The sequence below is a fragment of the Cimex lectularius genome, unplaced genomic scaffold (assembly GCF_000648675.2).
Source record: "Cimex lectularius strain Harlan isolate CLEC.00 unplaced genomic scaffold, Clec_2.1 scaffold45, whole genome shotgun sequence".
Taxonomy (NCBI): domain Eukaryota; kingdom Metazoa; phylum Arthropoda; class Insecta; order Hemiptera; family Cimicidae; genus Cimex; species Cimex lectularius.
In genome coordinates, this window is record NW_019392634.1 from 61,625 (window position 1) to 133,713 (window position 72,089).

The following is a 72,089-nucleotide window of genomic DNA, read 5'->3' on the forward strand; positions in this document are numbered from 1 at the left end:
AAAAAAAAAAAAAAAAAAAAAAAACTCAGTTTAAAGTACACATTTCCGTTTTCCTTTTTGGAAATTAAGCTTTCCTTAAATTGTTTGTTTAATTTGTCTCAAATGAAGAAATTGTTACAGTCTTATCTATCATAAACTTTCAAATACATAAAAATATTTAGATTTTTAATGAAAAACCTAATTAGATTCCAGCACAATTTAAAATGTGGAAACTAAGAATTTCATTTGCATCTGAAAAGATATTGATGTATTTTAAAATGTATGATTATTTCATTGGAAGTCCTTAGAAAGGACTTTTAGCATCATATTAAATTATAAAATCAATTTAAGATACTACTTCCTTTTTCCAAATTGGGAAAAATTCAGAAAAAGATTGGCTAAACAGATTTAATGAAAGTCTGTAAGGAATGAAAATAAGCACTTAAAACCAAATATAGATAATTTTATTCGCATTATTGTTTATAATTCAGTATCAGTTATTTAGCATTTTACTGAAAAGGTTGTATTGGAAATTTGAATATTTAAAATAGCAATAAATCCTTGAAATGAAGTATTTAAAAAATTCACGGGGTTTTTCTTTCAAAGTGTTTAGAAGGGATTTCCATCTTCATATTGAATTCTAAAATTAAGCACAATTTAAAGTACGACGTGACGGCAAGAGCAAGGTGAAGAGGAGGAAGACGGAACCTCCATTCCCGTGTAATTTCAACCTTTGCCGAGACATCTGCCGTGTGAATCTCCGTATAGTTAATTGTTTTATAAAACGAATCCTTGGGGAAATGTGCAATTCCTTTATATTATTTTCCCTGTCAAATAATGTTTTCCTGGGTGTATTAAATCGAAACACGTCCCGTCTCAATGGGATAGTAATTGTTTCTCTCACGATGCATCAGTTTTTCAGTATTATCTAATGTGCAATTTGATTCGAACCGTCTTAACTGTGGAAATTCGTAATTTTTTGCCGTTGATATATTCACTCGTCAGGGATAACAATTACACGGTAATTAAACCTCAAATTGCTCTCGGTATTTAACTGAATTACCTGGAGAGGACCGAGCTGCCTCAGATTAAAGAGTTCACTCGACGTATATAAGTTTATCTTTTAAATATAAATCTCCTGGAGATGATTAATATCTGTTGTTATATCCTGTTTGCAAGTAACAACATTTCTAATGGGTACGATAGTAGATTAACACTCGTTTTCTCAAAACGTTCAACCCTCTTTTTAAATTATTATAAATTGGTTTCAGATGACAAGAACGGAAACATGGTGTTAACATAGAAACAATTTATATTAAAAGTTAAAAAATGGTTTTAGTAGCAACAAACAGTAATAATGTCAAATAGATAGTGATGAATCAAATCCTTTTCAGCCTATGTTGAAACTCAGACAAACGTACAGTAAAGATGCCACAGAATTAAGGGTATTAAAGAACAAACATTTTTTAAAATTACATGCATACCCTTAAGAGACATCCAGATGCGATGATTCCTTCTAAAATATTATGTTTTACAAACATTTACAGGCAGAAAATTAAATTTACCTAGAAAACATTGACCCTTCATTAAAACATCTTATGTGTTCATTGGGTTTTTGTTCATTTTCCTTTGTTATGTGTTCACTTTTTGTATGTAAATGGCAATCACGAAAAAATTGGAGGTTTTCATTTCGGGATTTTCTTTTTTCAATATTTTCTTCGTTGAGGATAACATTTACCTTACAATTATGGATTTGATTATCCAAGTCAGGACATACAATTTCTTCAATGCTTTTGCTCGTATCCTCGAAGTGCGCTAGGTAAAATCTAGGAGCTCTCTGTCTTTGTCTACCCCTCTTCGCTCCTTCTCTTTCTCCGTCTCTCTAACTCTTTTTCTCGCTCTCGTTTCCTCTTTTTCTTTTCTGTCTATCTGCCTCTTTATCTGTTTGTCTGTCTGTCTGTCTCTCTCTCTCTCTCTCTCTCTCTCTCTCTCTCTCTCTCTCTCTCTCTCTCTCTAAATATTTTTCAAATTTTTCAACGTATTGACTGCCGTTGCAGACAATCTGATTATCAAGTTATACTTATGCGACTATATTCATATATTAAAGATTCATATACAATCAATCATTTCTTTATGTTGTTACTTGTGAAAAGTATATAATAAATAAAATAAAGTTGTAAAAAGATCATGGTAAAAAAAATTCTATGCGAATCTTTACTGTATTCTCCGAGAAATAAAATACTTACCGAAATAGGTTTTATGCTTTGGGAACATATACAGCCAATACCATTAATTTATTAATTATTAAATTTCGTAATAATATGTTGTGATGAAGTGCATTCAAAGAATTTTTTTTCAAATATTTCTTTCCAATTGTTTGACTTATGCAATCATAGTTCCTGTTATTTCACTATGAAAAATTGAAAAATTATCATATGATTTATACCCACTTTTGAGTTGTTCAACAATCAGTACACGATCTCTTTATAATTGCCGTTATAATTAGTTACCAGCCTTCAATTGTAATTATATATTAAATACCGATCGGGGATAAGGCCAATTAGAAAGAACTTAGTTCCTTGTCGAGCTTTCAAAGAATTTGAAGGCTAACAAACCACATGCTATTTACAATTTTGAAATCTATGGTTTTAAGTACAGTGAAAATAAAACTTTGATATCATATTAAGAATTAAAAAAAGGTTTAAAAAGAATGACTGTATTCTGGTTTTTTGTATTTTTTAGTTTGCCTTCTTTCTTATTGGTCTCACCGTGACGCTTTTTAATGCATACTCTGGGTTGAGCAAGTACGAACGTTATCATGCAATGTAACTATTTACATTTGTGTTTTTGTCATGAAACTTTAATAATGTAACGCTTTAGTTCTATACATTCAAAAGTGGAACCCTAGAAGACGCCGTTGGCAGACCAACACAGCGTGAGGCTAGTGGTAGACAATGAATTTGGTATCGAATACATTACTTCCGGTTTAGACAAGCAGGATTTTGCCTTCAGAAGATATTTCATTATTATCCTTAACAAATTATCTTAATGAAATTACTCCCGATGCTTTATAGTTTATACAAAATAAAATAGTTTTGTAGAAATACTCTGATTCCATATTATATCATTTGATGTTGTTGATTTGTTTTAAATTTAAGATCTTAAACATCGTTTGGCAATTTTTATAAATAAAATTTTGTAATCAAGATCTTCTTTATTCTGTATTGGGTCCGTCTTTAGATGTTCTATATATCATCTTGTATTTTATTTCTTGAAACTAGCTACTTAATATGTTATTTGCTTTGGTCTTGTTTAATTCTGACCCATCTTGGTTTTTCTTTAATCCGTATATACTGTTTTGTAACTTTGTGTCCTACGTGGATGTTTAGAGACCGTTACTTGATGTACTGGTGTGACGTAGGTTTTAGAAAAATATTTTCTTTATCGTGCTAACGTTTCGATCTTTATTGAGATCATCTTCAGGCCTCCAAGTGTCTGTTTTCCGGGTAGATGTGTCATTCTTATCTGTCGTGTTGAGAGTGCCCACTAGACGCTTTAAATGGCCACGGAGAGCTTTAGTAAAGTTATTCTTCGTTTTACTTATTAAATCCATTAGATTTCGTAGTCGATCAAAGTCACGATAGCTCAAGTGATAGAGCAGCGGCGAATTTAACCGATCGTGAGTTCGAATACCGCTCGTGACAATGACTTTTTTTATCTCAATCAATACCTTACATAAAGATTAATTAATTGAAGGAAATTATTTATTATGTTCGCTTTTTCTTCATTCACCACAGAAGATGGTCAAATATATGTGATATTGGTACTATTGAAAATCCAACTTGTCTTAGACTAAAACTTATACAACAAAAATATTTTTCTTTGATTTAAATTATTACTAGAAAGAAATTTTAAGGATTTCCAATTCACATATTCTTAAGTATGGAGTTTCGTTTGCCAAGCTAATTTTCGTGACAATTTCTGAATGGCAACTTTGCCATCTAGAAACTGATTAATTAGTTAATTATTGGCAAGGGGGGGAATTGTACTGGAAGGTGAAAAGGACAGGGAAATTTTCCAAAGAGAGTCAACTTATGAATTCCCCGTCCCTGAGTGTACACCTTTCCACCGTCGAGGGGTAAGTGATAATAAATCACACTTCCCTTGTTCTACGCGGGCTGAGTGTCTCATTTCCCGCCAGGAATGGCTAGGGGCGCGCCTGAATATGAAAAACTATGCCATGGGTCCCAAGGCCCTACGATAAAATATTTATAGAGTAATGTTACTTTTTGGGGGCGCCTTTGCCCGCAGGGGCCGTTGGCAGTTTATTGGGCACTGACTCTAACGGCGAGAGGTCATATTTCACCCCCTCGCCAACGTCGAAGCAGCACCACCCACTTCTTTCATAAAGGAACAAGTGTAATAATAATAATAGTGATCCGAAAGATCCAACACATATCACCAAAGTGTCAAAAAATGCTGACATACATGTTGTAATTCTGTCTTTCAAAATGTTTTGTCAGAACAAGAAAATGAATGCTTCGGCTCGGACATTATTGACAAATGTGAGAAATAATGCGGGCTATTAAAATAAAATATGTTGAGATAGGTAGATAGAGATATATAGGGTGATAGATAGAAAGTGGGCAGATAGATAGGTAGGTAGGTAGAAAGTAGGTAGGTAGGTAGCTAGATAGATAGATAGATTGATAGATAGATAGTTAGATAGATAGATAGAAAAATAGATAGACAGATAGATACAGAGAGAGAGAGAGATAGAGAGAGAGAGAGATAGAGAGAGAGAGAGAGGAGAAGAACAGAAAGTAAAAGAAAAATAATAAAACAGAGAAGTATAAAGAAAAATAGGAACAGAGAGAAAGATAAAGAAACAGAGAAAAGGATAAAGAAACAGAGAAAAAAGACGGAGAGAGATAAAGAGAAAGAAACACAGAAAAAGAGGGTGAGAGAGAGAGAGAAAACAGATAGAAAAGAAAGAGAAAGCAACAGAGAGAGAGATAGAGAGAGAGTGAGAGATAGATAGATAGATTGATAGATAGATAGATAGATAGAGAGAGAGAGAGAGCGAGAGAGAGTAAGGCAAAGTATTTGAGAAGAATTAATGCTTCTACAAAAAATGTAGCTCTCATATTTTTGAATAAATTGAAGTTTAACTATTTTAGAATTTCATTAGAGTACCGATAAACAAGAAGTGGGAGAAATGGAAAAATGTCAGATTCTATTTTTAATATAATTTTTTTCACATCCTAAACGTATTTGTAAAATTCAAACAACGTTTATAAATCCCAGACCCTGAAGATGATCTCCTACATCACACCAGACCGCATTTCACGATTTCCGAATAACCTAGTTTTAATAAATAATGAATAAATTCTGTTAGATGAAACGAAAATAACGTTTTGTCATTAAATTCTCAATAAATTTCCAAAATAGTATACGTTTCGTGTGTTGGTTCGATTGGTTGCTTGTGTAGGTTTTGTAGGCGTTGCCAGATTTGGGGACCAAAAACAAAAAATCCATTTGTTACTATAAATAAATGTATTAGAAAATAAATTGTTTTATCATTGTCAACAATGGATTTACGTTGTGCAACGAGCCAATGTTTGAATCACGTCTGAAAATTATTGTAAAATAATTTTTAAAAGGAATCGTAAAGCGAGCTTTTCTAAAATGGTACTTTATAAATTAAGTACTTCATCTAATAAGCTGGATGAACCCAAATAATTGAAAAAAAAAGTAGGACTAGGAAATTTTAAATTACTTTTTTCTTTTGCAATTTGAATCCTCGTTATAATCCCTTACATCTTTTACCGTTTGATTCTTGACGTTTCCCTCTTGCAAATGAACATTTCGCCGTCCATTTTCCATTTTCCCATTTGGTTAATACGATTCTTCGAAGTAGGCCTTTCACAAGGCGTTAATTCGTCAGTCTTTTAAAAACTCGATAGGGGAAAATCAAAGTCCGGTACATTTCACCCTTTTCGGCGAATCGTAAAAGTTCCCGAGCTTGCGTTCCGGCAATTTTGTCCCATCTAAATGTAATTTAATTTCCACACTGCTGGAAGCTTCCTCTCATGGAGATTAAACAGTTGCGTATTTCGCTAACAGTTGTTTTCAACCTCGTAAAAGAGAGCAATTACTATTAGCGCTTTTTGGTCTGAACTAATAATAAACCAAAAGTTTTTATCAAGATTTTTCTAGTATGCTTTTTTATCATTAAATGATTTAAATCTCTTTAAAAGTATAAGGTTTAAAGATATATCAGTTTTAAAATGTCATTTAGAGAGTAACATTCACAAATTCAAATAACCATATCAACTTTAATGGCATTTTTATTTCTTGAAAATAAAAACTCTAAAAGTGTTGAATTTCAGGGGGAAACGGTTTTCCCTTTTAACCTAGTACTTTAAGCTTAGAATTGGAAACTTGTAGAGAAGCGGGTCGCAAAGATGGGTGTAATTGTATCAGAATACTTGTCCCCAGGACGGTTAAACTTCACCAATTTCCTTTCCTCGCTTCTTTTTCTCTCTCGTCTCTCGGCCCTCCTGGACAGTTTCCAGTAGAAACGTTAAATTGGAGTGGGATACTTCTAAGTTGAAAACGATTTGACGTTAAGGGACAATCTTTAAGCTTCGAATCACTTTTTCCCAACATTAACCTCTCGCAGCCAATTCGATTTTATGAATAGTTTTACATACACATAAATTAGTAAACTGCTGTTATCAACAACTGTCTCTTCGATCTAGGTGTTTCTATACAATATACAAAGTTAGAACTATGTTTCGGACTATGTTTTACTTACAAACAAAAAAAATCAGTAAAGTCATGCATTTCTTAAAAACTGATGAAATAATTGTACAAGAACCTGGAAAGTTTTTTAATTTTTAGATATATATGCATATTTTTGTAATTAGAGATACATTTGAAATTTGCATTTGGTGCCATGGATTATACATTGAATCGTATTGCTATTTAATTCATTTAGGGAGAACAAGTGGTCGAAAATGACGGTCAAACTGCTGTCCGAAGTTGCAAGAGTAGACCTCCCGATAGAACTTCATGCTGTCTAAGACGCTGATTCTGGGTAAACCTAATTGTAATTAAAAGCTCTGACAATTTAAATAATTTGAAACATCAAGGGGTCATTTTTGACCAAATTAGCCAATTTTCAGTCAAATCATATTCCTTAAACGTGAAAAGATGGAAAAGTGCCGGAACGTGTTTAATAAGCCATTCAAGCGAGACTTGGAAGACCAGAAATGACCGAATAACAGCATGCTGGCTTCTAACAAAATATTTAGAAGTCATAAGTTTCGAGTTTGTGTAAAACGGGTATATACACAAATAACCAATATTTTCAGAAAAATACCATTTATAAAAATTTTGAGAATTTTGTAAAACGTGTGTGTCAATATGGTGAAATGCAATTGATATTCAAAAAGATACCCAAACCAATCAGTGAAGATGGAAATACGCCAAAACTTTATACGAAATTATTTAAAAATCTGCAGTCAAGATTTCGGTGAAATTGGTATATCCTTATTGTCAGAGAATACAAATCCCAAAATAATACTCAAACCAATCAAGTGAAGATGAAAATATGCCAAAACTTTATATCATGTTATTTAAAAATCTGCCATCAAGATTTCTGTAAAATTGGTATATCGTTATTATCAGAAGAATACAATTCCCAAAATAATACTGAAACCAATCAGTGAAGATGGAAATATGCCAAAACGAGTGTAACAATCCAAACCAACTAGACTCGGAAGACCAACATGTTCAGAAACGACTACAGGTTTTTATCAAATTATTTAAAAGTCAGCAGTAAAGATTTGTGTAACACTGGTGTATCATTATTTTATGTATCACAATTAATTAAGGTTTTTAGTTGAGATAAAAAAGTCAATGGCACGAGCGGGATTTGCACCCACGATCTTCGGCTTGATACGCATTTTTCAAATGTTGCGTAATCGGATTGGATTCTCTAGAAAATGGCAAAAAGGAGGGAAAATTCAAAGGTGGGGTTGAGATGGGAAGTTGGCGTCTGAGTGGATCGAGGTCACGGTAGCTCAGGTGGGAGAGCAGCGGCGTACCAAGCCGAAGATCGTGGGTTCGAATCCCGCTCGTGCCATTGACTTTTTTATCTCAACTAAAAACCTTAATTAATTGTATCATATTAATTGGTCAAGCGGACCACGAAATTAGTGAATTTTATGTATCATTATAATAAGTAATAACCAATCCAGCAAAGCAGATAGGGTGATCAGAAACGATTAAACTACATGTTGTTTTTGTACGATGGATACCAGGAACTGTAGTAGTTCCCTCCTGAGCACTGCAGCTGTACAGCTTATTTTGTACTTTATCCCTGGCTCCATTTTTTGGGGGCTCGCAACACAAGTGTGAATTTCTGAAGAAATTCAAAGAAAGAAACTCATTTTTGACGGGGGTTGGGACCAAATTCAGGGTCGCTGAGATCTCATCCCTCTCCTCCCATTGATGAGTGCCGTGTCAATTTCTTTCAATTGCGGCCACCGGTCCCCTTAGGCGTTAGAAAATGTCCAGAAGCGACGGTGGGGATCGAACCCACGACCGCGGGATCTACTAGTCTGACGCCTTAACCACTCGGCTACCGCAGCCCCAAAAACTACATGTGTGTAAAATTGATATATAAAAATTTTCAGAAGAGTGCAGTTGAAAACATACTACAAAAACTAGCGAGGCAAGATCGGGAACGGCCAAACTACAGGTGTAATCACTTTATTTAAAAGTCGGCATTAAAGGTTTGTGTAGAATTGGTGTATCAGTAGTTGTAGAAGGATATGATTATCAAGACATCACACAAACCAACCACTGAATTTGATAAAATGGCAAAAATAGTGTGATAGATCAAACCATCAGACCAGGAAAGAGAGAATGATCAGAACCGACCAAACTGCAGGTCAGCAATAAGGGTTTGAGGAAAATTAGTGTATAAATTTTTTCAGAAGAGTGCAGTTGAAAAATACTACAAAAGGCAGCGAGGCAAGATCAGAAAATGCTGCATTTTGTCTGATAAGACACTATTACACTATTACAATGAGGTAGTACAGACGATCGATAATGAAAAACTGAAATTTATATCTGGTTATTTAAAAGTCATAAGTAGAGTAAACAAAGAATATTCGATCGAGTGTAACAAGATTAGTGGTAAAAGAAGACGGGGAATATATATTGATTTATATAGGAAGTACTAAGTCATGTGACAATAGATGTGCCAAAAAGTCTGAAAATGGATACCATATTTAGTAGGAGAGAAAAGAATAAGACCACCATAAAAAATTAATTAAATTTAAAAAAAAAATACACAGTAGACAAATTGTGAAACACGACAAAAAGCAAAAAGGAGTAAAAAGAGATGAGAAAGGTCTTTGCTGGAACATCTTAATTTCTAGATGAAGGGGCTTCTTTTTCCTTTCATGTGAATTTTTTATTTATTTCATTACTATTTATTGAAGATAATATTACAATACGAGTTGAAACTCAAAATTTGAATTTATTTGTGGTTTCTGGATCTTCTTTCCATCTTTGATTGCGAAATGCTGATCGGAAACACCAAGATTCACCATTATTAGCCCGCAGACCTCAATCTCATAACGTAATAAGTAGTTATAACTTGACGTAGTCGTTAATTTCGATTGATTACATTTTAATCGAATGGGAAAATAACTGGTTTTTTATTGGCAATGTTAAAGCAGGGCGTCGATAGTGTTTGTACACTCTCATCCATCTCTGCTCCTTGAAAATACGAATTAGCCAGTTAAATATTTAGAGTTTCTTGCTTCAAAACCAGCTCAATTTTCCGGTGAGGTCCACCCGTTTTTGCCCGGGAGTTGGAGGGCGTTGCGGACGTTTTTGCGACCTTTCCCACCCCATCGTCTTTCGCCCCATTACAAGTCCATCAGGCGACTTATAAATCAAAACGCTCCCAAATCCCCTGAGATCATGGACTCCCGAAACCAATAATCCCGTTAGAAAGAAGGTTCCGCGCCCATAAAAGTCGGCCAGCTTAGCGCCACTACTCATCACTTCCATCATCATACCTACATTTATCTTCCATCAATGGCCTCGTAATGGAAATAGAAAATTAATGGTTTATCCCGAGAAGCTGTTGACACTGACGAGCAGATGATATTTTTCAAAGGATAACATTTCTTAATGTTAATTACCTTTTTTTTGTACGACAATGAAATATCACAAGGAAAAGAAAGGGTTCGCTTTCAAAATACACTTTAGCAAAAACGTTAAAAATTAAATTTAAAAAAAAGGTCAACATATTTCAACTTCAATTCAAGCCACAAGATATATTTTTATTAAGTTATATTACTATTACATTGAAATATTATAATTAGCTATTACCCTGTTAGTTAGTGTGATATTTCATAAACCCTGCCCTTCCATACATTTGTGCAATGTGAATACACGATTCTGCTTCACGCAGTCTTCAGTGAATAACAGTCAGTGAGTAACAGTAAGTTTGCAAGAACAGAGGACTCAGTCAAGTTATGAGTAATAGTTAAATCAAGAATAAAATATTGTACGTTGGCTAGCTTTCCTAATTTGATATTTCATGTGCATTTCAGCATTTTGCCAGCTTCAGTGGTTTGTCTGGGTTTTAGTGCAATTTTCTAAAAGAGCTAAAATAGTTGATATTTTAGCTCTTTGATAAAATTCCAATTTTAGGCACGGACAACCCGACCTTGTATCATAGTGGTTGGAATGTTTCAAACTGGTCTTTTACGAATGTATATCACACTAAATTTGAGTTCAATGTCTCTATTTATGTCTTTATCCATGTTTATCTGAGTAGGTATGTGCATTGCTTATTTTGGTTGCGTTTGTACATTGTTACCTTATTACTTTCACTTTCTCGACAGTTCCTCACTGAACACGATGTGAAGCCAAAGCGGCGCCTATGTGTCGAACGTAAACCAGCAAGAAAAAAAGGACCCAAAAGTGCTAATCACGCGAAGGCTCATAAAAATTGCCAACTTTTCTTAATGACATACTGAACCGGCATTGGGTCATTTATTTTGGGTCTGTTTTCACTAGTGGGTATGCCGAACTACTCAAAAGAGTTCCTCACTGAAGATGGTGCAATGCAGAAACGCGTTTGATTAGTTCAACAAACCCGCGAGTGAAGACTGACCCAAAATAAATGACCCAATGCCGGACATATTCCCTGTGGGCCCAGGCAAAGTCCGACCATCAACCCTGGTGCCATCATCCCTAATACCTTCCTTACCTTTCCTACCCCTTTCCTTTTCCCTCTCTCTCCCCCCTCTGCTTTGTCAGAGGTTTCCTGGGTTACAGAATCCAGACCCCTCAGGCAACGGGTGCATCACTAGCGAGTTCGTATGACTTCCCGGGTGGGCGATCAGTCCCACCTCAAAACTAATGCTGAACCACGGGAGTGGAGTATCAAAACGGCTCCACTAATTGAGGTTTGGACTCGAATCCCGCTCGTGATACTAACTTTTTCTTCTCAATCAAGACCTTACGTAAAAAGAATAATTAATAAAAATTATATTCATTCCATTAAATTCAAATAAATACAACCCAACCAAAACACAAACACATGCAAACATGATACAAAGACATACAATGCTTAAATGTACATCACCACAAACATAGAAATCACATTTACCGTCGCAAAGTTCTCTATATTTCTCGGGCAGGGTGAACCCACTTCATTCTCGCTAATAACTTACTTTTATTCTCCAGACGTCACACGCTTATCTATGAGTACTCGATATTCTTCGGGGAGGGGTTGAAAAACTCCTTTTTACGCTAATAAATTACATTCATTCCAATGAATTAACATAAATACAACATACAATCATAGAAAATCATTGCCTTAAAATACAAGCATTTTGAAACTCAAAACTTGAATTTTTCAAAGTTCCGTAAGTACAAAAAAGAAAGGCTTTCTCATTTTCTTTTATTTTCGGTTTTTATTGACAATCTTATATTTGTAGATGTCGGTGGAAGTTTTTGAAAATCCATTTACTTGCAGGAAATTTGATTGTAAGGTGAAAGCGTGGGAAGTTTTTATATTAAGAACAGAAAAAATATACCACACTATGAAAGAGAAGAAAAATCAATAGTGACAAGGTTTCAAGTAATCCTAAAACTATTTTCTTTGTTTCCATGGGTGAAATGCCCAAGATGTCACAACTCATCACCAGCATAAAATAAATTTTATCACTTATATCTTTGTGTTTTTTTGTTTTGTTTTTATAAATGACTATGTAAGGAAGATGAAAAGTTTTGATTATTAAAAATGTTGACTTAGGCCGTGGTAGCGGGTTTCTATTTTAGCGCTACATAGAAATTGCATTAAAAATTTCATGTTTAAATTATAAATAAAAATTGCCGTGCAATACTCGAATTTCTTCCTTCAGGTGTGAGTGAGGGGTGAGAGTTCGGGAATAAACGTCAAGAGTCTTTGCCTCTTAGCGCATTAATCAAGCTCCACTTCCACCACCTCGGCCTAAGTTTTCCTCGAAAACCCCGAGATGAAAAACGATGGGAAAATCACAAAGCTCCTTTCCTCTCTCACGGCCTTCAGAAATTATTCCTGCCTCGTATATCACAGTTCGTCCATTCTTCCTGGCCCGTTTCGCCTTTCACACCTTCGCCCTGTTGGATGATTCAATCAAAACGGATTAACATATCCGCTCTACTAATCTCTATGTGCAAAAGAGGAAAAAAAGTTAATTAACGATGGGAATGAGATAAATTAGGAAGTCGTGGCAAGAAAATTGAAGATATGATAAAATTTTCGAGGCAAAAGTGAATCTTTTCTGGCCTGTTATCGTATCCACTATATTTTCGGCCATTCAAGGTTTTTAGACTTTCTCCATGCACCCGGAATGTTTGATCAACCTGGATTGACATATTCCATCTGTTGATCCTTATAAACTCTAGAAGTGCGATAATTTTGGAAGGACGTGGCAAGAGAGGAGGTTCAAGAAATGATAAAATTTTCGAGGCAAAAGTGAATCTTTTCTGGCCTGTTATCGTATCCACTATTTTTCGGCCATTCAAGGTTTTTAGACTTTCTCCATGCACCCGGAATGTTTAATCAACCTGGATTGACATATTCCATCTGTTAATCCTTATGAACTCTAGAAGTGCGATAATTTTGGCAAGACGTGGCAAGAGAGGAGGTCCAAGAAATGATAAAATTTCCGAGGCAAAAGTGAATCTTTTCTGGCTTGAATTGATGTATTGGATCTTCTTGAGGTCATTTTTATTTTAGTAAAATGACCTCAAGAAGATCCAATACATCAATTTAAACTACGGAGGTCGATCAATATCAGCTAGAACTTTTCTGGCTTGGTTTATATGTCGTATCCACTATTTTCCGGCCATTCAAGCTTTTTAGACTTTCTCCATGCACCCGGAATGTTTAATCAACCTGGATTGACATATTCCATCTGTTAATCCTTATGAACTCTAGAAGTGCGATAATTTTGGCAGGACGTGGCAAGAGAGGAGGTTCAAGAAATGAAAAAATTTCCAAGGCAAAAGTGAATCTTTTCTGGCTTGGTTTATATGTCGTTCCCACTATTTTCCAGTCATTCAAGCCTTTGACACTGTCTCCATGCACCCGGAATGTTTAATCGGCTCTGGATTTGCATATCCGAGCATCTCCTCGTTTGTAGCCCTTCATGCAATTACTCCACCCTTTTTGCACTCTCTTTTTTCCCCGTTCGATAATATGCATAATTACGAGGAGATTGTAATCTTGAATTTATTCGTCTTGCTAACCCCCCGGGACGAATAATCAAATTTTCCCACCCCTGGCTTTTCTGAAATGAGTAGGAAAAAAATAAATTACGCTCTGCTTATCGGCTAAACAAATGAAAATGCCTGAATTAATTTTCAAATCTTATTAATTTTAGACCCCAGTGTACTCAGTTCAAAATGTTTCTTTATACGCCCATTGTTTTTACAATGCATTTAATATATTATCTAGTGAATATAAGATATGTGCGTATTTGTATGTTTTATGCCAAATACCATAGCATCTAGAACTAAACTGTTTATACTACAGAATTTCTATATCATACATGTATAGTATATCATCGTTTCCGGGTGCCTTGAAGTAGTGTTTATAAACAAACCGTGTGATCTCAGTTTTGAGGTGCGAGATGTTCAGTTATCTATTATATCACTATTGTGTATCAAGAAGCATCCACCAATGAGGAACGGTCTACCACTTTGTCCAAGGGATGGTCATAATGTTGTGAATTGGTTGGTCTTGTTATCGCTTATTTCATTTTTCGGTTATTATATGTGCATTTTTTGTTTCAATGTTGATTTTTTCCTTACGTTTGCGTTTTTGTTGTGTAGTGTTTTTACTAGTGCGGCTCTAGAATTGCAATACTACATTTTACCTTTGAAGACGATTGGCTTGTTCACTATTTTTTCTATTTACGAAGTTAACATATGGACTTCTGGCTGTTAGTTTTGTCATAGATGTTGATTATCATTTGTAGTCGAGGTATCGATACATTTTTCGAATGAGGGGCATATAAGTCATTGGCAAATGTTGCGATCGTTGTTTTCTATCTGTGGTAGGCTTCTTGTGTACAACAGGACCAGACTGGGCCTAAGATGTTTCCTTGTGACACCCCAGCCTTGATCATCATCAGATCAGATTTATTGTTGTCTTACCTTGTCAACCAAAATAAGCCTGAAAGTCTACAATAAAAGTAAAAACACGCTGATGGACTGTGATGACTGTCGTCCCCTTAACTTGCCACTTTATTTTTTAACGTTTATTAGAACACGACTAACTTGAAAATTTCTTAGGCTTTTCATAGATGCATAAATCTACTGTCAAAATTATGTCAGAAACTATATCCAAAAACTTATTTTCAAATCGAATGATACGATCTGAAACCGAATTCAATATTAGAAAATACAACATCTCATAATTTTCCTCCGATGGATGCAATATTTATAAATGGCCTTTCATCCTTAACAAAAGGTAGTTAGTAGAGAATACGGCGAGTAGGTGCACTACAGTAGTGTGCTAAACCGTACGCATGAATAATTTATTTTAAGGATCAAACGGCCAGAACGCCGGTTTATATTTCCTAACAGGTGGTTGTCTTTTAAAAATTCAGCGTGCCCACTTGGTAATGCAATACTTAATGGAATCAAACACGCCGTTCATGGGGTTTAATGATTTTAAACCTTGTCACAATTAATTGCCCGGTTTACTCAGATATACTTTCGTCCCAGTTCTCTAAATCACTTTTGCATAATATATAATGTGTATGCTGAATATTCCTAATAAATTTGACCATAAATCTGTGAATGTTTTTATATCATAAGTAACATAGTTCGTGTACATTATGATCAAAGGAAAAGTGCCATTTTTACCTGAACGCGTACAAAATGTTACACGGCCAAATTTCTACAAAGTAATTAAGGTTTTTAGTTGAGATAAAAAAGTCAATGGCACGAGCGGGATTCGAACCCACGATCTTCGGCTAGATACGCCGCTGCTCTACCACTCGATCCACTCAGACACCAACATCCTATCTCAACCCCACCTTTTGAAGTTTCCCTCCTTTTTGCCATTTTTCAAATGTCGTGTAATCGGATTGGATTCTCGACGACAAATGAAATGGCCACGGAGAGCTTTAGTGAAGTATACTTCATTTTAAATCATTAAATTCACTAATTTCGTGGTCCGCTTGACCAATTAATATATTACAATTAATTAAGGTTTTTAGTTGAGATAAAAAAGTCAATGGCACGAGCGGGATTCGAACCCACGATCTTCGGCTAGATACGCCGCTGCTCTACCACTTGAGCTATCGTGACCTCGATCCACTCGGACACTAACTTCCCATCTCAACCCCACCTTTTGAATTTTCACTCATTTTTGGCATTTTTCCTTTTTTATCTCAACTAAAAACCTTAATTAATTGTAATATATTAATTGTTCAAGCGGACCACGAAATTAGTGACTTTTGTACAAAGTAATAATTCCTAGCTGTTTTATCCCCCTGGCCCATGAAGTAATACTGACATCATTACATAAAATATTATGCATAATACGCCATCATTTACGCTAATAAAAACATTCAAACCGACTAGAAACGTTCATTATTTTTCTATGGATTACAAAAATGAAGATATTTCATGAATATTAATTTAAAAAAAATGTAGGTTGATTGAAATAGGCATTGTACTAACAATAGGTCACGTCATATTCTAACAATAGTTGGCGTGGTAAATTTTATTCCATATTTACAATATTCCTTATAAATTTAAACATGAAGCAACAATAATATCAACTGCTCAAAAATAAATAAGGATATTGCCAATTTTGTAGTATTTACTTTCCCTATCATTTTTATTTTATTTTTATTGCAAATTGCATTAAAATATATTAGAAATTATTATGTTTTTACTGAAGGACAATTTCATTAAGAGATCTTGAAAAATAACAAAATGAAAGGTTTTAATTCCATAATTTTGTTTATTGGACACAATAATATTTTTAAACAATTAATACCGTGTATAATGTCCTCTAAACCTAGTAGGCTAAAACCTCATACACCTTTTAAGGACACGGTTAATAATACTGTCAATAACTTCATAAGGAAGTTCACTTCAGTTATTGCAACGTAGCAGTCAGTTGTTGCAGGTCAACTCGTTGCGGATGGTGATCGAAAAACCTTCATCTCAAATGTGTGCAATGAGATCGAGGTCTGGAGACGATGGGGAAGAGGGAAATGGGATATTCCCAGCTTTTCTAAGCAGTGATGAACAACTCTGCCTCTATGAGGACTGGCATTGTCATCCAGTAATCGAAATCCATGCCTATGTGATCCATGGATTGAGGGATGTATTCCTCGATAATTTCTGGACGTAACGGATTGCGGTGAGGTTAACTTTAACAATTTGAAGTCCAGTTCGTCCTCGAGTGTAAATCCCAGCACACTCTTACACCGCCTCCTCCGAACTGAACGAAAGAGAGCACGAATTTGGGGATTGTACGCATCTCCTGTTCTCGTAGACACTTCGGCGCCTGCTATCCCTAAACAGACAAAAACGCGACTCATCAGTAAACATAAAAGGATTCCAATTGTTTTTAGGTGTGCTAGGTGCTCGCTGCACTATAATCTCCTGACGGGCTGTTGCTGCAGGTCGTCTCGAAGGGGCTACGACGTGAGGTCAACGTCCCAGTAACAAATCGTTTGTGTTGCTAAAGGCCTTCCCAAAACATGTTGTACTTTCTTTAGAATATAGCGGGCACTATGGAAAGGGTTCCGTCTTACAGCAATGACAATATTTATGTCATCCCTGAGCGAGGTAATGTACTGAGATCCACTACCATGCCTTCTGTTGGCACTTCCAGTCTCTCCTCAGTGGCTAAAGCCCCTTAGACCACGCCCTGAGAAAGCTATCTGCCTCTGGGATATCCACTTGTCGGGGACCTCGATGACTCTGTCTCACAATAATATCGCCAATTTCTGGTGCAAGAAATGTCTTTCTCAAGATGTTTAAAGAGAATACAACTAGATAAAAATGGAGACAAGTCGGGAAAAGCTGTTTGTTTACGAAATGAGTAACGTTCATGTTACTTTTTTTTACTCTCAGGGTGCGGGTGTTTTTGAAAAAAAAAAATTTGTAAATATGTCGGGTTCGAATGCCGGGCCGCTGGATTCGAACCCGGAACCTTCACCTTACAGTGATGAGCGCCGTGAGTGTTTACTATTCTTAGGAAAATCCGTTATTAAAAAACAAGGATTAACATTTGTTTATTTTTGGTTTGTATTTTCTATTTTGTTTTATCATAATAATAAGAATATATTGGTGAATTTAATTAAAATTAATAGAATAAGAATAAATTATAAATTGATAATAATTTACGAGAGTTCGCAAAATAATATATACTATAAACAATAATATACTATTCATTTTTGAGTCGTTTATTTTGCAAAAGCAATGCAGTTAAAATATCGCTCGATGATAATATCTGTTTGTCATACACCAGAACAGTAGGTACGATGGGAAAAATAATTATTCAAGGCTGGAAAAGTTAATCGGTCGTAAAAAGCCATTCGATTATTTATATCGGGAAGGGCTGATTAAGTCGTGGAAATGAAATAGAGAGACGGTTTAACAAGCCGTGGCAACAACCCCTTTAACGCACAAATGGGGAGAACGGAACGAATCGTGAAACATCCAGCTGAATTGTCTGGGCGATCAATCTTCTTCATGACGTTACAGAAGAGTCTCCAAACTAAGACCTTTAACTACCCCTTTGCCGGGTGGGATGCTAATGCACACATTCATCATTATAAGCCTTATTAACTCGTCCAACAATGCGTGTTCTTGGCTTGCCCATTTGCGGAAATTTCTTACTACGCTCTTCACTTCATTGTTTTTAGATTAACACGAGTGAATGTTAATCTAAAAACAAAGAACTGCTTTAAAACGAGTTAATCTATTTAATTACGATGTTTGATGAGGTTTAAATCTTTTGATATGTGACCCATAGCTAGGGGACGTAACCTTAATCAAAATTATGAAGCCAGATAAACAGATTTTCAATTAAGGAAAATTTGTCGTGTTAAAATTATTATGAAACTAACAATTTAGTTTGGTAATTATTAAAAGAATTCGTTATGAAAGTAGATTAAGTAAGTACCTAAACGAACGATTCTTCAAATCTGCCTACATAGACTATTTTCCTCTGCGAGTGGAATCCTTTACCTCCTCTACACTCCCAACTTCACCCCCATCATCCTTGCATCCTTTGCCGTCGATACAGCTGAGCTATCCTCATATCCCGAAGCCACAATTGCTTCGGAGGAGCTCCAGGCACATGTGCTGAAATTCCCGAATGGAGCAACCACTGGCTATAAAGCTTAATGTAACCAAAAGCACCTAAGTAGCAAAACCCCTTATCCAATACTCCTCAATAATACTCCCGTCCCAAAAACAGACTTCGTCCGCTACCTTGGGTTCCATCTAGACTCAAGGCTAACTTGGAACAAACACATACGACTAAAACAACATACACTAAACCAACATTTCGGATACTCTATACACTATTGTCACAGAAATCTAATGTTTAAAAAAAAATTCTACAAGACAATAGTAAAAATCATTTGGTCGCACGGAATAAAACTGTGAGGCATCGCCAAACCTTCGAAAATCCAAAGAAGGTAGACACAACACCTTAGTAAGCCTCTATCTCACCCTTCACAATCATCTCAAAATTCCGTTCGTCCAAAAAATAATTCACAAAACAATTTCCACTTTCCACAGTAAAATCTCTTTCCGTCTCAATCGAGCTGCCCAATCCCTATCCAATAGAAACCACCTTTATACTCCCATCAGACGACTGAAGAGGAGATGGCATCGCGACCTAGTAAAATAGGATTAATCCTCTTGTATAGTTGTGAGAACAAGAAAGGTTTTTAACGACTCTCAAGAACATTATCTACATAATCTTTTTACCTCAAAGAAGCCGACGCCTTATACAAAAATGTCTTTTCTGTACCGACATCCTTCCCCACCCCTTCAAAATCCAACGTATATACTCAAAATAGCAAAATCTCACTGGCATTCTCGACACGACACGCAAGAATGACACAATTACACAGAAGACAAACACTTTGAGTGAGCAGAAATACTTTGATTGAATATATAAAAAAATATATTTTGCATTGTATAAATTCACCTTTCCACATCCAAAATGTAATTGTTATATGTAAACAATGTTTGTAAACCCCAGGCCCTGAAGATGATCTTAATAAAGATCGAAACGTTGGCACACCTTACTCCACACCAGACCGCATCTCACGATTTCTAAATAAATTATCTACATAATTTTTACAACCAGCTCATTAAATTAGGTTTACAGATTGTAATCAATATATTACATTTTTTAAAATTACCAAAAGTGAGTTGATCAATTTTAATCAAAGTGGTGCCATCCATTTACTATCACCTTACCATAAGAACGTTTCAAACTATTTTTTTTTACATTCATTTGTTTCAGAGGTATTTCCCAACTAGAAAGTCTTTTGAAGTAAAAAAACGTTAAAAATTTAATTGTCGAACTAAATTGTAATTAAATTAACCTTCGACTATTGACACATAGCAAATTGTTAAATCTCATAATTTGGTAGATGTTTTATAATTGATTTACCTATTGAATTAACTAAAAATGAAACAGACAATTATAATAAACTGTAAATATTTAATAATTATTATTCCTACACACTTTCCTTTCTTTGAGATAAAATGTACGACAATTCTTTTTATCAATACTCTTTAAAAGGATAGTTCCTACTCACAGTAAGTGTACTTGTAACTGTACACTCACCACACTCACTCCATCATTTATCATTTCTATTCTTTTTATCTTTCATTTGCTCTTCCATCAAATTAATAAAAGTTTCTTCTTCCTTGCCCTGTTTATTTTTCAGTAGCCAGTGATAAGATCAACGTTACGTACTCTTTCGTCCCATTGATCAATTATAAAGCGAAAACGTTTCCTCGATACAAAATAACTTATTCATTATGTTCTTTCAAACCGGCGAGCAAATATTTTGTTGGAAAACCGGGCGTTGAACAAACGCTGTCCGTTTTCTGAGCCTTAGATCGGAATCATTTATTGGCGAAGCATTTATCAGGTCACGCGAACAAATGCTTACTTTTATCGTTATTATACTTTACTGTTCTCTAAAATCACTTACTTCCGCAAGTGGGTCTTTCTTTACGTAAGGGGCTCCAATTAAACTGTGGGATGAATGATCCAAGCATTTGGTTGTTTGTCAAACGGATATATTCAACGTTGATGGAAATGGTGATAACCGCTTTATTTGGTCTATTGATTTTAACCAGAATACTGTAATCACAAACTAGGGAAGGCGTACCACATTGATCAGTGCCCTAAGAGAAACTGTTTGTTGAAACTATCAAAAATTTTTCTGGCTACTTTTATAACATTGTGAAATGGGAACAATTTTACAAATCAAATACCGGTTTTCATTAGTTTATTATTTACACGTAAAAACGAATTGGAAGAAAAAGTAAGATGAAAGAGAAAGAGAAACAGAGAGAGAGAGAGAGAGAGAGAGAGAGAGAGAGAGAGAGAGAGAGAGAGAGAGAGAGAGAGAGAGAGAGAAAGGAACGCATATGGAAAGAAAGAGAGAGAATAGGGGAAAAACTTACAGACAAATATTATATAGATAGAAACAGAAATGCAGAGTGACAGAGAATCAAAGACAAAGGTAGACAGAATATGAGAAACAGATAGGCGGGAAAAACAGAGCCATACGGGGTGGAAGAGATTAGAAGAAGAGAGAAACAGAAAGAAAAAACCATCAGATAGAGAAAAGAGAGAACTATAGACATAGAATATAGTGGCATGGAGAATAAGAGCGTTAGAGAGGGAGGGAAAGTGAGAGAGAGAGAAACAGACACATAAAGAAGGAAAGACAGGTATACTGACAGACAGACAGTAAAATATAGGGAAATAGAGAGATCCGACAGAGAAAGGCACAGAATGAGAGACAGAAGTAGATAGATAATTAAAAAGATAGAAAGCAAGAAGGAGAAATATAAAGAGCGAAGGAGAGAGAGAAGTAGAGAGAGAGAGGAAGCGAGAGAAATGTAGTGAACGACAGACCAAAAATAAATAAAGGAAGATAGAGAGATCCGATTGAAAAACACATAGAATATGAAATCGAGCAGAGATAGGGATAGATTGGTAGATGGATAGAGATGGATTGAGAAAGGGGGAGACAGACATACAGGGGAGAGAAATAGACAGTTATACTGACAGACAGTAAAGAAATAGTAAAGATTCGACAAAAATAGACATAGAAAGATAGATAGTAGAGAGAGGGAGAGTGTGAGAGAGAGAGAGAGAGGGAGGGAGAGAGAGAGAGAGACGTCCCGATAGAAAGACAGAAAATAAATAAGGAAAGATCGAGAGATACAGCAGAGAAAATCACAGAAAGAGAAATAGAGATAGATATATAATTAAATAGATAGAAAGAGATAGAGACAGATTAATAGATAAAGAGAGAGACAGAGAAAGAAAGATATTGATAGATAGATATAGAGAAGGAGAGAGAGACGTCTCGATAGAAAGACAGAAAATCTACAAGGAATAATGGAGAGATCCGGCAGAGAAAGTCACAGAAATAGAGATAAAGATAGATATATAAATTAATAGATTGAAAGAGATAGAGACAGATGGATAGAGAGAGAGAGAAAGAGAGAGAGAGGTAGAGATATATAGAGATAGACAGATAGAGATAGAAATAGATAGAGTGAGAGAGACGTATCGATAGAAAGACAGAAAATAAATAAGGAAAGATAGAGAGATCCGGCAGAGAAAGTCACAGAAAGAGAGATAGAGATAGATATATAATTAAATAGGTAGAAAGAGATAGAGACAGATGGATAGAGAGAGAGAAAGAGAGAGAGAGGTAAAGATATATAGAGATAGACAGATAGAGATAGAAATAGATAGAGTGAGAGAGACGTATCGATAGAAAGACAGAAAATAAATAAGGAAAGATAGAGAGATCCGGCAGAGAAAGTCACAGAAAGAGAGATAGAGATAGATATATAATTAAATAGGTAGAAAGAGATAGAGACAGATGGATAGAGAGAGAGAAAGAGAGAGAGAGGTAAAGATATATAGAGATAGACAGATAGAGATAGAAATAGATAGAGTGAGAGAGACGTATCGATAGAAAGACAGAAAATAAATAAGGAAAGATAGAGAGATCCGGCAGAAAAAGTCACGGAAAGAGAGATAGAGATAGATATATAATTAAATAGGTAGAAAGGGATAGAGACAGATAGATAGGTAAAGAGAGAGAGAAAAAGAAAGAAAGATAGAGATAGCAGATAGACAGATAGAGATAGAAATAGATAGAATAAGAGGGACGTATCGATAGAAAGACAGAAAATAAATAAGGAAAGATAGAGAGATCCGGCAGAAAAAGTCACGGAAAGAGAGATAGAGATAGGTATATAATTAAATAGGTAGAAAGGGATAGAGACAGATAGGTAAAGAGAGAGAGAAAAAGAAAGAAAGATAGAGATAGACAGATAGATAGATAGAGAAAGAGAGAGTGAGAGAGAGAAAGAAAGAAAATCAAAATCAAGAGCGGTAGAGATGAAGATAGATAGAAAGGGGGAGAGTGAGAGGTGGGATTGAGAGAAGTGTAAAATAATTGCAATTCATTACAGCTAGGTCAAATTGTTATTGTAGATTTAATTTCAAAAGCTTGCATCTATTGTCGATGGAGATATAATTGTTTAAAACAATTGATTTATGCAGTCATATGAGCCTTGTGAGGAGACAGGATGTATAATGTTTCTACAAAGAGAAGTCCTGCCAAGACGGAAATCGATAGTTAGTCATAACCGAGGGAACAAATTCATACCAATTCGAAGCTTAGATGTTTAATACAAATAAAGTGCTGGAATATTGAAAAATTACACAATCTACGTCACAACATTCACAGTGAAGTATAGAATTAAGTTCTTAGTAAAGAAACTTCCTCGTGGTGTCGGGTCTTTAACACAAATTCCTCTTGTTCTTTTTTTTGTTTAATAAACGAGGCGATCGGAATTTAAGCGGGCACCAGGAACCTGTCATGATCTCTCCTCGACGGCAATAGGTGTTAAGTTCCTGTTCATAGACGATAATGGCCGGGAAGGCAGATCAAGACCGGTCAACTCGTTTATCCGTTACAATCAAATTGCACGAATGGTCTGCCCGGCTAAATCGCCGGATCCTAATCCGATTAAGCATATTTGGTATCGCCTAAAGACTCGCGCTTGAAACTGTGCAGTCGGTCTTAACGACTTTCGATAAATAAAGCGGTTATCCAAGAGTGGAACAACACTCCAATTGAACTTGAAAATTTCAACTTGAGTACGAAATTGAAGTGGTTAATCACCTTGTTAACCTGGACAAAAATATATTCGCTGAACGATTTAATTTAGAAAAACAAATTCCCTTTGAAACATTCAAGAATCCTACTCGTCAGGATTGGTTAAAAAATGATGAAAAGTCTAATTGTATATTATGAGAATATTAAATTCTCGCTCCATTAAATGTGTATTGCTGTCGTTCATCTTTACCCATTATTCTGTTATATGTAAATATTTGAGTAATTAATGAGTGAAATTCCCAATGATAAATAACCGTTCAGAAAAAAATGTTTTTTTTAAACGAAAATAAGTGGTTAAGGCGTCCTACTCGTATATGTCACGCTAGAGGTTCTATGTTCGAATTTCGACATAGATCCGGATAACTCAAATAATTTATTTGAGATTAGTTGCGACAAAAGTATTCTATATTGGTTCTGACCCACTATCCACGATTTCCAACTACAGTTGAATATTGGGCCTTCATGGATGACAGAAATTATTTTATTTATGTACATATTTTTTATATATACAAAACTTGCCCACCTCATTTGTACTAAACATAAAAAACGGTGTCAGAAGCGGGATTCGAACCCACGACCTTCGGTTAAGCCAGAAATACACTTGCCCGACGCTTCCCGATGCTACCCGACGCAAATCCTAACTCCGATTTTCCATAAGGTTGCATTACCCCCGTGCACATCAACCCGATGCTATGCCACGCTAACCTACCCGACACTCTGCGATCCCCACTGTCCAGATTTTCGTCGGGTCGCATCGAGTACAGTCGAACACAAAAGAACCGGACACTCACATTTTTATTCAAACTACACGTATTATTGTCGTTATATTAATTACAACATACTTATTTTAATATAAACTAAATTAACTGTGATTAAAAATTAATTAGTTTTTATTTAAAAAATTAATTTTAATGGTTTGGTAGAAAATTAATCAAAACACCGGAATACGATTTTTTGATGTAATGAATTTTACTAACAATTTATTGTACTCGGCGGTACATATACTAAAATTGGAACAATTTATTACACGCTTTTGCTCATAAAATTTAATTAACAATTTATTTCATAGTTTTGCTCGTAAAATTACACCATTTTCGTCGGGTAGCATCAGAACAGGACACTCATATTTTTCGTAGTTTATTTCAAACTAAGTACATGTAATTTTGTCGTTATATTAATTACAACATGTTATTTTAATGTAAACCAAATTCATAACTTTTTATAAACATTGTTTAATTATGATGCTTAGGAGTAACTTTATTTAAAACAATTAAGTTTAACAAACAATTTATTAGATGGTTGTGCTCATAAAATTTAACTAACAATTTATTACAAGGTTTTGCTCAAAATAGTGCATTATGAGCAAAAGATGCGTTGCGATTGTGATAGTGATTATTGTGATAAACGCTGTGGACTTTACGCGACGTGAGCTTGCGTCGGATAGATGTGCACACCCCACCAAAACGTGGCAAGGCGTCGGGTAGCGTCGCATAGCGTAGCATCGGGTAAGTGTGTTCCCGGTTTAAATAGGCCGCTGCTCTACCACTTGAGCTATCTACCTAGCTAAATTTTTATGGCGTGTCAAGGATTTTTCGTGAGATTATGGATTGGGTAGTCTGGATACGGTGATGTTGTAATGTTTGGTTGAACCCCACACTTCCATATCGGCTTAACAATGGTGTTGTAAAGCAGCCTTTTTGGTTTGAGAGATAAAACAGAGCATTTGACAAAAATTGCAAGAGCCCTGAATCATGTCACAACATTCTGAAGTTTCAGTCGTATGTGAGAGATTCCTCATCAAGTGTCTGTCAATGTCCGAGGGTACAGCATCTTGTCCGGAACATTAATGAAGTAGACTTCTGTAGTTATTAGATACAACAAGGAACAAAGGATTAAATTATCGAATATATCACTTGTGTTTCAAATGAATTGTTTAATTTGACAAAACACATTAATATAATTGGTACGGTATAGGGTAGTTGGCATTTTTTACAATTTCTTCTGGTCGCGTGTCCACATCGAGAGTGTAGGTATACGACATACCACGTGCTTTTCAAAATGGGTCAATTATTGTCAAAACATGTCTTTTAATTTGACAAAATGCACTAAATTAGTCCTAATTGGGTTTCTACGAATCCGTTAGCCGTGAGATGCACCGGGCACTTTTTCTTCCCTTGTTTTAATAAAATAAACGCAGGTTGAAAGTACATAATTGGAGTCGAGATCCCCTGTTAGTTAAATGGGACTATCTCCTTCCAAAACTATTCATTACGATCATAATTGACAAATTGCTTTACATTACTCTAGAGCAGTTTCTATGAATTTCCCTATTACTCCGTTGCCACCATTTGGTCGGAAACATGACGATAATTATGTTTCGGTTTTTTTCTATTTTTTTCTTATAGGCCCGCTTGGTCACGCCATATTATTTATACCCTAATATAATATTCTCCTAACGCGTGAAAGAAAGGTTTATTTAGGTGTGGCGTCTAACGCGTAAATAACAAAGAAACCACCTATTGAAGTGGGTTGATCCTATTTTATATCGAGGTGCTGCATCTGACAGACCGTTTTCAGTCTGTATTGTAATATTACAGCTTCATCTGGCGTTAATTATACATCTGGAGTAATACCGCAAACACTTGGAAAAAGAAAAATTATTAACACTCCCCCTTATGCCGCCAGATTTAGACTAAAGAATTAAACGTGCGGTTTTGGGGTTTCGAACTTCAAAAGCGATGTTTGCCAGCCTTTCATAAACTCGTGAAAAGAGCATCGCGCACCTGTACTTCAAGGCGTGATGCGCCTCATAACGGAGGTGTCTTAAGAAATTTTATGGAGTATTTGAACTCTGAGGCAAACGCCAGGTGGGATGGGCAAAAATGAGTGAACGACCGAGAAAAATTGATAGAGAATAAGAGAGAAAGAAAGAAACAATCCGACAGTCAAAGAAAGAGATATATTAGAGACACAAATATAGAGCACTAGAGAATAAAAGAGAGAGAAATAGAGAGGAAGAGAGAGAAATAGAGAGGGAGAGAGAGAAAGAAAGAAAGAGATAGAGAGAGAGAAAAGGAAAGATAGAGAGTAAAAGAGACAGAGAAAGTGAGAGAGAGGGGGAAAGACAGAGAGTGAGTGAGAGAAGGAAAGAGAGAGAGAGAATAATANGAGAGAGAGAGAGAGAGAGAGAGAGAGAGAGAGAGAGAGAGAGGGAGGGAGAAAAGGAAGGAAAATAGAGAGAAAAAGTGACAGAGGAGAGAGAGAGAGAGAGAGAGAGGGAGAAAAGGAAGGAAAATAGAGAGATAAAGTGACAGAGGAGAGAGAGAGAGAGAAGAGTCAGAGAGAAAAAGATGTATTGACAGATAGACGGTAAAGAAAAAGGAAAAGAAAGAAATTTGGCAGGGATGATACACAGAGAGAAAATAAATAAGAAAAGAGGGATAGATCGGAGAATATAGACATGGAAAGAGATATAGATAGAAAGAAAAAGAGGTGAGAAAGGAAGTCACATACAAACAGAGAGACAGAAAGAAAAAGATAGAGATATACAATCAATAAGACAGAGCAAAGATGATTTTTTTTGCAATATTAGCCAGAGGACGAGTTCAGAAAATGCGTATTCTGGATATGGTGAAAAAAGGGCCAGGAGCGACGGTGGGAACCGAACCCACGACAATCGGCTACCGCGGTCCATTACCATGGTCATCAGATCATGATCATCCCCATTAGGCATATATTATTTGAAGATTTCTTGTTGAGTTCTACATGGAGCTTGACCTACTTTTTTCCCACATCCGATCATCTTAGTGTGCCTAACTCGCTTTACTTTCTCAAAGATTTCGGCATAACCATAACCAGTAGTTTGACTGTGTGTTATTTGGTCAATCTTGTCCCTTTTAAATGTTTGAAATTATTAATGGATGGACACATCAAAAACGTACTAGGCATGAATAACCCCACCGTAGGCGCTGAAATATCACAAAACTGACTTGTACGAATGTCAATCATAGTAAATTATGTTTCGTTAATTATTTTATAAAAAACTGAATAAATCCTTTACGAAATTGACGGTTTATAGGAATTAAACCTACTAACCTCTCACGCGAGTGGCTAGAATCACTTACTCTGGTGATGTTTTAGCACTATGGGTTCGACCTCCAGGTCATCATCACGCAAGCACGTTATATGCTAAACACATATTCACCCTATCAGTCATTTCCATGTACATTCTTTCTTATGTACACACCCTGCAATTAGGGCGATAGAGAGCTCAATATTCCTTCATCACCTTGTACACAAACTATCTAGATAAATTAAGTAAGGGTGGATGGTACTTAATATTCTAGGGACGGTCTTCAACGTTTATAAGGAAATATATGCAGATAAGTACAAATAATACTTTTCTGCAATAAATAAAATCAAACACATTTAAAGGAAGTAGCTTTAGAAAAATAAGATTCTACTATTTTTTTGGATATGAATGTCATTAATTTATCCATTTATCCAAAGAAAGTTTTATGACTACTTGTTTAGGATGTTTTGCTGAAAAATATGTTCTGATTTTCCTGATATTCAGAACTTCTCTCTATTTCAATTTACCTGGATCATTCATGTGCTCGTTAATTTCTCAGCTAAATCAGCAATTTCTGCGCTTCGTTTCTACTTCATGGACTTTCGGGTTTCGTTATTTCGCAAAATTAAGTGAACTCCCGTTTTTATCTCCGACTCAGCTAGTTATACCAGTTGGGCTTAGTTTTCTTTAAATCAGTCGAATTGAAACGATGCCCCCCTCTTTGGGCTTTCCTATAAACAAACCCCAATCAACAACTTAGAGCCACAATTCAATCAAGCCAAGAATTCCACTTAACTTACTTATACTTGTGGCCCGGGCGCAATATTGGTTTCAGACGAAGTTAGCCCACTCCTTTGTCCTTTCTCTGGATACCACGCCGCTGGAATTCTTTCCGCACTGCCAAGAAATACCCCTTCGGTCTTCCAGGCCTCGCTACAATTATTTATTCCCCTTGGGTGTAATTCCAAACCTTCCAATATCATAGTTCTGTGTGCCCCAACCAAAAAAGAACTCACATTTAGAAGATATTGTTTACACAGTTCATCTTCAAATTTTAAATTTTTTGTCATGTTTAATAAATATAATAAATCTATTGAACTATTCGTGTGTAAAGGACATACCAGTAATTTAATTTTTTTTCTTTCGGTTCAATTGTTGGTTACAACTCTTCCATCTGGAGATTGACATCTCATCCTTCTCTATTCAGTTCAATTTTGACAAGGCTAGGCAAGTTGAGGGATTTACAACAACCTTTACTGTACGAAAACAAATCTGTAAAATTGAAACTGTAAGCCGGAATACTTTGAAACATTTATTTTTTAAATTCACTAGTTTTCGTGGTCCGCTTGACCAATTAATATCTTTCAATTAATTAAGTTTTTTAGTCGAGATAAAAAAGTCAGTGCATGAGCGGGATTCGAAAAATGGCAAAAAGGAGGGAAAATTCAAAGGTGTGGTTGAGATGGGAAGTTGGTGTCCGATTGGAATGAAGTCACGACAGCTCAAGTGGTAGAGTAGCGGCGTATCTAGCCGAAGGTCGTGGGTTCGAATCCCGCTCCAGACATTGACATTTTTATCTTAACTAAAAACCTTAATTTATTGGTTAAACTAAATATTTACGAAGCCTGGAATCGTCAACCACATGTGGTTGAATTTTGAACAATCAAGATCTTCATGTTTAAAACTACGGATGTTCTGACAAGAGGATGAGTAAAACAAAAATATTTAATGTAACGAATAGTTTTTAACTTCGTCTTGAAATATTTAAAAGTTTTTAATAGGGCAATTGTTGAAAACCTTTGCTTTGCAAGAGCGTCCTCTTGCCGTCACAAGATATTCAAAATAATATCATAAATTCATGAGATCAACCTTTACACTTCAAAAAAAATTAGTGTAACGGTGAACCATGGGCGACTTATTTACGGAAGGGTAGAAAATCCATTGGGGTTTGTCTTTGCTTTTATTCCAATTTTTGTTCTTCAAACAAAAAGTTCATTTTTGCAAATTCTCTACTTGGAAAGGCTACCGAAGTTTAAAATTTATAAAATAAAATAGGAAAATAAGTGTATTCGCCAAAGAAAAACGCCCGAGTATGTATTTGATGTTGTTTGATCTGCGAATGGTTAGCTTCATGTTGAACTTAGTTCCTCACTGATGATAGCCTGTTACTAAACCGCATATTAGTGAATTGTAAAACACCGGAATGTGAACCTGACAAGAATTAGGTTATTTATTGGGTCCGTCTTCACACGTGACCCAGGGTCGGTTCAACATGAGTTACCGACTCGAAGACCACCAACTAGCATCTACTCTACATACAGATTGCAATTTTTTATGCAAAACTCATTCTAATTTTAAGAGAATAAAACGTCTCCGGCAACATCCGAAAAAAGTGATGAATAATCAGATTATTAGATGTTAGGTAATTTATGAAACGTTGAAATATTTCTAAGGACCTAAAACGGAACCTTGTGCCACTCCTTGATAGACATAATGATTGTTGTTTGTTTATCCACAGTGTTTGTTTGTAGCATTGCTAACTACCCACAACGCATAGATTATCAGAGTACATGATGATTTTATTAAAATGCAGTGAAAAATCCCTATATTCTCTTGTGAAGAAATGTCCGTTATCAGAGGTTTTCGCTTTGAGAGAAGAATGAAAAAATGTTTATTATTACAAGATGGGCCATAAACAATATTTAAATTCATATTTATGTGCAAAAGGTGTAAAACGAAATAATGTAAAAAATGTTAGTTCAGATTCACGAAAGCATGAAATACAAATTTTAATGTGTAATTTTCGATCGTGGGGTTTTTATTCAAAATTTTATTTTTCGATGTCTACTGAATGTTCATTTAAGTCGATTTGAATTGGGTCGTTCCGATAGAAATTTCGCTGTCAAGTCCCTCACATTTAGTTTTTCACATTCACTCACTTCAACTATATTGAGTTTTTTCTTGACACAAGTGTCAAAAGCACGCAGGAAAGGTACTTGATGTTATCGCGCCGAAATCTGAAGGAAACTGAGTAAGTACATACATAAACATGTTTGCAAACTGGCATAATCAAAAATCAGGAACACGTAATAAAGTATGATGTTGCAGGGCGAATAAAACACAAAAGGAAAGTTTCTCAGAAAACTTCATTTTCGGGAGGCTACTGTCCGCTTTTGGGAGGGTAGAGTCAAATTATAGTCAAAAAAGCTGTCCATTCTTTGGAGTCTCCGTGACCATTTCAACGTATATTTCAAGATGAAGAAGCTAAGAAGAGAATTTTAATATGAAAAACTAATTTGAGGATGCTGGGGAATCGGGAATTTGTCCCTTACAAGAGTTTTCCGTTATTTTTAGAGAATTTTCACTTTTGCTATTTTTGTTTCGTTTAATGTTTTTTGTTCTTTATAATAAGTTTTTATAGTAACGTGTGTGGTGATTAGTGACCGTTAGTCTATGATTATTCGGAAATCGTGAGATGCCGTCTGGTGTGACGTAGGTTTTAGAAAAACATTTTCTTTATGGTGCCAACGTTTCGATCTTTATTGAGATCATCTTCAGGGCCTGGGATTTATAAACATTGTTTAAATTTTACAAATACATGAGGATGTGAAAAAAATAAATGAGTTTATACAATGCTAGCAAATTTTAGATTTAAAAAAATGAATTTATACAATGCTAAAAAAATTTAGATTTAAAAAAATGTATACAATGCTAGAAAATTTTAGATTAAAAAAATGAATTTATACAATACTTGTAAATTTTAGATAAAACAATGAATTTATACAATGTTAGAAAGTTTTAAATTAAAAAATAGCACTGTATAAATTCGTTTGTTTGATCTAAATTTTTCTAGCATTGTATAAATTGATTTTTTTATTCTAAAATTTTCTAGCATTATATAAACTCATTTTTTCACATCTTACATGTATTTGTAAAATATAAACAATGTTTATAAATCCCAGGCTCTGAAGATGATCTCAGTAAAGATCGAAACGTTGGCACGATAAAGAAAATGTTTTTCTAAAACCTAACCTACGTCACACCAGACCGCATCTCACGACCTCCAAATAATAATAAAAAATTATGTAAGGCAGTGAGCATAAGGTTGATAAGGATGATGAACAAAAACACAGACCCATCACTGAAGATGTGTGGAATTTTGCAATTTTTTCATATTGCCATAAAAAGGTTTTCCCCTCATCTTGAAAGCATTTCAGAGGGTTTTCCTAGTAACGATTCATTTTTAAAAATACAAAGAGGACTGGACTTACAAAATTAAACAGACTAATTACTGGATAGTAAAATGTTTAAATGGGTTTAAATGGATAGACGAAATCCCGTGAAAAACCAGTCTTGGACAACGGAATCTATAGGCACATCCTCAATGAGGAAAGCCCAAAATTTCCAATGGAAAAGTCACCACCAGTAGCACAATCGATGTGAGGTATTGTCAAAATATCACGTTATAATAATAAATGAAAATTATCTTAGTATTGTAGAAAGAATTAAGAGTCGCTTGTAATGCTAGTCGGATTTAAACCAGTGCTTTAATTCTCTTTTCTTTGACATACTACGGAAATCGTTCCAGCGTAAAGAGTGTGCCAAGGGAATTCTTTCAGAGCTCATAATAAAATAATGCTCTCAAATTTAAAAAGGCTCAAATATTTATTTGAAACGTATATTCAAATGTGTACTTAAATGAAAAACCTCCTGCCACCAGCTAATCCAGTCTCGTCAAGGAGGGAAAGGGAAAGGCCCTCGGAAACACGTCAGACTAATTATAAAATGAAATAAACAAATTAAATAATTAAGAATTTTAGTTCTAATATTAATAAAAATCCATATATGTATTTGGTGTCATAATTGACATTATTAATTATTTTACTTAATTATACTTTTAATCTAAGGACGTGTTGAGATGAAAAGCCAGCGTCACGAGCGGGATTTGAACATTTACAAACTTGGTTTAAATTTAACAAATACATGTAGGATGAGGAAAAAAGTGATTTTATACAATGCAAAAAATATTTTTTATATTCAATCAAAGTATTTCTACTCACTCAAAGTGTTTGTTTTCTGTGTTTCACAAACACTTTGTGTTTTAATTATTACAAAATCCACTGCATAAACATGGTTCAGCATAAGGTAATCAAGAAGGGGTCTAATTTGGATGTACCAGACCTCTCGTTTTATTTTCACTACACTCAGCCAATTAAGATGGTTTTACAAAAATTTGCATAGCCGGTGAAAAATATTGCTCAATAGAACGCTGAACGTCGAAGTTTTATTAAATGGAACATGTGAACGTTGATAATCGCCTTTTAGCCTCAACCTCGTTTGTCGTCGAAGGAATCATAATTGGACATGCGTAGGAGTACGTCGTCGTTTCCTCGGGAGCACAAGGAGCTGAATTTTAATTGGGTCCTCTCGCTTTACTAAGGGAAACATCGCATGTCTCCCTGCCATAAATTGCAAAGCAGGTTGCAAACGCTGCCACAGTGGGCTGCCCACTGTTATGACTCAAAATATTTGTGTTGATATTCGCCTTAGGCCTAGTTGGCAACCGACCCGATGAAACAATTTAACTCGGATTTAAATGAACCAGCGTTGGGATGGAACGTGATAAGATTCCAGCTTTATCACCTGAGAAAACAAATAATAAGTGAAGTGCTTGTTCCGACTTCGATCGTTTCCTTCAAGGCGTAATATCAGTCAAATCTACCCAATTAACTTTATATGTAATACAATTATCGCATGGTTAAAGTTCAACGTCCACATAAAACTGTTAAGCCCACTCTTTGTTCTAATTCTAATTAAAAAATCTTGGATTATCAAAGAGAAATATACTATTTCTTATAAAAATTAAAACGTTCGAAATAAAAAGGTAAAAACGAACTAAACTCAAGCAATAAACCTTTAAATTTGACCGTATCGAATCATCATGACCTGTGTGCTTTAACTGCTATGATCAATCATACTTCTTTTTATACGTTCGTGAAATGTGTCAAACTCTACCAAGAAATATAAAAATAAATCAACCATTGAAAATAAAGAAATGGCGATATGTGTCTTACAGCGAGACATACCGGACGTCAAGTTTATCGGAAATGACCAAACTATAGATCCATCACTCCGCAGACCTCTTGAACAAATTTTGAGATAAAATTTTTTAAGGAAAGACTTATTTACGAGATGGACTTAATTGCGGCGAGGAACTTGGTCTACTGCGTCTCGCTTAGATCAGACAGGTGCGTTTCGGCATTTCATCAGTGGTGGCAGACCAGGATGACTGGACGATGACCAAGTTTTAGGTAAACAATCGACTTCTGTATCTGTAATGAAACCGAAGGAAGGACATAAAAAAACAGACTTATTAAAATAACGCTTCAGATTTATTACCCCGCCTAAGGAGGTTATAGCAACCATGAGCGTTTTCCCTGTTAAAATTATTCAGTTTTCTTAGTTTATACGTAATGAATTTTTTTTCAAAAATAAACTTATGCATCTAAATAAACTATCTTCATCTTCAATGGTTGGTCTGAGCCTTATTATTTTATTAATCGTGTACTTGATTACAAACGATTGTACAATAAATTCACTGTTTTTCGTGGTCCGCTTGACCAATTAATATCTTTCAATTGATTAAGGTTTTTAGTTGAGATAAAAAGCCAATGTCACGAGCGGGATTCGAACCCACGATCTTTGGCTAGATACGCCGCTGCTCTACCACTTGAGCTATCGTGACTTCATTCCACTCGGCCACTAACTTCCCAACTAAAAATCTCAACTAAAAACCTTAATTGATTGAAAGATATTAATTGGTCAAACGGACCACGAAACTAGTGAATTTAATACGTTAAAAATGAAGTATACCTTTACTAAAGCTCTCCGTGGCCATTTCATTTGTCGCCGAGAATCCAATTCGATTACACATTTGAAAAATGGCAAAAAGGAGGTAAAATTCAAAAGGTGGGGTTGAGATAGGAAGTTAGTGTCCCAGTCTGGACAGTTCAAGTGGTAGAGCAGCGGCGTATCTAGCCGAATATCGTGGGTTCGAATCCCGCTCGTGACACTGACTTTTTTCATCTCAACTAAAAACCTTAATTAATTGAAAAATTATACAATAACTTGATCAAACAAGCACTAATGGAATATATTACAAGGTTCATCACGCCTTAAGATTTCGAAAGAAATTTCATAATTTAAAAGGTGTTAACAAAAGCCTGAAACAGAAAATAATTGGTTTAAACCGAAAAGACAAGGGTGGAAAGGTTACCTACCGGTAAAACTGTAGGCTCAGCATCCATATTTACTACCTTTCACACAATAGAGTTACCGTAAATCCTCGGAAATCTTTGGATTAGTGGACGTCTTCAAATTGCCCATTTTTAGACCCGTTTTTAGACAAAGAGGATTGAAAACGGTTAACGGTAATATTTCACAAATTAAATCAAACTTGAGTATATCCTACTCAATAATGACTGTGCATTTGAACACATGAAACTGTTTTTTGTTGTTTTGTCAATGAAACTACGTTTCTCGTTGTTCATACAAGAAAGACAAATTGAGAAAGGTTACCTGTCGGGAAAAATGTAGGTTCACCACAGAAATTTACAACCTTCGGTACAATAGAGTCACTTACCGTGAAGCCTGGACAAGCTAAGAGATTAGGTCTTCAAATTGGAATCCCTCGTTAAAAATATAAAGGGTCGGCATACGGAAACCCAGGCTGCGTTTACCCCGAGAATATTAGAAACTCAAGGGGTAATACTTTACAAATCGTATAAAACAAAGAATTATTACATGTAAATAAATAAGTAGCATTAAGTTTAACTATGCAAAGATTTCAGTTATCAACATATTTAATTAGAGTATTATCAGAAAATGTACATAAATTTGATTTTGAAAGCCTAAAGAGAAATTTTGCTTTTTAATTATACACCTTTACGATCATATCACCATCAACATTGTTTTCTGTTTATTTAAAAAAAAAAGCATATTCATTTTTATGTATTTGGTTCATTTTATTAAAATTCTTTGAGCATTATTTTCTCAAAATGAATTATGCCAATATTTAAGTGGTAAAGATAAATTATGAATATTGGCGTTATCCCTGATTTCTCAATTCAAAATTCGTCCCAACCTCCAGATCCACCGCGAACGGCCCTCTTTCGCGAAAAATGCAATAAAAAGCATTATTAAGAGAAAGTAGCAGCGTCGGTGGGCCGAATCAGCAGAGCCATAACGTATCAAGACTATACTATTGATAGGTGGCTCTCGGAAGAAGGTTCATCCTCACCCGATTAAGGATAGGCCATGCTAGGTTGACACAAGGATAATTATTTTTGTTCTAAAGCCTGCCCTACGTGTCCGGTATGTAGAGAAAATGCTCGATGAGGTCCACGTAGTTGAAGGGTGCAATTCCTTGGCTCCTTATAGAGAGCGTAACACGGGTACGAGTACGCAAAAGTCTGGGTCTCATGTTCCGACAGGAAACAGGGTTGTTTTATTGTATATAATACTAATAATTTTGTGTTCCTAGCGTATGTTGAGAGGGAATGTATTTATTGGCGTGAATGTGTAGTATTAAAAGGATGATGGTTATTTGGTTTAGATTTGCTTGATCACCTGTTGCTGTTCTTTATCAGTAATATTATAAAATATTGGTAATCGAACCAAACGATCACTTTCTTTAGTCGTATAACAAATATTACCATGAAAACGGCCGAATTTTTGGCCAAATGGACTGGAGTGTAAAACGACATAATCAAATACAGACCAAATATTGGCTGTTTTGCATATGCTTATTGAATGCTGTTCTTTAGTGAATATCTTTTAATCATCGCCCCTCAATTAGATGCTACGGGAGATGGAGGAACATTGAGAACTCGATCACCCTAACTAAACGATGGTTATGTAAATAAGGAAAAAGTATTTAAGAATGAGAAGCGTGAATGGGTAAGGTGATGGAGCCAATATCCCATCAACCGAAGTTAGGTCAGTTACATTATATGTGTGGAGGGTGATGGATCCGTCTTGTGGGTTTTTTTTTTTTTTTGTATTATGAAACTGATTGTACTTATTAGCATGAACGTGTAGACGAAATATTGAGTACCAACCTGACTGGATGGAATGTAAATGGAAAAAACATATTGAAGAGTGGGTGAGAGTGCGAATGGGTATAGTTTTAGTCACTGGTTGCTGAAATGACATAGCTGTGGTAGACCCTGGAGCACAACCTCGGCAACTGGACGGATAAGACTAAGTTATGACCCCGGATTGCCAACACCCAGAGCGGGTTATATTTGAAACTTGTATGTTCTATATATTTATTATTATCTATGTATATTTATTTTAAACTATAGAAGCTTGAATTGCCGGTAGATTATGGGAGATGATAGGCTTAACTTTGTACATGTGTGTACATGCCTGCGCAGTTTCAGGCTTTTATAAATCAGCAATCAGTAATCAATTCAACTTATAATATTAAACGCAAAAACGACTGTATCGAGGTTTATTATACACCCATGAAATAGTACATTTTGTTTTTATTTTATGTTTTATTTCCGATCTTATAACTGTTTTTCTGATCTCTGAAAATTGTTGTAACAACAAGTTGAAATCATTTGTATCGTCTGCCTATTCAATTTTAAACATTCTGAGAGATCTGCGGTGTAATAAACATTACCGACCTGTTTGGTCGTTTTGGACAAAGACAACACTGAAGATGGCAAATGCCGAAACGGTTGACAGACCAAGAAAGCGAGGAGAGGCGGACTTTCTGTAACAGGTTTGCACTTTATCGCCAATTTATTGAATGATTACATGCATTGTAAAAATTTTGAAATTTTCAAGGGTTCAAAATCATAATTATTCTCTTAGTTTTATTATACAGAGAGATTAGATTTTTCGAAAATCGGGTGAAGGTGTCATTAAGTGTTTATTTGAATTAATAAATAAAATCTCACTGGCGTCATGGTATTTATAATAAGCGTTCTGGAAATTGCCAAATTGAAAAACCCCTGCCGTTAAATCCTCCAGGACTGTGATTGCACAGTACCTACAGGTACCAAACTTGACGACAAGCGTCGCCCCTAATCCTGTCATTTTTTGGATTTTCCAACCGTTGAGGTTTATAACTGCTGCTGGCGCATTGACCGGACAAAAATGCAGAAAGAAAAACATCTGCTCAGCACGTTTCAAGACGATTAAAGATTATATTAACGGTTGTAAACAGAAGAGAAAAAAAAAGAAATGTGTGACTATATCAAAAAGGAACAAATAAATCTTAATAAACAAGCATAATTTAAATGGTCAATAATTTCATAATCATTAATGACATGTCAAATGAATGTTAAGATAGATGATTTATTGATTTTTTTGAATAGCTTGATACATGTTACCGTTTTTATTTATTGTATTATCTGTCCTTTCTTGTTAAAAAATGGCATTAAAATACAAAATAAAGAATAAATATATTTTTATCTTCTTTAATAATTAGTTAAAGAATCTCTTTATCCAGTGGGAGGATTAAAAAGACAAATGTTTAGCAATATGTACGGTCGTTGTGAAAAAAAACCCAGATCGTTCACAAAAGGTCTTTGTGGGCTCTCGGAACATCTCGATAGCACAATTGCATCCCTTTGTGCCTTCGAGAGCTTAGGCCAACTTTTTATCATACACATCAGCCTTTTTTTCCCTTTTTTTTACGTTTAAAATAATTTTTTATATCTGCAGGAAAGTGGCATTTGAATGGGGCATTTTTCAAGTAGATGGCCTTCTGCTACCTAGAATTATTCATTTTAGATATCATTGAGGGGAAATCCAAACATCACCATACACAATATAAAACACTTGAATATATTCAAAAACAAACGGATCAAACGTATGAAAGCAAGGAAAAAAACCTTTTGTAATAAAATAAATTACTAATCATTAGTTTATAATCGATATTAATGGTTTCTCCACGTAGACAGAAATTAGTACAATTGCGAATCCACTCACCCAACCATTAAGCAAATATAAACTATAAACGACACAAACTAACAAAGTTCACAATCCAGTTGGTCACCTGTCGTAAAAGGCGTCGGGATTATGGATCGGCCACACATGGATGCCACATGTCGAACACACGTTACATTCTAATATAAAGGCTTAATAAACATCATCATAGCCTTCGCTATTTATCCAAACGAAAATAAAAAATAAACTCGAGGCATTTCATTATCAATTTTAGTCAAATTATAAATTAAAAACCAAATAAAAATTGTTTAAAAATGTGCCGAAGAAGTTAAATTGCTTTACAGTGCAGAAAATTCGAAAGCAATCGGCAAAATGTGTATTGTATTGTAGACGGAATTAATCTTACATCTTTAAAATAAGATTAGGGAAATGACTACGAAAGATGGAATGTTATTTACTAAAATAATTATATTAAATTTATTTTAAAAAAGGAAACGAGAGAAAGGATAACAAAACAACCTAGAAATTTGGACGTGGGAGAGCTATAGGTAACAGTCACAAAATGGGAGTTCAGATTATCAGGAGAGACTGAATAAAAAGAGGATTAGTTATTAGGTTGACATAGACTAAGAAATAGATATTTGATGCAATAAAAAATCAACCAACAAATGAAGAACAGGATGAAGTCGACTAGATTCACCAGCTCGCAGACATCAAATACAGGTTTGTTCTTCGAGTGGATAAACTTATATTCAAATTTTCGACGTAAACCAGTGAGAATAGACTGACCAAACGAAACGATCAATGTTGATAAATTAAAATATAATCTATGGTTACTACCATACAAGTTGGCGAGGTGTTGACATGACAAATAAAAATCAGCGAGACTAGACAAACCAGGATGATCGGATGTCAATCCATAGCTTTAATATTTTTGAAACATATATAGAAACTGTATAGTTTTTTTTTCATGTTTTATATTGTCCGAGTGGATGAACAAATGTTGAACTGATCAAAACTGATCACTTTACAGGTTGACTGAAGAGTTGACGATCCCGTAAACAGATCCTTGTCAATGAATTCAACATAAAATGCAGGGGGGGAAACATATACCCGATGCAATGCTATGCGACGCTACCCAATGATACCCGCCGCCTTGTCACGTTTTGGTAGGATGTGTACATCTGCCCGATGCAAGCACATGCCACGTACAGTCACACGGCGTGTATCACAAATGAGTAACGCCTCTTTTGTACTTAATGCACTATTTTCAGTAAAACCTTGTAATAAATTCTTACTTAAATTTTATGAGCACAACCATGTAATAAATTGTTTGTTAAACGTAATTGTTTTAAATATAGTTATTCAGATGTTTTGATAAATTTTCTTTCTAACCATCATAATTAAATAATTTTTATAAAAATGAATTTTTGATCTCGTTTAATTTCGTGTAAATTAAAATAAGAATGTTATAATTAATATAACGACAAAATTACATATACATAGATTGAAATAAACTGCAAAACATATTGTGTCCTGTTCTGACCCTACTCGCGAAAACGGTGTAATTTTATGAGCACAATCATGAAATATATTGTTAGTTAAATTTTATGAGCAAAAGAGTGAAATAAATTAGTAGTTAAATTCATTATATCAAAAAATGGTATTCCGGTGTTTTGATCAATTTTCTACCAAACCGTTAAAATTATTATTTTTTAAATAAAAACTAATGTGTGGTGATTAGTGACCGTTAATCGATAATTATTCAGAAATCGTGAGATGCGGTCTGGCGTGATGTAGGTTTCAGAAAAACATTTTCTTTATCGTGACAATGTTTCGATCTTTATTGAGATCATCTTCAGGGCTCAAAGTGTTTGTCTTCTGTGTAATTGTGCCATTTTTGCGTATCGTGTTGAGAGTGCCCTCTAACTAAAGGAAACGTTGGCACGATAAAGAAAATGTTTTTCTGAAACCTACATCACACCAGACCGCATCTCACGATTTCTGAATAAATAAAAACTAATGAATTTTAGATCTCGATTAATTTGTTTTATATTAAAATAAGTACGTTACAATTAATGTAACGACAATAATACATGTGGTTTGAAATAAAAATATGAGTGCCCCGTTCTTTTGTCTTCGACTGTGTTCGATGCTACCCGACGAAAATCTGGACATTGGGGATCATACAGCTTAGAGTAGGGTAGCGTTGCATGGCATCGGGCTGATGTGCACGGGGGAGGGGGGAATACAATCTTATGAAAAAATGAACTTTAGACTTGCGTCGGTTAGCGTCAGGTAAGTGTGTTCCTCGCTTTCACGTTTGGCTAAGACAGACCCAAACCAACGAGACTGAAAAAACCAAAATGATGAGATACCAAAACTACATTTTTTCGAACATATATAGGAATCGGATAATTTGTCCATGTTTTATACTGTTTACATGTGAACTCTATTTTTGATTTACATTACCGAAGTACTGAAAAATTGCTCTCTACTTCTTAACCGGTTGCCCAGAAAAGGAAGTAGTCTCAAGGAACAAGGTCCATATTATGAGACTTGCTAATAGTAGAAACTCTATTTCATTTCATAAAATGTTTGTTTTCGAAACCAGGGTGTTTATTGCCCTTAAAAACATATTTATTATTAATGTTTAAATATTTATGTGCTGTAATTTGTATTAAAAGATTGAAACGCAGACACGATGAAGGTAAATATTGAAAATTATTAAATATTCTTTCGACACATTTTTTTTTTAAGATAGGAGACCAGTTTAAACAAAGGCGCTCCTTTAAAAACCGTTTTAATAAGAGACAGGTAGATGTTTTTTCCTTGTCCATTGATATAGGTGGGCGCTGTTCATTATTCGGGGGTCCATCTAATAACACTTATTACCGCTTTATTCTTAACTCGGGAGAAATAATTGTAGTTAAGATCCGACGTATAATAACACAAGATAGGAGGATTGTCGGTAACTTCCGTCCTTCGCCATCGGATTAAAAACCCGAGTGGATTGTTAATTAGAATTTTCTTATCGCAGTGAAAGCGCTGGGGAATCCGAGGGATGTCGCGCTCCTTTCTTAATGACTTGGCGAAGTAGATACCTTTGAAAAGTTTTCCTTTTTTTTTGTACCTTTACAACACCGGGGAAAATTACCTTTACCATAAGACGTTAATAAATAACAATTATGACATTCAAAAGCGGATTAGACCTTGGGAAAAGTCCAAAATTATCTCTCCGTCTAATCAAAGACCGTTTTATATCCTTTACTCGGATGAGAAATTGCATTATCCTGGCCGATACGGTTGATTTATAATATTCACCTTTCGAGCAAAATGCTCAACTTGGCTGTTTTTACAATTCCCAATTATAAAAAATATTAGGTCGAGTACAATTCGACCAAATAAATCAGGATCATCTTAATTACCAATTAATATTTTACAACGAATAAAAAAAAAATAGTTTAAACTTTGAATTAGGTTTATGACTTGGAAAGTAGTAATAGTAAGGACAAAAATAACTACAAGTCGGATGCACATTGAAATAAGAATCTTACACATTTTATGTAATTATTGTAAAGCTTATTACCACCTCGTACAAGACCTATTATTTTATTATTTATTAGAAAGAATTAATGTGTGAGTGGTGTTTAGTGAGCGTTAGTTAATGATAATTTGGCGATCGTGAGATACGGTCTGGTGTGACGTTGATTTAGAAAAAGATTTTCTTTATCGTGCCAACGTTTCGAACTTTATTAAGATCATCTTCAGGGCTTGGGGATTATAAACATTGTTTTAATTATACTATANCAATATATAATTTAAACAATGTTTATAAATCCCAGGCCCTGAAGATGATCTCAATAAAGATCGAAACGTTGGCACGATAAAGAAAATGTTTTTCTAAAACAACGTCACACCAGACCGCATCTCGCGATCTCCAAATTATGGATGATGTTAATTATATAATTTTAATTTAAATATTTAGCTGTTATAATTGCCCTATTTAATTATTTCAATTAATTATACTTTTTCTCCAAAGTCTTGGTTCAAATGAAAAATTGTCACGGAAGCTCAAGTGGTCCGACAAGCGGCGTATTGAGCTGAAGGTCGTGGGTTCGAATCCGGGATACTAACACCCTTTCAACCAAGATTTTAGATAAATATTTTAATTAATTAAATTGTTAATAAAGTTGAAACTGTTCAATGGGCCGATGACAGTAATTTTGCCAGCGAATATGTATACTCTAAAAGCGGGGATAAGTTATATTTATGATTATTTCATTGCCAATCTGTTAGTTTTAAGCTTACTAAAAATAATTTGTTAGTTTTGCAAAAAATAACAGCAATGATAGTGTCAAGTTCTTAGGTTTACTTGTTTTTTTTGTTTTTTTAAGTTTGGGAGGGGGTTGATATACAATTTTGTCAATCCTTTCCACCTCTACGACTTAAATAGATTTATTATGGAACCCCTTATAAATTATAGCAATGCATTGGAAATGCGCTATTAAGCACTTTCCTTGGTGCCTCAAAGCGGATTTTGGTTTCCTTGGTCCTACCAAAGTGGCTGTAACATAGCCGAGCTAACGTTCGCATCATAAACGATATGTTTCTGATTCCTCCTGCCAGAGTCGGCATGTTTCTGTCTACTCTTCTTAGAAAAAAATGAGAACCTTCAAATTACAGTTAATAGGGAAGTGGCCGATATAGAGGCCTGTAAAATATGGGTTTTATATTGACAATAAGTTAAATTGGCATGAACATTGACAATGTAAAAAAAACAGGTATCTATATGTCATCTACTATACAATCTGATAGATATTCTTCACTCCAGGGTGAGATGATATGCATATACGGCATTATTCCAAGGAATTTTTAATTATGGGTTATGTTTCTGGGGTGGCGAAACATACTATTCAAAATGGTTAAAAATGCAAAAGAAAGCTATAAATTTATGTGTAACGCTGAATTTAAAGACAACTGTAAAACTGAATGTGATGACTGTACCTGGCTAAGATATATTTTTTTAATTTAAAGTTTATAAAAGAGAACGTATGTAGATGATTTTAAGAAAAGAGGTGAAGTGGCAATCTATTTAAATCTATTTAAAATTGTATTAGGTTTCGTGGTCCGCTTGACCAAATAAATTCTTTTCAATTAATTGAGGTTTTGGTTGAGATAAAAAAGGCAGTGTTACACACGGGATTCGAACCCATGGTCTTTGGTTAGATACGCCGCTGCTCTACCATTTGAGCTGTCCTGACCTCGATCCACTCGGACACTAACTCAACCCCACCTTTTGAATTTTCCGTCCTTTTTGCCATATTTCAAATGTCGTGTAATCTATTTGATTCTCGGCGATAAATAAAATGGCCACGGAGAGCATTAGTGAAGTACACTTCATTTTGCTTATTACATTTTATTAGGTTTCGTGGTCCGCTTGACCAAATAAATTCTTTTCAATTAATTAAGGTTTTGGTTGAGATAAAAAGTCTGTGTCACAAGCGGGATTCGACCCATGCCATTTGTCGCCGACAATCAAATAGATTACACGACATTTGAAAAATGACAAAAAGGAGGGAAAATTCAAAAGGTGGGGTTGAGATGGGAAGTTAGTGTCCGAGTGGATCGAAGTCACGATAGCTCAAGTGGTAGAGCAGCGGCGTATTTAGCCGAAGGTCGTGGGTTCGAATGTCGCTTGTGACACTGACTTATTTATCTCAACCAAAATCTTAATAAATTGAAAAGAATCTATATAAAATATTGTTTTTGGTAAGTGACTTTAGTTTATACTTTACACACAGACTTTCTGCGGTAGTGTTAGAGTTCTTCATAACTTCAGAAAACATTTACCAATAGAAATATTTGGGTTTAGTTCAAGTTTTTCTTCCATATACATAACAGTTGACTCGTCTCGCATTTATAGGAGAGTTTGTGTTTGTTAAAGTTTTCCCCGCCCAAAAATTTGTAAAAATATAGAAAGTTATACGAATACGTTATCCATATACGATAACAAGAAAACTGCCAGGCCCAAGGGAACCACAAACTTGCTAAAAACAGGAGTTTTTCAGATATACCTCGCCCACAAACAAATATAATAGAGCCGACTTTATTTACACTGAGATTCTTTTCACGATATCAATCATCCAATTTCAAATGGGATATGCGTCGTGGAATACGTCGAATCATGGATAATGACCATAAATATTATCGATCATAATAATAATCAGAAAACATTTCCTCAAAAATCGCTTTTTGATTCTAATTACACTTGGTTCAATCAATAACTATATGAAAATCCTTGTAAACACACAGAATAATAAGACACAGTAGACAAAATACTTTTTACTTCAGGAGGTCTCAAAATTTGATTAACGTTTCAACAAACGCACTTTTAATTTTTTAATCTAAATGTAATCAACATTTTAAAATTGTTTAATTCAAGGCCCAAATGTTACATTTGTTAAGTTCATATATTTCTTACTATCGTTGTTTTACGTAAAAAATAAGAAAAAACAAGGGATACGTAACCAATAATTATATTGAATTGACAAAAAATAATATATTAAATATTACGTATTATGTGTGGTGATTAGTGACCGTTTGTCGATGATTATTCATAAATCGTGAGATGCGGTCTGGTGTAATGTAGGTTTCAGAAAAACATTTTCAGTAAATTTTTTTACATACTACATTTTTTTAAATTTAACAAAAACATGTAAAATATGTTTGATTGAATATAAAAAAAAATATTTTTAGCATTGTATAAATTCACTTTTTTCCACATCCTACATGTTTTTGTTAAGTGTTTGTAAATCCCAGGCCCTGAAGATGATCTCAATAAAGATCGAAACGTTGGCACGATAAAGAAAATGTTTTTCTAAAACCTACGTTACACCAGACCGCATCACACGATTTATGAATAATTATGTATTATATGAGTCATTACGCCTAATAATATATAAGCATTATGAAAGATTGCTTCTGTAAATCAGAAACATTATCAAATATTTATAATTCTTTATTATGTATTTTCCTTTAATTTAATATTGCTTTCTTTTAATAGTTCTTGATTCTTTCATGCATTCTGTTTAATTAATTCATTATAAAGAACTTCTGCTCTTCTTAAATCGGCTCACAAGTCTGAAAAGCCGTGGGTTCTATAGCCTTTTCTGAAGGCAATCTCATAAATTTTGGATCAAAGTACAGTCTTATGGGTTTAAATGGGCCGTTAGAATAATTTCGGTATTTTTTCCCCAAATTTACGATGGGAAAACTCTCTAAACAATTTAAACGAATGTTTAAGTCTCGTTATTAAGTTTCAAAAGGGTTGGGTTTTGATTAATTTCAGTCCCACTTCCACATTCCCTTAATTCTCAAATAGTTGAACCGCTTATATCGTCCACCATCGGAATTAAACAGTCATAATTAAATAAATCATAGTAGTGCGTGTTTTATTACTATAGTCCTATGTTTATAACAAATTGTAAATGATTTTACACTGACGAGGCACTCTCAACACGACACGCAAGGATGGCACAATTACACAGAAGACAAACACTTTGAGCCCTGAAGATGATCTCAATAAAAGATCGAAACGTTGGCACGATAAAGAAAATGTTTTTCTGAAACCTACTTCACACCCGACCGCATCTCACGATATCTGAATAACTATTTTAAATAAAACTCATAAAATATACAAAAATTGTATCGCCAATTTATGAATCAAAAACAAAGTGTACACCTCCTTCAATACAATCGAGTTAATGCCAAAGCTATCAAATCGATACCTGTAAAAAGAAAACGTTCTGTAGATATTTTTGGAAAAACAAGTATTTAATGAGATAATGTTTCTGGAGATTTTGTTTTTATTTGACAGCATATCGATAGTCTCGATTAGCTAACATGTCTCAGCTTAATGATAGCCGTGGAAACCGGTTTGTGATTGTGTGCTTCTTATCCTTGCTACTGGGCCCAAGATGAAGACCAAGGTTTAATTTTCACAGCCTAATATTTTATTTCAAGGTGTGTCTTCAATCCGAGTAGGAGACAATTTTCAGATAGTAAATGTTGACATTGCACAAATGAAACCGATTAAGTCAGCCAGATCCCAGATAATTTCATCAAAATACAATGTACACAATGGGTGTTTTAGTTTCGCTAAAAATTATAATTCAAAGCCATTATCAGCTTAAAAACAAATGGCCGGATTAAAGTTCGCTTAAGTTTGTTAGGGTTTACGCTCATAAGAAGTTATAATTACGCTCATCCGCTTCTTCATAAATACATATTCATGATGAGGCGTACTAAGACACAATGCGAACCTTCTTCCAATTTGCATTTACCATGGTGGAAGGCTGCCGGTCGGACAACTTTTCGAACTGCATATATTCAAAATATATTCGGTTCTAGGAATTTTTGCTAGACGACGTGACGGGAAATCATTTTGTCACGGGTAACGCAGTTGCAGCGTGATGAATAAACATTTCTTTTTTGTGCATGTTCAGTGTGACAGAGGATTTTTATATTAATCCATTAAAATAAACTAAAAATCTCTGGTTATAAAATTTGCCGGTACAATTTCATTCTTACCTGATATAATTAAAATCTTAAAAATTGTATACTAACGATAATGTGAAAACACATTTAATTTCGTGACGAAAACTATAAAAATGTATGTATTTCACTGTATTTTCTACTTTTTTTTCTATTACACTTTGTAGGGGTGTAGTCTGGAAAAAGTCAACCTTTGCCTGCCTCCCGTCTGCAGCCTACACAATATTAAAATACAAAATTATTGACCAAAAATTATTTTTGTAACTTAAATTCAAATTTTTAACTTAAAAAAAGAAACTTACGGAGTTTCATTTTCAAAAATCTGAAATCACAAAACAAGACACTTACGGCGTTTCATTTTCAAAAATCTGAAATCACAAAACAAGACACTCACGGCGTTTCATTTTCAAAAATCTGAAATCACAAAACAAGACACTTACGGAGTTTCATTTTCAAAAATCTGAAATCACAAAACAAGACACTCACGGCGTTTCATTTTCAAAAATCTGAAATCCCAGTCGGGTCGAATCAATTAAATTTTCTCTTTGTTTTTTATGCTTTACAAGCTCTATTTTTTACCATAACTTTGCGTCTATACATTTTGTTTCAATATACAAGATTAAGATTTTAAGTTGAAATTGAATGATTGAGCTATAGCCTAGAAAACACTTTAACCAAATCATCAGCCACCTAAACTCAAATTATACTTTTTTGAGTAATCAACGTGTTTTATTCGCAGCAACGCCAACAAGTCACCCAGTTTTGATATAATCACAGTCATTAATCATGAATTATACATTAATTTTCAAAATTTGTCATATTTACTTATTTAGTTTTTATTGAAGTCTTTCATTTAATTTTACATTTAAACTAACATTACTTATTATTTCAATTAATTACACTTTTAGATTTTAGATAGCAAGTATTGATATAATTAAATAGATCATTTATGACTGCTAAACATGTAAAGATTTCGTACTACTTTTACGACAGTACAGAATCTCTTCGATTGTTATTTTAATAATTTCTTTTTGCTTTTTTCTTTTACAAATTTACGTCTTTCCTTAACAAATACTTTATTTTATATTCTCGCTGCGGCTTGGTACAATGATAAGAATTTTACTTGAAATTCTCTTTGAAAAAGATATCCTGCTACTTAAAACTCCAGATTATTTCGCATATCTAGGAACAAATGTTTATGTTTATAAAAAATGTTTATAAATCCCAGGGCCTGAAGCTGATCTCAATAAAGATCGAAACGTTGGGACGATAAAGATAATGTTTTTCTAAAACCTACGTCACACCTGACCGAACTTCCAAATAATCATTGGCTAACGGTCACTAAACACCACATACTTATAGGTACTTTTTTTATTATATCAACATTTTTAGAAGGACAACTTTTATAGCTACTTTTCGCCTGTTTTCATTCGAAGCATTTATATTTAAATTAGTACCCAGTTTAATTGTTGTCTTTTTCAATTATGTCTTTATCCCTTATGTACATGTAGAAATTGTTCTTTCTCTAAATAATTACTATGTTCAAAAACCCACAGCACAAGTTAACACTCTTCTTATGACGTTTGTTTTGCTATTACGGTACCTCAGGGTTATAGGGATTTTTAAATGTATATAGTGTTTGTGTTTTTATTTATATAGATTTATTGAAATCGATGTAATTTATTAGCTTGAAATGGAGCGGTTTTTTAAAGGGAGTGTATAACTTCTGGAGAGCAAAAGGAAACTTATTAGCGAAAATGGAGTGGGTTGCCCACTCCCCGAGGAATGTCGAGTACTCTGGGGGAGTGTGTGACGTCTGGAGAGCAAAAGAAAACTAATTAGCAAAAATGGAGTGGGTTTGACCACTCCCCGAGGAATATCGAGTACTCTGGGGGAGTGTGTGACGTCTGGAGAGCAAAAGAAAACTAATTAGCAAAAATGGAGTGGGTTTGACCACTCCCCGAGGAATATCGAGTACTCTGGGGGAGTGTATAACTTCTGGAGAGCAAAAGGAAACTTATTAGCGAATATGGAGTAGGTTTGACCACACCCCGAGGAATACTGTACTCTGGGGGAGTGAATCCATGTGTTGAGTCTGTTCTGTAGTTGACAACCTGAGCATTTTAGGAAATAAAAGAAGAAGAGAAACCAGATCGAGACGCTCAAATTAATGTGGTTGTTTTCATGGTTTAAAATGAAAGACCAGAAATAGAAGGAAAACATGTAGAGGAAAGGCGATAACCTCAGCTGTTTGTCAGCCCAAAAACCGCACACATTATGTTTGTTATATGTTTAGAAGTAACGATATAATTTTTTTAAGTTGTACATTCTTTGGGAAAATATCGTATGTCATTAACTATCCTTAAAAGACAATAGAAACGTTAAGAAAATTTTGATACAGGTAAAATTAAATACGAATTATTTTTGTACAGAATTTGTTGATTTTCCGTTAGATTTCATAAAAATATCTTTTTTGAAAGCATTGGGACAATATAAATGTAATAATAATACCATTAAAACAAGATTTTCTTTGGAATAATTAGACAGTTTCACGTGTCAAAACTATCCTAATTACTGGCATGCTTATGTTAAAAAGGGTGTTTGACCCGATTCACAACCGGCGAGGTGGGAGTCAGGGGGCTCCCGTGGGACCCGCTACTCTATTTCTGAGAATGAAAAAGAAACAGCCGAGAAAATGCAAATAAAAGACAATGTCCACTGAATATGTCGTCCCTCGGATAATAAGGATTCCCATGAGATAGAACGGATCACGTGTTGTTATCAGGAGGACAATGCTTGGGGAGGGCGACTGACAACCGTGAAGAATCCCGGCTCGGGAGATGAGGCCTATCGGGAGACGGATAAAAAACCCCTTCTGGAAAAAATCGAGATCTTTTGTACCACGAACGTGTTATACTTAACTTACTTGCAAGATCCAGTCCACTTAAAAAATCAATTTTGAGCCTACTAATAGAAGAATGCCTTGAGGAAGTTTCGACTGAATGGTCTTCATTTACCGTCAAGGAGAATCAATGATGATCAACATTGTCTCGTACATTTCATACAATATTTTACAAATATCTAAGTCAATTTTTTTAACGTGAGTTCATTACAAAATGTTTATTTTTCCACATTTTTGTAGTAAGCACGATCAAAACAATTGTGTAAAATAGTGTTACTAATTAATTACTAAGAACGTACTAATCGTAAATGCTTTCTATTAACTCAACAGTCTTTACATAACATGCAGGGAGAATCAATGATGATCAACTTTGGTCTTGGGGGGGGGGGGGGTTTGCCGTAACGGTTTATCGTTGACATGGCGCACAGTGGGGCCAAAACGCTTAAAAGCAGAAAAAAATCCATTAACACCCAAGCTCTTTGAGGCAAGTTCCTGAAATTTTGTATATTTAAGTTTTTTTGTGCGCCGATCAAATGAACCTTTTTCGGATCGCTTGGACCACAGCAAACCGTCAAAAATTGTGGTCCAAAATCTACAAATCATGGGTATCGTTTCCTATCTTTTTCTATACGCTGAATTCAATGAAACTGTTCTCGTATCGCTTGGTCTACAATAACTGATATACGTTGGAAAAAAAAATCGGGCATATTGACTCAGATGGACTCATAATTATTCAGAGAATGTTGAAACAAGAAACGTAAAGAAGAAAAGAACTAAGTTTGAAAACCTCTATCCTTATAAGAAATTTAACGCTGATCACGAATATAACCATGAAAAAGGCATTAAGTTGCTTTTTCGAAAGGAAATCGTCAAACTCCCTTTTTGAGATAATCAAAATGAAGGTTGCGTACGTTTTTCTCAATAAATGTGTGATTAAAAATTGTAAAATTTAAGTTCACTAGTTTTCGTGGTCCGCTTGACCAATTAATATCTTTCAATTAATTAAGGTTTTTAGTTGAGATAAAAAAGTTAGTGTCACGAGCGGGATTCGAACCCACGACCTTCGGCTCTACCACTTGAGCTATCGTGACTTCGATCCTCTCGGACACCAACTCTCCATCTCAACCTACAACCGTTCGAATTTCCCCTCTTTTTTGCCATTTTCAAATGTCGTGTAATCAGGATTCGATTCTCGGCGAATTATGAAGTGGCCACGGGGTGCTGATTAGTGAAGTATACGAGTGGATCGAAGTCACTTAAGTCACTTTTTTATCTCAACTAAAAACCTTAATTAATTGTAAAATTTAAATTTAAAAGTTTAAAATAAAAGCTTATGAGCTTCCCAATGGTCATCTTTTTAATTCGTCTGTTGGAGTAATAAACTGGCTTTTTTAAATGAGATTATTAAAAATTGGGGTTTTCATTAAAATTGCAAAATTTCAAAAACTATCAGTGAGAGGGTTTCTGCAAGAAAGTTACGATATTGCACTTCTCTGTGTGAATGGAGAGAATTTGAATCGGTATACTGATTACACTGATTTGTTTTTCCAAGAATGCATAATAAATAAAGACTGAACTGACAAAATAGCTATAAACTAACAACTAGTAACTATAATAACCATAATTATGTACCTACTACACATGACAACAACTTTTTGTACTTCGTCCGCATTGAAACGAAAATTTCTGATCCTTTATACATATAACTTTTTATTAAAGAAAACGTTTCATGGTACGATATTTCTGATATCTGATTCGGATTCTACACAGTGAAAGGACAATAAGAGTTAAAGCTCAATCCTTCAACTTTTAACAGTACACTAAACAGAAAGTGATCAAATTTATTGTATTTTCGAGATTTTAGGGTAAATAGCTCTATTTAAAATAGTGCTGCAATTAGATAGGCAGGAAAAGGCAGCTGAAAATCACAGAGATGTGTAAAGAAAAGGAAAAACGGTAGCAAAGTAAAGAAGAACGAAGATGTTTTTGAACATCTAAACAAAATATTCTTCCTAAATTGCTGGTTCCCTCAGCTAACCCACCTGATTCCTCCCAAAGTTAAATTGTCTTTATCACATACCAGGGTGTATATTTAAAAGGAAATTAGGGTGTACAAGTTTTTAAAAGGAACCACTGGGTAAATTTTCAAGTTTGAGCAATGATTACTACTTTCGATGACTTTTTAACCGTACAACTATTATTACATCCTTATTCGCTCGTTCAAATAATATAAGAAAGTGAATTGGGTTATCGAAAGTTCAGTTTTTATGAAATCGATTTTTGCCGCTCTTTGCTCCACTGTGCGGCGCTCGTCACTATACGGTCCGCGGTTCGAATCCAGCGGCACTGCATTCAAACCAGATATATTTACTAATTCCATTAGATTTTCTATGTCTGTTCTACTTTTTATCCTACTTTACAAGAAATAATTAAAACTATAACGATATAATAACTATTGCAACTTAACTTATAGCTTATAACTTTTAGAAATATAACCTGTGAACCTTTCAAATTAATAGACATCACTTAGCATCAATAATGTCCCATAAGTGTAAAATATTTGATGGTTAACTAAGTTAATTATTTAAATTGCATCTGTCTGTAGTTCTTTTCACCTCATTCCATTGTTGTTTTTTATTAGGTACGGATGGGTTTCACGATTTATTGTTGTTCTTGTTTTTCTTTCGTCGGTGTTTACTGTAGCTATGTTATATTTGTGTTTTTTATTAAGTTAAAGTTTGGAAATAAATTCTGCCCAGGACAAAAAGTTGAATTATTAGATTAACCCTAGACCCCGTTTTCAAACTGTCACTACATTTTCTCCATTTAGCATAAAGGCGTTTTGGTTCAATGTAGTGAAAGAAAAGATACCTACTAACAAGATTACTAAACCAAAAACTGTTATGAAATTTGCCAATCTCTACCGTAAGTATTTCCATGAGATTGCAAATTTAGTTTTTTAAAATTTTTAAATTTAGTAATTTTTGAAAGATTTAGTGCTTTTTCTTACCAAAATTAGATTATAAGTTCTAGCAGGGTGTTTTCTTAAAGGCAATTTAATGCACTTTTCATATATTTTTTTTAAATTTCCCGATAAATAAAATCTTCAGTTTTAAATACAAAGTTACCTTATAACCAAAACCGTAGGTAGTTGAAAAAACATAAAATGTTGATTATCTGCGAAAGGGTTTAAAATTGGACCAGTGCTAACACGAATGCTTTTTGTCACTCTGGAGTTGCCTGACAAGATGTAAACTGCATTGCATTTTAATTTGTTTGAGATATTGTTGTACGTATTTCCATCATGAATAAAACTGGCGTTACATGAATACCATCGAAAAATGACTCAAATAAAAACCTACTAGTAGAAAAATATATTGTGGAATTTCAACTGAATGGCTCTTCACTTAAAGTGCTGGAAGAAACAATGATGACCAACACTCTCAACATTTCCAGCAACGTTTAACGAAATATGTCTAAGACATGATTAAAGTTCAACTTATTATATGCCCAGTGGGCATAAGTAATACTGCAGCAATTAATTAATTTTATCATACATAAACCTATTGTTTCAATACGTTATTCGAAGCCAAACTGCCACGACACCTGTGAAATTAGAAGGAAAAATTCAATTTCCGTGATGAGTTGATCAAGTGGTTATCGACAGCAGAATCATTCCGCATCCCAAAAGTCAAAGTAAAAAGGGAAGGTTTTTCGCTTCCCTATTCACTTTTTTGAAAAAGTCCTCGGAACAAAAGTAGAGTAAAATTTGCAAAAAATTATGGTTCAAAATTTATGCATCCTTCAAAATCAGGAGTGAGAGAGAAAGAGAGAGAGAGAGAGAGAGAGAGAGAGAGAGAGAGAGAGAAAGAAACAGAGAGAAGGATAAAGAAACAGAGAAGAAAGAGATAGAGAGAAAGAAGCACAGAAAAAACAGATAGAAAGGAAGAAAAAGAAACAGAGATAGATAGAGTAGATAGATAGAAATAGAGATAGATAGATAGAGTAGATAGATAGAAATAGAGATAGTGATAGATAGATAGAGAGAGAGAGAGCGAGAGAGGGATAGTGAGAGTGAGAGAGAGGGATAGAGAGAGAGAAAGAGAGAGGATAAAAAACAGTAAGAAAAAGAAAAAGATTAAAACAGAGAAAGAGAAAGAAAAATAGAAACTGAGAGAAACATAAAGAAACAGAGAAAAAAGACCGAGAGAGATAGAGAGAAAGAAACACAGAAAAATAGAGAGGAGAGAAAAAGAAACACAGAAAAAGACAGAGAGACAGAAAAACAGATAGAAAAGGAAGAGAAAGAAACAGAGATAGATAGAGAGAGAGAGAGAGAGAGAGATAGAGCGAGAGAGAGAGAAAGTGAGAGGCAGAGAGGGAGGGAGGGAGAGAGAGAGAGAGAGAGAGAGTGAGTGAGAGTGATCGGTTTTTTCCATGAGCACGTAAAAACCGCGTTTTTTGCCCAAAATTCGCGAATAACTCGCTAATAATAAATTAACTAATAATAAATCAAAAATAATTAAAGAAATAAATTAAAATCCTCTATCGATGCTACAGAGGCGATTTTCTGGCTCCACAGGTCAATTTGAAGTTTCTTAAAAAGTGCAAAAATTAACATGTTTCCGAATTTTTCAATTTACTTTTGAATGGCTGAAGCTGGAAAAACATTTGAAAAACCATATTGTTCATCGTAAAACTGTCTAACAAATGAGACCTAGCGAAAGCCGGTGACTTAAAAGGCTGATAAAATTTTTCAAAGTTGGCCATTTTTTCGTGAACACCAGGTGGTTGGTTTTTTTATTGTCAGTGTTTATTGTATGCGCGCCGATGTTGGAGTTATTATTTCTTATTATTTCTTCAGGAAATCAGGGAGGATCCTTCACATGGGCTGAAAGTATTATTGCCCAAAAGATCTATGCATATTTCAGCTGCTTTCTTCTATAAAATAACATAATAAAACTTAAGTCATCGATTCCTATTGGCGTATGAAGTCCTAAATTCCTATTGAATAATAAATGTGAATATTTCTAGATTCTTCTAGTCTTTCTAGTTTTTAATTTTTTTTTCATTTTCAATCAATTATTCTTTAATACTACAGATTTTCTCTTAATATTTATTATTACAATATATTATAAATTCTTAATAGGGTCGACCGACGGTTGTAAATGTAATGATGTAGTGATCGAGGTTGTGGTCAATTATGATATATTAGTTAAAAGTCATTATCAATAAAATCTTAAATTAGAATAATGTCAGTAATAAAATTGTATATATGCTTTGTCTTTTTCAATGGAGCAAAGATGTCAGGTCATGCGTATGAACTTGTTTTAATATGTGATGCATTGTTATGTCAAGTTCCCATGCACATTTTTATTCTGTAAGTTCGCACGTAATCTAATTACATCTGATAATTTTTTTACAACTCCTAATTAGTGTTTTAAACGTTTATTACGAGAATCATCGCTGTGTTGCGAATGCCTTTATAACTATTAAGCCTTTTAGAAATAGAAAGGTTTTTCGACATTACACAATAGGACGCTTCAATGATTGCAAACCGTTTAACCTTGTGGATTGATGTTCTTTTTTAATTTTTTAATTTTATTTTTGGTGGTTACCGTAAGGTTACGTAATTTTGATAAATGTTCTTATAAATTCTAGATGAATAAAGCAAAAAAGTATCTAAGAGTTTACAGCATGGAATTCATTCCGTCTCCTGTAGTTATTTTTACAAAAAACGAAAAAATAATTGATGTGAAATAGGTTATGTTAGATAGGCGACAAAATCGAAGTATTTTTTTTATTCAAAAATTTAATTCTTTAACCAGTTCGTCCCTATACTTCCCAGCATGCCGGGCACATCTTAGGGACTTACGTTATCCCTTAAAAGAAACTCAGATAGTTGAACCCTTTTTGACCGAAAAGAACCTAAATGCAAGAAACGTGCCTCCCCAAAGATAGAGATTTACCATAAAATAAAATACATTTTCTGAAATGCGTGAATTGCACAAAGAGACGCCAGACAATCGCATTGGTACTTTACATCTTATCTTGCCTACTTGAAACTACATATCGACAAAAGCCTCACGTGGAATCCGCATACTAGACTTAAACGACAAGTATTCAATAGACGATACAAACTACTGTCTCGACTTTTAGACAGATCCAACCCTATCCTTTAAGAGTAAAAAAGTACTTTACAACACATTACTCAAACCGATATGGACTGTATGAAAATATGGGGCTCAGCCAAATTATCCAACTCCTATCGAATCCAATCCTTCCAGTCCAAAACGCTTTCTATGTGCCCAATCTCTTTACCAAGACCTCAACACTCTTATGTTTCTTCCGCCATCAACACTCCTCACTCACAGGTCATCCCAATCCCTTCGTTACCCACCTTTCCTCCAGATACCCCACACTGCCGACTGAAACGCCGATGGCCTCGTGATCTTAACTCGAATGATAGTGAGTTGCATGTGCTTACCTTAGGTTTACCAACATCGGAGTGTCACCACTGAGGTACTTCTCCGCTCACGACACTATAAGTCAAGTATTATTTATCAACATTATATTTGCTTGTTGTAGGTAATTCTACAGTTGTAATTTTAAAATAAAACGAAAAAATCTGACCTTGAACAGCCATCGTATATCAGATAGATTTAGATCATCTATGTTTTATTTCCCAGAGTCAAACAGCCCTCGGACAAAGCTGTTTGTAAAGAACATCTTTGGTTGATAGGTGAACACGTCGGAGGGACTAGTTTTGATGTACTTTGGAAATACGGCCTATGTGTGTTTTGAAATCAGAGTTCCATTTGGTTATATTCTCTACGTTTAAAACTTATTGAATGTCGCATTTTTCCTAAACTGCAAATAAAATTGTTATTCAAAGTTCACAGAATAAATATGTTGAAGATTATAAAGCCCAGTAGCTTTAGAACTTTGGTAATATCTCAGGATGCACCACTATCTGTAAATTAAGACTAATTCATTAAAGAAATTTCATTTCATTTCATTTCCAATGTGCGAACCAAGAGAGGATGAAATTAGCAATTTCTTTAGCCGTCATATTGGCAAGTCGAGAATCTGGGGTCTTAAGTTTTGTCTTTGTAAGCAATGTGCACTTTTAGAATATAAACAAAAATAAGATCAGTGCCAGTTTCCAAGTACCGGATGGGTGTGACAGACAGCAATTAAAACAATTTTTTGATAAAGAAGCGTTTACATTCTCCACCCCATCCTTGTCATATCATCCCCAGATTTGGCACCCATTACATAAAATTGATCTACCCACTGCATTGAATACAATGTTTTGCTCTCAGCGGTTCCACATTCTGCATAATGGAAGGAGACCAAGACGAATCGTCGTTTCGGTGTCAAAATTTTTTCTTCGAGATATGTATTTAATAAATTCTTGATGAGTTTAAAAGGGAGAATTTGTGTTAAACTTCCATTGGATGTTTTATTGCTTTTAGCATCTAAAGTTAAATATTATAATTGCCGTGGAGAAATTTGACCGTGGGAAAGAAGTGGAAGAACTCGTTACACCATTTTCGGGATGAAAATCTCTGGAATCTTTAGCGAGTGGTACTCATGACATCTCAGGCATGAGGCGGCTACTAAGAGGCCGTGCTTAGCCGTACTTAAAGTTAATACATTCAATTTATAACGGTAACCAACAGAATGTCAAACCCTCGGGTGACGGACGCGTTGAATAATCTTCAAAAGAAATCTTTCAATTAATTGAAAAATTCATGATTTTCTCTCACGCGAGAAATATCGGCGTTCTTTTTAGGGGTTAAAAACTTTCGTTATAACCTATTTACGTTATTTGCGGTCTTCCGCGGCTCTCCCACGGGCCGATAGAACGCACAATTTTCGGAATTCACAGAATCAGCGAGATTAGACGGGCCCAGACGTGATCATTAACCGTCGAAAACCTAATAGGAGTTTGTCATGTGAACTCCGCTCGGTCAAACACCATCGTGAACCACTTATCTTTTTTTCACGCACAACTTGCCGCAAAGCCAGAATTCGTTTTTAACCGTCTCAGCCAAACATAGCTGCACCCGGTCACGCAGAAAAAGGGCTCGTTCTTGCTTTTATTAAGTAAATACACTAACTTTTCGATTTAGCTATATGTAAAATATTTGTTACAGTTTTAAACTATTACCTATTGGAGTTGAAAAGGTACAACTTTAGCTTAATCTTAATTAACCGAAATAATTGCAATCATTCATAATAAACCAGAAAATTACATGACATGAATGTCTCGTTAGGAATATCTTAAGGTAGACACATCAGCACAATTATTTTTATGTATATAAATGATATACTAAATATTTATGTACAATCTTTCGGTTCGCCGACGACTCCAAATTAATAGAACTGATAAAATTTGTTAACTGTAGTAATAAAATTTTCAAGACCTAGGGGTACTTATAGTTTATTTAATAATTGCATGTAACTACTAGTTTTTTAAAACGTATCATGATTGATATCAGAAATATAAATCTAGTATAATAATTTGTTTTAGTAAATAATTTGATCATTTTTTATTACAATGAACCTCATCAAGAGTACAGTCGATAAGTGGCTCTTGGAGAACCTGAAGAAGCGTAATTCTATCCCGATTACGGATAGGCTATGCGAGGTTGACACTTCCTTCATATGTGTCCGGCTTGTGGAAAAAGATTGGCGGATGTGACCATCAATTCCTTGGTTCCACATATGAATACAATGTATAGGAATGTCAACCTGATTTGCAAATTGTGCTTAACAAGGCAGGGAGTAGTAGTTGGGTCCCGTGTTCCGATTCTTTCAGGAAACATGGTTCTTTTATTTTATATATAGTATTCTAGTAGTACTAGTAGTCTTCTGTCCCGAGATTGTATTAAGAATAAATGCATTTATTAGCGTGAATGTGTAGTGGTGAACTAAAGCTTATTTCAGTTACATGTGTCCTGCTACGGCCACTTTCCTATAAGACACAAGTTGGCCGCATCGAAAAGGTCAACAGTTTCAATATTCTCGGAATGTAAACATAAACTAAACGTAAATAATGCATAAAATTATGGGCCGGATAGGCTGAGATGCTCAATCATCAAAAGCACAGTCGATAAGTGGCTCTTGGAGAACCTGAAGACGCGTAATTCTATCCCGATTACGGATAGGCCATGCGAGGTTGGCACTTCCTTCATATGTGTCCGGCTTGTAGAGAAAGATTGGTGGATGTGACCATCAATTCTTTAGCTTCACATATGAAGAATGTATAGGAATGTCAACTTGATTTGCAAATTGTGCTTAACCAGGCAGGGAGTAGTAGTTGGATCCCGTGTACCGATTCTTTCAGGAAACATGGTTCTTTTATTGTATATATAGTACTCTAGTAGTACTAGTAGTAGTTTTCTGTCCCGAGATTGTATTAAGAATAAATGCATTTATTAGCGTGAATGTGTAATGATGAACCAAAGCTTATTTCAGCTACATTTGAACACATGGGTACTTTGTTATTATTAATCTTAATAAATAACCTTAATTAAGTTCGTTCTTTTTACTCCTTTTTTGGTTTGACACTGAATGTACTTATTTGCGTGAATGTGGATACGAAATATTAAAAAGCCCAACGACCGGTAATTAGGTTAAACCTCATGCGTTGGTGCTGAAATGACCTAGCTGTTGTCAGACCCCGTGCCGAACCTCGGTGTTTCAACAGATAAGACTCATGTCCGACACCGGACTGCCAACACCAGGGAGGGTGATTGTCGAATCCTGACGGTGGTTTATTGTAAATCACAAAATATGGAATTGCCGGTACTAGGAGATGTGATTGATAGGCTCAACGCCTAGCTTCTTCTAGAATTGAGACGTTTATATAAAAAACTTATATAAATTTAAATCCAAGTCTAATGAAATATATACATTTTTATGCCCCGTCAAAAATAGGTTGAAACATATTGTATGCGCTTATGATGAAAATAAAACCAACTAACTATACAAGAAGTCAGACTGTACAAAGCCCATGGAATACTGTAAATACATTGTCCTCTGATTTCCATCTTACATATATAAATTTACAAGGTCATCAACATTTATGTAATATATATGTCACATATTTTTTTTCTTTTTTTTTGTGGCTTTGCTTATACGCATACGGCCAGTGTCCCGTGTTGCCAGCGACACCACCCGCGCGAGCCGACCAAAGCCCCCCCCCGGGAAGAGACCTAGAGCGCCCACCCTGGCTTATTTTTTTTACAATTGGGAACTCCGCCCTCTCTTACGGGTGCATTGGAAGTATATAGATAAAACCCACTTGCATCGCTTTACAGCGCTGTGGAAAAGTCCACATCCTCCCCGCAACCCGGGGCAAAAGGCGCCCTGAGCACTCCACTCCTCCCCGCGGGCAGGCCTCCCGGACATAGATTATTGTTTGAATAGTTTATATATCTATTCCTCTATCTTCTAGGAAGTCAAAAATATATCTGTATATAACACCGCCGTCACTTGTTGCCAACGAGGTTTCATTGCTGAACGGCTTGATCACCTCTTTCCGCTGGAAGATCCGTCTTAAAAGATTCTCTCTTTCTGTCTCATATTCAGGACAGAAAAAGACAATGTGCCTCATGTTCTCTGGCTCATCACATGTGGAGCAATTTGGCGACGGCTTAAGACCAATTCGATGTAGGTAAGATCCACAAATGCCGTGATTTGTTCTTAAGCGCGTTGAGGCAGAAAAAAAATTTTTGCTTCCGTACTCCGTCGAAAACCATGGAGCGATATTTATTTCCGGAAACAATGATCGACATATTTTTTGTTTAAATGAGAAAGAAAGTGTGCTACCTTTAGTACGGAGAATGAATTGTTTGTATTATTTCTCTATAAATAATTTGAAACCGTTTAAATAAAAATATTTAAGAAATAAGTACAACAAATTACTATATATATTTACATTATCTCTTCATTCACATTGTGAGGTAGGTTTTGGCTAAGTAAATGTTTGGTTAGGGCTTTTTCGTCGATAAATATATGATCAAGTTAAACAAAAATTAAATCCGATGAGCAATAAGAAAATGTCAGTATTATCTAACTTGTTAACAGGCTTTTATTTTTTATAAATGTTTGTTCTTTTCCCTGTATGGTATAATGTCTATTCAATCCACAAATAACCACACTGTTTCCATAAAAATGTAGGAAACAGGTGAGATGTTTTTTTGTTTTGTTTTTTTCAAATAATCGAACGATTTGTTGAAATATTTACAGTGACATTTATATTTAGGCATTTACGTGATTTACCGTATATTTAAATGCATTAATAAATTAATTAATTATTAAGAAATTTATCTAGTTCTTATATGAATAAAAGCGTAAATTAACAACGGGCGAGAAAACAAAGAGTTTATTTCTCGAAAGGTCTTTTGTGATCAGTCAAAGAGCCGAGGAAGTAAAAGGTGATTTTCAAAGTCTTCAAACTCTCACCCCTTGACATCGTCGAACTTTGCTTCATTGCCACTACTCTCGGGCCCCAATTGGCTACCAAAGTTCAAAACATTTGCTGCGAAGGAGCCGAGACTAAGATCGAACGGTTGAAAAAGCCAACTTCGTCGGTCCGCATAATGTACTCGGCCGCGCTCCTTTTGTTACCTAGCGGGGCGGAACGCTGCCACGTTCCAAGATGCTTCGTGACAATCGACGGCCAAATTAGAAAACGACCTAACATTTTCTAATCATTCTGATAACTTATTGCAATAAGCGGGATTGCTTTAGGCTATTGAGTAACGTCCATTGTTTGCTCAATGTTCCAACCCGTTCCAGACCTGTTGCAACAGGATTTTTCCGATGCAGGCGTGCAAAATAGAATCTATAAATCTACTACTATTTAATGTTTCCATTGGACCCAAGAATAGGTCAGATAATGGATGTGTTTCCTAATAACAGGTTAATTGCAGATTGTTCCGCTGTTAATGGATATGCCCCCTCATGCTGCTGACCATGCCATCACCTCATGATGTCAGAAGTTCATTTACCTGTTCATCTAACAAATACACAGTGAAGAAATCAAAGAGACGAACTGAATGAAATCCCGTGAATGATACAATCAACATTTCTGGTCTTGATAACAACTTTATATGTACCAACGTCAGCTAGATAGAATAAGCAGTTCTTATTTTTAGTTTTAAAAATAAGGTATCCTTCAATCTCTTAGACAGATGTTCGGCAATTGCTGATCAACTGGTTCATCCTAATGACTCAATGAGCAAACATAATTGACGTTCGGTTCTTCAGTTTCTACAACACCTTTTGTAAATATGATAGGTCATTAGGCAATAGCTTAAGGTTACTTCAAAATGAGGAACCATGCATACAAAGACTTACTCCATTATACTTTGGGCCACAGGTTAAAGGCCGAGTCAATTGACTTGCACAATTTAGGTTGCTAAATTTCAGCTCAAATTCTGTTCCTATATTTATTAAAGACAGTACACTCCCACTTGTCATACCTTGTTCGTTCTTAAACCAAAAGAGAAACAAATAACCGAAATGTGCTTTACAAGCCAAAATATTATGAAGACTGAAATGATCTGAAGTAACCGCAAGAGCTTTTCAAAGCAACCTCCTTTAGAGAGCACAAAAGCTTTAATTTTTGTTCGGTTAGGTCAATTTTACCATTTCACCATTCTTTTCTTGTTTGCCATTCTTCCATTCCTGTAGATATTTTATTTCAATTTAGTTTCATGATACTCTATTACTCAATTTTAATCTCACCCCTTTCCCACCGAAGTGACATCCCCTACCTCCAGTTGTATCTAGTCAAATGGTTAAGCTGAAATCCTCATACGGGACTACGAAAGGATAGCACTGAACTCACGATACTGATTACTAAAAAGACCCGCTACTGTAATCAGCATATACTGCTGATAACCTTTCCCATGCTCTGCCATTCTCTCCTCTAACTCCGACCCCAAACCCTGCAGACACCAGACAATGGTTCAAAACATAACCTTCACCCAACGTCGCATCACTCTGCCTCCAATCTATTATAACCTTAAATTCCCTTCCAACCTCACCATCCACCATAACGACCTAAATCTTCCCTTTTTACATGAAGTTGCAAAATATTCCACACGAACCTCCAATACGATTCTAATTCATACATACAACAACTTACTTTACGCAAATTCCAAATTAATTCGACCGTTAGAAAGTGGAATAATTCTACTTTAAATTTAGGTAAATACGACACAGTTTTCCTGTTTGAAAATATCACATTTGAACTGTGTCCCTGAGAGAAAACATTCCAGGAAGATAGCGATTTTCTCTGACAGTCAGGCGACACTTAAGGCCTTGTCCTCATGCGAGGTAAAGGCAAAAAGCGTATGGAAGCCCGCATGGGTCCCTGGTCATTCGGTGCATAGGTGCAAAGAAAAAATGGACATGCTGGCCAAGAAAAGAGCCAATATGGATTCTCTAGGCACTGAACACGATTATGGCCTAGCATCCTGCCACAAAAAGAACACATCTAAAAATGAATCCATCATGAGCACAAAACATAGTGGAGCAAAACAAACAAGCCATTAGGCACACGAAAAGATCTTGCAAGGCTTTAGGGTTTTACGGTTTTAAATCTGGATTCTGGTTGGACTCCTGACAGGGCACTCCCGCCTGTGAAGGCACACGCACCCGATAGGAGTACAATCAGAAGGAACACTGACCAGATACAGCTAGGAAGAAGAGGAAACCTCAGAACACATTTTATGTTTTTGTGAATGTCTATGCAGATAGTTGCAACTAGGAGAAGAAAAGCCGCAAGCAAGATCGTACACTAAGGAGCCCCTGGCACGGCTTGGATGTTGATTAACAACCTGGAGCTTTCCATTGAGTTATAAAGAACAGAAAAACACAATAGATCTACTCAGGCGAAGGTGCAGAAGACCCTGTAGCCGCCTCTTTTATCCCTATCCCTGTACCGATCTCTTCCCAACAATCCTCCTCGACGTCTAAAAAGACGTCACGCCCCGTAACCTGCTCTCAGAGAGTGCGAGTGATTAAGTGATGATGTCTAATTAGAAGTGCTTTCATGGATACTTCTCTTCTCTTCTCCACTCGATGTCTTTTTGTTTTTGTTCTATTTTTAATTATCTCGTTATCTACATAACTTATTGCGCTTTGCGATGATGTCTTACTCAATTACTCAATTTAAAAAAAGGTTTATGATAGTGAATCATCGGTACTGTTCCAGTCAAGTTGAACATGACTATTATATGATCGGTTTTCAGACAATGGTTGAAACAGATTGGAAGCTAATTTTACATTTGTAGTATCCATAGGATCTGATAAAGACGGACTCCTGCGATGTAAAAAGGTTGAGAAAAAATCTCACCAAACTAAACCACTTAACGTAAAATATTTAGTTTTCTGTCAAATGTACTCGACAGCTAAACTCCAAATTAACTAAATGTCGTAATTTATAGACGAGGGACATCCCTCGATATCCATATTTCAGGTCAGCCGTTGTGTTAATTGCGGCTCGTATTTTCTACCTCATTATAGGAACGAATTCCTCGGCGAATATTTGACCCCGTGGGAGGAAAAAATAGTTTTTCGGCTCCATAGGCTGACAGGGAACGTTTAGCTACCTGTACCGACCCAAGTAGCTGGAATAGTTTACCACCCCCGTCTCCGAGACCCTTAATTATGAACAACAAAAACTACACCCCGCCACGCCTTTTCCCTTCCGATAACCGCACTGATCGTCCACTCTTTCTCATGTCTTGAAACCAATGAGTTATGGGACTACCATTTATGAGGCAACATTTGGCCAATTGGCAATAGCTCTTTTAAAAATTGCCCTGATAATGTAGAACAGCTGCATGTAGCATCAACAACGTTTAAGAACCACTCCTGATATACAACCTCAAATTTCTATTTTTTCAAGCAATTTTTGAAGTTTAGGTATTTACTATTGACAGTAGAACGTGGCAATATTATCTTGTTTAATTCCATTTAAGTTCTAAAATGAGATAAAACGCCGTGTCGGCAATGCCCATGCAATAAAACATTCGTTGAATAATATATCAAAAACGAATTGGCATGATTTGAAAGCCTGACACATTAGAGAATGTGAATTAATCAGAATAGCAAATAATTAAGTCAGTTCTGTAATTGGGAAGTCGTATTGTGTGGTCCCCGGGTGGATAACCGGTGGCGTAAGCTTGATCGAGCTGTTGCCAACTGCTGTCGAAATGTTCAGAATCGAGTTGATTTATTATTTTATACAATGGGCAGTATTTATTTTTTATTTAAAAAAAGTCAATCAACGTCGAACACAAGATTGTGAAAAATGGCCGTGAAAAATCCTGGGCCAACCTTATCTCGCAATATGTTTACATTGTTAAGTACAAATTTTCAACATGTTCATTTCAGGCGAATTTAAATTCAAAAATATAATTTTTACTCTATCTATGTTCATAATTAAGTTTCTGTGACATATAAATAGTTTAGTGTTAGAAGTAAGGACGACCTTTTTACCCTCGAATAATCTGGATTGTGATATGGTCTGAATGAATTTACAAATTCAATCGTTATTGTCAAGCTTTCGGCATAGACAAAACCATCTTAAATATGTCTTAACATAAACATAATTAAGTTTTTAATATATGCTTCCAAATTGTTTACAATCCTTGGCAACGTTGGGACTGACTCGGTCATCAAAAAAATTTGAAACCATCTATTAAAAATTAATTATGTCAATAAGGAGAAGAATTTCCATTGTTTTGCCCTGATAATGACCTTAATAAAATAGGTGAAAGATTGACTGTAACAATTTAATTTATTTCGTGATATTCAGGAGATCAACCAATAAAATTACTTATAATTTTGAACGTATTCTTTTTTTTACATACAGATCTCTACAAATTACAATGCACTACTTTTCGTGGTCCGCTTGACCAATTAATATCTTTCAATTAATTAAGGTTTTTAGTTGATATAAAAAAGTCAGTGTCACGAGCGGGATTCGAACCCACGACCTTCGGCTAGATACGCCGCTACTCTACCACTTGAGCTATCGTTACTTCGATCCACTCACTCCAACCCCATCTTTTGAATTTTCCCTCCTTTTTGTCATTTTTCAAATGTCGTGTAATCTATTTTATTCTCGGCGAGATGGGAAGTTGGTGTCCGAGTGGATCGAAGTCACGATAGCTCAAGTGGTAGAGTAGCGGCGTATCTAGCCGAAGGTCGTGGGTTCGAATCCCGCTCGTGACACTGACTTTTTTATATCAACTAAAAACCTTAATTAATTGAAAGATATTAATTGGTCAAGCGGACAACGAAAACTAGTGAACTTAATTTTTACAATTTTTAATCAGACGCCGCTGCTCTACCACTTGAGCTTACTTCGATCCACTCTTGGGTGGGGGGGGGTTGCCGCAACAGTTTATCGTTGACATGGCGCACAGTGGGGCCAAAACGCATAAAAGCAGGAAAAAATCCATTAATACCCAAGCTCTTTGAGGCAAGTTCCTGAAATTTTGTATATTTAAGTTTTTTTGTGCGCTGATCCAATGAACCTTTTTCGGATCGCTTGGACCACAGCAAACCGTCAAAAATTGTGGTCCAAAATCTACAAATCATGGGTATCGTTTTCTATCTTTTTCTAATCGCTGAATTCAATAAAACTGTTCCCGAATCGCTTGGTCTACAATAACTGATATACGTTGAAAAAAAAAATCGGGCATATTGACTCAGATCGACCCATAATTATTCAGAGAATGTTGAAACAAGAAACGTAAAGAAGAAAAGAACTAAGTCTGAAAACCTCTATCCTTATTGGAAATTTAACGCTGATCACGAATATAACCATGAAAAAGGCATTAAGTTGCTTTCTCGAAAGGAAATCGTCAAACTCCCGTTTTGAGATAATCAAAATGAAGGTTGCGTACGTTTTTCTCAATAAATGTCTGATTAAAAATTGTAAAAATTAAGTTCACTAGTTTTCGTGGTCCGCTTGACCAATTAATATCTTTCAATTAATTAAGGTTTTTAGTTTATATAAAAAAGTCAGTGTCACGAGCGGGATTCGAGCCCACGACCTTCGGCTAGATACGCCGCTGCTCTACCACTTGAGCTATCGTTACTCACTCCAACCCCACCTTTTGAATTTTCGCTCCTTTTTGTCATTTTTCAAATGTCGTGTAATCTATTTTATTCTCGGCGAGATGGGAAGTTGGTGTCCGAGTGGATCGAAGTCACGATAGCTCAAGTGGTAGAGTAGCGGCGTATCTAGCCGAAGGTCGTGGGTTCGAATCCCGCTCGTGACACTGACTTTTTATCTCAAATAAAAATCTTAATTAATTGAAACAAATGACAATAATTGATCCCTCTGACCCAGCTGTTTCTAATCAGTAGAAATCCCACTCTAACCATTTAATGTCAACATAATTTGTTAAAACCATAACAAATTGGTAACGTAGATGATGGGGTTTGGTCTGCGAGTTGGCGAACTCATGTTGAACCGGCACATGGGCACTACTGGGTCTGTCTTCACCCGCGATGAAGACAGACCCAGTAGTGCCCGTGTGCCGGTTTAACATGAAAATGGTATAGATCTAGATGCATAAAATGACAAATACAACATTCGAAATATGTATTTGATGTTTTATTCAACATGTGAACTGAATTTGAGGATCTCTTCTTATTATTTTAAAAATGACTCTTATACGGCTAAAGCCAAAGTCGTCCTTTAATTATTCTTTGCCGATAGAATTAAATTATAATTCTCTACACATTTTTTTAAATATTTTTCTGATTTATTGGTATAGAAGACATATGGTAGTGGATTAGAACTTTGTGAGATTTCCTCTTGCAGTGTGATGGACCAATAATTTTAACCTTCGCTCTTTTAGTCATCATGCGTTTCCAAGTTTCGGCATCTTCAGTGATGGGTTTTGCTGATCTGCTTTATCCTGCTATACTCCTATCCAATCACTGAAGGTGGAAGAAAAACCAAAACGCTTGACAGATCAAAATAGCGAGAATGTGCAGAACAAAAAAACGACCATTTTTTTTACCACGAAACAATTAACGCCTGTACTAAACTAAAGCTTAACAGATTATCCATTTGGACAAGCCAACGTCCAATAGTTCATAGTATACGTAGTTTGAGGCATTCTTTTTTGTCAAACTCAACATCCGATTAAAAATTTATGTTGGGTGTTGGTCTGCGAGCTGATGAAGAGCCATTCCACACATGCTGGTTTTAATGTTACTCAGACACGTTTCAGCTATTAGCCATCTTCAGTTTATAACAGTTCCAGGAAATTCCTTACTGAAGATGACGCAAAATGCGTTTGCGTAACATCAAAACCCACAGTAAGTGACCTAGTGACGGTTCAACATCAAAATCCGTACTTAATATTTTGAAACAAAAAATAGTAACGGTTAACAAGGGAGTTAAGATCAACGAATTTTATTTAATTAATTAGTTAATGCCTAATACATACATTCTTGACTTTCTTTGTTCATTGAACTTGAATTCCTACACTAATTGATCTCTTTTGGTCGTTGGTTATTAGAGGTAATAAAGAGAAAATATGGTAAAAGTAATTTTATTATTCTTCACAGATTTTTTTTCACTATTTTTCTGATTTTTTGGTATAGAAGATATGGTAGTGGATTAGGACTTTGTGAGATTTCCTCTTGCAGTGTCATAGTTTTAACCTTTGCTCTTTTAGTCATCACCAATTTTTTTTACCAAGAAACAATTAACGCCTGTACTAAACTAAAGCTTAACAGATTATCCATTTAGAATAACCAACGAAAACAAATAGTTCATGGTATTTGTGGCTTTCTTTTTTGTCAAACTCAACATACGATTAAACTTTTATGTTGGGTGTTGGTCTGCGAGCTGATGAACAGTCATTCTACACACGCTGGTTTTAATGTTACTAAGACAAGTTTCAGCTTTTCGCCATCTTCAGTGAATAACTATTCCAGGAAATTCCTTACTGAAGATAACGCAAAACGCGTTTGCGTAACATCAAAACCCACGGAAGTAATGACAGTGACTAGTGACAGTTTAACATCAAAATCCGTACTTAATATTTTGAAAAAAAAAGTAATGGTTAACAAGGGAACTTAAGATCAACGAATTTTATTTAATTAATTAGTTAGTGCCTAATATACATACATTCTTGACTTTCTTTGTTTATTGTATTTTGTGTTGAATTCCTACACTAATTTATCTCTTTTGGTCGTTATTAGATGTAATAAAGGGAAAATATGGTAAAAGTAATTTATTTTATAAAAGGTGATTTTAGGACTTACCTTTCGAAAAAAAGTTCGTTGAATCTTTCTTTTGTCGTATGTAGAGTCGCTGAGTCCTCGGAGTTTCTCGAGTTCTTCAGCATGGACGTTCATTTGAAGATGTTGAGAAGAGCTAATTGGCAAATGGCGGTTTGCAGATTGTTTATAATTGAGTGATAAAGGCGGTCTGGCGGTTCAGGTCGGCATCGGAGTACGCTAATGGTAATTCACTGAACAACTTCACTAAGCACCTCCCAATATCGTCGGAGCCCCGAACTCGAGGAGATAGAAACGAACAAAGCAAGTTTGTACCTTCCCGGTCGGATAACTCGGCTTCCAACGTTATATAGGCCACTGGTTAGCCTGTTAAAATGTCAAGAGGTCACGCAATATCATTTGAACTAAATTCCTTGGGGAGGATAATTCCAATGAACAAGGGCGACCATCAAAAAGTCGAATTTTGGAAGTTTCAAATAAAGAAAGTGATTATAAGTAGATATTCTGTTTCTCCTTTAGTTTCATTCATTGGGTATTACTCCAGACATGCGCCAAAATAAAAGTATAAAATTATTTAAAAAAGTGAGGTTTTTTTGGGGGGAGGAGGGAGAAATTGTTAGCATAAGTTATACAGTACTTACGTTCAATATACTTTTCAGAAAATTCATTAGATAAACAAAGAATTTTCTTTCACATAAAATATAATAAATCGCCGATAAACCCAGCAAACCCTTTTCAATACTCACAAATAAACTTTGAGAAAAAATTTTAAAGTAAGCTTACAAAAACATATCGGATTAATTTGCTACATAAATAATTATTGAGTAATAATTTTTCTCATTCTGAGAAAGCTAGCAATTTCAAAAAAATAAATACTTAATACTTGTAATAATCAAGTACAATAATATTACAACAGAGCCAGCTCTGATTTATTATTGTCAGAAATAACTAATTAATACTTACCTATTTGCTGATTTTCCTCGTTAGAAAATAACTTAATACAATTATTACTTCAGGTCGTAAAACTTAAATTATTTAAATCAAGCCTAAATTTCAGTTACATCTAGAGTGCCGGGGGTGTCGGTGGCCACAACGGTTTAGGCGCTGACACGGCGCTCATCACTGTAAGGTAAAGGTCCCGGGTTCGAATCCAGCGGCCCTGCATTCGAACCCGACATACGTACAAATGGGCTTTTTTTCAAAAACACCGGCTCTCTGAGGGTTGAGTTTCTGCTATTGGAAACCCTTGTAAAAAAAAAAATTAAAAAAGAAATCTAGAGTGCCACAGGGATCATCATTGGGTCATCTGTTATTTTAAATATTTATAAATGGCTTTAAGTCTGTTCTTTCTGTTACCCTTTACACTTTGCTGTAATACTTTGTTGATATCTCGTCTTGCGTTTCTTTAGTATTTTGAAACTGCATGTATTTATTAGCGTGAATGTGTAGCGTTAGAGAGCCAAGTACTGTACTCCACCACCCTGAGTGAATGGCATGTAGATTGGAAAAAAGTGCCATGATAGGTTCAATTCTGTAATCGTGTCTTTGTATGTACATCCGTGTGCAGAACTGAGCTTATATAAATCAGCATTTTTAACTTACAAGTGTAACTACTGAACTACTAAGTTATACTTAAGCGTAGTACATACTTTCAAACAGATTGACCTAGTTAGGCAATAACTTAATATAACTATTCCTTCAGGTTGTAAAACAGAAATCATTTCAATCAACCTCTATATCAGATATATTTGGAGTGCCATACGGATCGTAATTTCGATCCTTTGTTCTTAATTTTTATATGCAGCATTTTTGTACTTACATTTCAAAATGTTTCTCCCTTTTTGGTACACTCTTTTGGTAAATTTAGTTTTTGATGTCAAATTAACTTTCTACATTTAATTATAAATAAATGCTCAGTAATTTCTTTAAAATATTTTTTAACACTATTATGTACGATTATTATTGTTAAAGACTTAGGTATTTTATTCGATAGCAAGTAAGAGTTTAATTAAATATTTTGGTTTGTAATTAAAAGCATTTCGTAATTTCTTTCCAATTCTTCATTTAAATTATACAAAACTCTCATTAATCTTATCCTTGGTTTTCTACCGCCGTATGAAATCCTTACTATTTTTCTCTTTGAGAAATTTTGGTTAAAGTTCAAAATAAGTTCGTTAGAATCCTTATTTGCAATTTCCTTTCCTTTCAATTCATTTCCAGAACTGCTTCATTCTCTTCATAAGCATCCAGCGTTTTTTTAAATAGATTTTGTATTCTTCATAACATA

General features: G+C 35.0%; 1 non-coding gene across 1 annotated transcript; it reads left to right on the top strand.

Annotated features, from left to right (window-relative positions):
• Window positions 1–8,058: 8,058 nt before the first annotated feature.
• Window positions 8,059–8,131, top strand: Trnag-acc. The gene has a single exon. It is a non-coding gene; the product is annotated as a tRNA-Gly (tRNA).
• The last annotated feature ends 63,958 nt before the right edge of the window (window positions 8,132–72,089 follow it).